General features: G+C 46.8%; 8 non-coding genes across 8 annotated transcripts; all 8 read right to left on the reverse strand.

The window, feature by feature from the left end:
* Window positions 1–2,307: 2,307 nt before the first annotated feature.
* Window positions 2,308–2,380, reverse strand: trnaf-gaa (transfer RNA phenylalanine (anticodon GAA)). The gene has a single exon. It is a non-coding gene; the product is annotated as a tRNA-Phe (tRNA).
* Window positions 2,381–17,474: 15,094 nt separating this feature from the next.
* On the reverse strand, window positions 17,475–17,547 carry trnaf-gaa (transfer RNA phenylalanine (anticodon GAA)). Its single transcript has one exon. It is a non-coding gene; the product is annotated as a tRNA-Phe (tRNA).
* Window positions 17,548–26,318: 8,771 nt separating this feature from the next.
* trnaf-gaa (transfer RNA phenylalanine (anticodon GAA)) lies at window positions 26,319–26,391 on the reverse strand. The gene has a single exon. It is a non-coding gene; the product is annotated as a tRNA-Phe (tRNA).
* A 409-nt stretch (window positions 26,392–26,800) lies between these two features.
* trnaf-gaa (transfer RNA phenylalanine (anticodon GAA)) lies at window positions 26,801–26,873 on the reverse strand. Its single transcript has one exon. It is a non-coding gene; the product is annotated as a tRNA-Phe (tRNA).
* A 1,366-nt stretch (window positions 26,874–28,239) lies between these two features.
* trnaf-gaa (transfer RNA phenylalanine (anticodon GAA)) lies at window positions 28,240–28,312 on the reverse strand. Its single transcript has one exon. It is a non-coding gene; the product is annotated as a tRNA-Phe (tRNA).
* Window positions 28,313–38,971: 10,659 nt separating this feature from the next.
* On the reverse strand, window positions 38,972–39,044 carry trnaf-gaa (transfer RNA phenylalanine (anticodon GAA)). Its single transcript has one exon. It is a non-coding gene; the product is annotated as a tRNA-Phe (tRNA).
* Window positions 39,045–61,680: 22,636 nt separating this feature from the next.
* trnaf-gaa (transfer RNA phenylalanine (anticodon GAA)) lies at window positions 61,681–61,753 on the reverse strand. Its single transcript has one exon. It is a non-coding gene; the product is annotated as a tRNA-Phe (tRNA).
* A 1,367-nt stretch (window positions 61,754–63,120) lies between these two features.
* Window positions 63,121–63,193, reverse strand: trnaf-gaa (transfer RNA phenylalanine (anticodon GAA)). The gene has a single exon. It is a non-coding gene; the product is annotated as a tRNA-Phe (tRNA).
* Between the last annotated feature and the right edge of the window lie 8,896 nt (window positions 63,194–72,089).

A 72,089-nucleotide genomic window follows, 5' to 3' on the forward strand; every position in this document is an offset into this window, starting at 1 on the left:
TGGCCGAAGTCCAACAGTAAAAAGTTCAATATCCAGTCTGCAAACACGTTCCTCGATCATAATATACCCCGGATTGCACCATCCGTTGTTAGCCAGAACAGTAAGCACCCAACTCCTTTACGCTTACCGCTCTCAGTGCACTTCCGGTCAGCCGGAACGGTATTACCCACCGAACTCCTCTTCTCCAAAAGTCTCTGTTGTCTCGACCCGGTCCTCTTTCCTCGGCTTTGTGATCCCCCTCTGTGTGTTTTCCTCCGGATTTCAGCAGGGGTGTCCACTGCTCTGTTCGCTAAGCCGACCGGTCTTTGCTGGTCCGTGGAATACACAATGCGACCTTGCTTCTGTCCCGCGTGTCGGGATGTAACCATTTCCAGCGCTAAAGAAAACCCAAATAAAACTCTCTCTACCAGCATGTTAGAGAGGGTGCAGCTTCCACGTGTTACCATGAGAGGAAAAAATACAAAAAGTAACGTAAATTAAAAAGTAAGAAGAAGAAAGTAAGAATAGATGGGAACGGCTGTACCAGGCTGCGTGCACGACCGGCGCATGCGCACTTACTTTTTATTATCCTTTTAAACCCCATTCGTCTGCCTTCTCCCCACAACCTTTGACACCATAACTAATCGAGAACTGTCAACCTCCGCTTTAACTATACCCAATGTCTTGGCCTCCACAGCCAAGATTTACCACTCTCTGGCTAAAGAAATTCCTCCTTAACTCTGTTTTAAAGTAACATCCTTCTTTCCTGATGCTGTGCCCTCTGGTCCTAGTCTCCCCCATTATCTGCTCATTTCTTGCTGCTGCCATCAGGAAGGAGGTTCAGGAACAGTTATTACCCCTTAAACATCAGGAGGGAGGTACAGGAGCCTCGAGACCCACACCACCAGGTTCAGAAACAGTTATTACCCCTTAAACATCAGGAAGGAGGTACAGGAGCCTCAGGACCCACACCACCAGATTCAGGAACAGCTCTCCAAACAAAGGTGATAACTTCACTCAACTTTGCTTGCTCCATCACTGAATTGTTTCCATGACCTATGGACTCACTTTCAAGGACTTGCAATCTTATGTTCTTTATATTTATTGCTTATTTAGTTACCATTATTATTTCATTTTTCTTTCTTTTTGTATTTGCAGTTTGTTGTCTTTTGCACACTGGTTGTCCACCCTGCTGGTGTGGTCTTTCAATTGATTCTGTTATGGTTTTTGGATTTATTGAGAAACTGAATCTCAGGGTTGTATATGGAGACATTGATAATAAATTTACTCTGAGCTTTGAGTGTCTATACATTGACAGGAAATGATAAAGTAGTGGTGGTTGGGGTTTGTGGTGGAGTGGGTGATTGGGTGGAGGTGATGATCAGCCTTACTGCCTGGGGAGGTGTAGAGTATCACCTGGATGGGTGTTTACAGGATTTCCCAGCGGATACGGTGTGATAGGGGTAGGGGAAGAGGAGGGGGAGGAGGTGAATTGTTGATCTGGGACGGAAGCAGATTGAACAGAGAAATATCCGCAGGGGCCTGGGGAGAGCACAAGGACTGGGTCTGATTAAACAACTCTTTCACAGGTTTGTTGGGCATAACAATCTCTTGGGTTGGAAAACTCTGTGAACTTCAGCCAGAAACGGTGTGTAATTTTACCAAGCAGAGGGAATCAGGAACGATGGAAGTCTGTTCTCCACGTGATGTATGATGAACATTGGTCCTGTAGACACACCCCCTATTCTCTCAAGAGTTAAATAAGAAAACAAGAAGTACGGAGAGAACTTACTTACTGACCTTGCTCCCGCCTGTTCTTACCACCTGGCCCTGTTGAGCCAAAGCCTTACCACTCTGACTCAGACCACTCCAATGATGACCGCTCCACTAGACGGGACCTGTCTTTTAAGGAGACTGGGTTTTTAAAGCTTTTTGCCACACTTGTGTGGGAACACTTCTCCTGCGACTTTGCATTAATCCAATCACGACTCGCGCTGAGAAAACCTGCTTTTTAAAGCTCTTTGCCTCGTCCCTCACCATTACAGAATATTATTTATTTTATTTTATTGAGAGATAGAGCACAGAACAGGCCCGTCTGGCCCACCCAGGAATCCACCGATTTAACCCGAACCTAACTGTGGTACGGTTTAAAAAGTACAATTAACCTACTAACCAGTCTGCCTTTGGAGAGAGGGACTGTGTACATGGGAAGGACGTACAAAGTTACTTACAGAGAATGCTACAATGGAATTCCGAACTCTGACACTATGAGCTGTAATAGTGTCAGACTAACTGCTGTGCTATCGCGGTGACAAAAATATGTCCCAGTGCCGAAACCCGGGATTGAACCAGGGACCTTTAGATCTTCAGTCTAACGCTCTCCCAACTGAGCTATTTCGGCTGATATGCCTGCATTTTTGTGGTTCACCTCTGTCTTGTACCTCAGCATTGCTGTATCTGCAGTATTGTAGTTCTCCTCTCCCTCATCCCTCACCACTACAGAATATTATTTATTTTGTTTTATTGAAACATAGAGCACAGAACAGGCCTCTCCAGCCCATCCAGCTGTTCCACCCAGGAATCCACCGATTTAACCCTAACATAATTATGAGATGGTTTAAAATAACAGATTAACCGAGTAAGCAGGACATGTTTGGTCTGTGGGAGGAAACCAGAGCACCCAGAGGAAACCCATGAGCACGTACAAACTTATTTATAGAGTGCACTGCAACTGAACTCTGAAGCCTTGAGGGTTTATCGTGTCACAATAATCGCTAAGCTACCATGGTGCCTTGTACCTCACTGATCCAGCATCAGTTGTATTGTATTCCCCATGCTTCATACCTCACCTTTTCGGACCCTGCAGTATTGTATTTTTCCTGTGCTTTGAGCCCCAACATTCCAGTAAATGTGGAATTGTGGTTCTCCTCTGCATTAACCTCACCATTCCTGTATCTGCAGAATTGTATACTCCTCTGCCTTGTACCTCACCATTGCAGTATCTGCGGAATTGTATTACTTCTGTGCTTTGTAACTCACTGTTGCTGTATCTGCGGTATTGTAGTTCTCCTCTGATGGTTCCTCACTGTTCCAGCATCTGTATTATTGCTCCTCTCCGGATTGTACCTCACCGTTGCTGTGTCCACGTTATTGTGAATCACTGCTTCCTCGTCCCTCACGATTACAAAATATTACTTACTTTATTTTATTGAGAGATACAGTCCACCAAGCTGTGACAACCAGGAACCCTCTGATTTAACCCTCATGTATTTATACTTTATACTTTATTGTCACCAAACAATTGGTACTAGAACGTACAATCATCACAGTGATATTTGATTCTGCGCTTCCTGCTCCCTGGATTACAAAATATTAAATATTAAAAATATTAAAAGCAGTAAAACTTAGTAAATATTAAAAATTTAAATTATAAATCATAAATAGAAAATAGGAAAATGGAAAGTAAAGTAGTGCAAAAAAACCGAGAGGCAGGTCTGGATATTTGGAGGGTACAGCCCAGATCTGGGTCAGGATCCGTTCAGCAGTCTTATCACAGTTGGAAAGAAGCTGTTCCCAAATCTGGCCGTATGAGTCTTCAAATTCCTAAGCCTTCTCCCGGAGGGAAGAGGGATGAAAAGTGTGTTAGCTGGGTGGGTTGTGTCCTTGATTTTCCTGGCAGCAATGCTCCGCCAGCGTGCGGTGTAAAGTGAGTCTAAGGACGGTGTTATGGTGATACGGTGTAAAATAACCAATTAACCCCTTAACCAGTACGCCTTCGGACGGTGGGATGAAACAGGAGCACCCAGAGGAAACTCATGTGCAGATGGGAAGTACTTAGAAACCTACAGAGGACGCAGGAATTGAACTCTTAATTCCAAGACCTCAAGCTGTAATAGAGATGCACCAACCACTACACTAACGTGGTGCCAATAAACGAGTCTCAGTGCTGAAACCCAGGATTGAACCAGGGACCTGTAGATCTTCAGTCTAACGCTCTCCCAACTGAGCTATTTCAGCTGAAATACTGCACCGTTCTGCATATCTCAACTTTCCAACATCTACAATATAGTATTTCCCTCTGCATGGTAACTCACCATTCCAGCATCTGCAGTACAGTATTGCATTTCCCCTGATTTTCACTTCGCCATTCCAGCATGTGCAGAATTGTATTTCCCATGATTTGCACCTCATCATTCCAGCATCTGCAGAATTGTATTTCCCCTGACTTGCACCTCACCATTCCAGCATCTGCAGAATTGTATTTCCCCTGATTTGCTCCTCACCATTCTAGCATCTGCAGAATTGTATTTCCCCTGATTTGCTCCTCACCATTCCAGCATCTACAGAATTGTATTTCCTCTGATTTGCACCTCACCGTTCCAGCACCTGCAATATTCTTTCCATGTGCTTTGTACCTCAGTTCCTGTATCTGCAGTATTGTATACTCCTCTGACTTGTACCTGACTATTTAACTATCTGCAGTAGTTTGCTCCTGCAGTGTCTTTTACCTCATCATTGCTCTGTCTGCACTATTGTACCTTTCCTGTGCCTTCCACCTCAACATTACTGCATCTGCGGAATTGTATTTCTCCCATGCTTTATAACACACTGTTGCTGTATCTGCAGAATAATAGTTCTCCTCTCCCTTGTCCCCCACCATTACAGAATATTATTAAGAAATAAAGTAGATGAGCATGAAGCACAGTTGGAAGTTGGTAAGTATGATGTTGTAGAATAACAGAGACATGGCTTCAAGTGGACAGGGCCTGGGAAATGAATATTCAAGGGTATACGTCCTATCGAAAGGACAGACTGATGGGCAGAGGGGGTAGGGTGGCTCTGTTGGTGAGGAATGATATTCAGTCCCTTGCGAGGGGGGACATAGAATCAGGAGACGTAGAGTCAGTATGGATAGAACTGAGAAATTCTAAGGGTAGAAAGACCCTAATGGGAGTTATCTACAGACACCAAACAGTAGTCTGGATGTAGGGTGTAAGTTGAATCAAGGGTTAAAATTGGCATGTTGCAAAGGTAATGCTACAGTTGTTATGGGGGATTTCAACATGCAGGTAGACTGGAGGAATCAGGTTGGTGTTGGACCCCAAGAAAGGGAGTTTGTGGAGTCCCTCCAAGATGGATTCTTAGAACAGCTTGTACTGGAGCCCACCAGGGAGAATGCAATTCTAGATTTAGTGTTGTGCAACCGGATTTGATCAGGGACCTCGAGGTAAGGAAACCATTAGGAGGTAGTGACCATAATATGGTAAGTTTTAATCTACAATTTGAGAGGGAGAAAGGAAACTCGGAAGTGTCAGTATTACAGTTAAACAAAGGGAACTATGGTGCTATGAGGGAGAAGCTGGCCAAAGTTCAATGGAACAATACCCTAGCAGGGATGACAGTGGAACAGCAATGGCAAGTGTTTCTGGGAATAATGCGGAAGGTGCAGGATCAGTTCATTCCAAAGAGGAAGAAAGATCCTAAGGGGAGTAAGGGGAGACCGTGGCTGACAAGGGAGGTAATGGACAGTATCAAAATAAAAGAGAAGAAGTATAACATAGCAAAGACGAGTGGGAAGCCGGAGGATTGGGAAACTTTTAAAGAGCAACAGAAGGTAACTAAAAAGGCAATACGCAGAGAAAAAATGAGGTACGAAGGTAAACTAGCCAAGAATATAAAGGAGGATAGTAAAAGCTTCTTTAGGTATGTGAAAAGGAAAAAAATAGTTAAGACCAAAATTGGGCCCTTGAAGACAGAAACGGGTGAATTTATTATGGGGAACAAGGAAGTGGCAGACGAGTTGAACAGGTGCTTTGGCTCTGTCTTCACTAGGGAAGACACAAACAATCTCCCAGATATAATAGTATCCAAAAGACCTAGGGTAATGGATGAATTGAAGGAAATTTATATTAGGCAGGAAATGGTGTTGGATAGACTGTTGTGTCTGAAGGCTGATAAGTCCCCAGGACCTGATGGTCTGAATCCCAGGGTACTTAAGGAGGAGGCTTTAGAAACCATGGACGCATCGGTAATCATTTTCCAATGTTCTATAGATTCAGGATCAGTTCCTGTGGATTGGAGGGTGGCTAATGTTGTCCCTCTCTTCAAGAAGGGAGGAAGAGAGAAAACAGGGAATTATAGACCGGTTAGCCTGACGTCGGTGGTGGGAAAGATGCTGGAGTCAATTATAAAAGTTGAAATTATGACACATCTGGATAGCAGTAACAGCATTGGTCCGAGTCAGCATGGATTTACGAAGGGGAAATCGTGCTTGACTAATCTTCTGGAATTTTTTGAAGATGTAACTATGAAAATAGACAAGGGAGAGCCAGTGGATGTAGTATACTTGGACTTTCAGAAAGCCTTTGATAAAGTCCCACATAGGAGATTAGTGGGCAAAATTAGGGCACATGGTATTGGGGGCAGAGTACTGACTTGGATTGAAAATTGGCTGGCTGACAGAAACCAAAGAGTAGCGATTAACGGGTCCCTTTCGGAATGGCAGGTGTTGACCAGTGGGGTACCACAGGGTTCGGTGCTGGGACCACAGCTGTTTACAATATATATGAATGATTTAGATGCGGGAATTAAAAGTAACATTAGAAAAGTTGCCGATGACACAAATCTGGGTGGCAGTGTGAAATGTGAGGAGGATATTATGAGAATGCAGGATGACTTGGACAGGCTGGCTGAGTGGGCAGATGCATGGCAGATACAGTTTAATGTGGATAAATGTGAGGTTATCCACTTTGTTGGTAAGAACAGGAAGGCAGATTATTATCTAAATGGAGTCAAGTTAGGAAAAGGGGAAGTACAACGAGATCTAGGTGTTCTTGTACATCAGTCACTGAAAGCAAGCATGCAAGTACAGCAGGCAGTAAAGAAAGCTAATGGCATGCTGGCCTTCATAACAAGGGGAATTGAGTATAAGAGCAAAGAGGTCCTTCTGCAGCTGTACAGGGCCCTGGTGAGACCACACCTGGAGTACTGTGTGCAGTTTTGGTCTCCAAATTTGAGGAAGGACATTCTTGCTATTGAGGGAGTGCAGCGTAGGTTGAAAAGGTTAATTCCCGGGATGGCGGGACTGTCATATGTTGAAAGATTGGAGCGACTGGGCTTGTATACTCTGGAATTTAGAAGGCTGAGAGGGGATCTTATTGAAGTATATAAGATTATTAAGGGATTGGACACACTGGAGGCAGGAAGCATGTTCCCGCTGATGGGTGAGTCCAGAACCAGAGGCCACAGTTTAAGAATAAGGGGTAGGCCATTTAGAATGGAGTTGAGGAAAAACTTTTTCACCCAGAGAGTGGTGGATGTATGGAATGCTCTGCCCCAGAAGGCTGTGGAGGCCAAGTCTCTGGATGCTTTCAAGAAAGAGATGGATAGAGCTCTTAAAGATAGCGGATTCAAAGGTTATGGGGATAAGGCAGGAACTGGATACTGATTGTGGTTGATTGGCCATGATCACAGTGAATGGCGGTGCTGGCTCGAAGAGCCGAATGGCCTACTCCTGCACCTATTGTCTATTGTCTATTTTTTTTTATTTAGAGATGCGGTGTGAAATAGGCCCCTCTGACCTTTCGAGCTGGGCTGCCCTACAATCCCCGGATTTAATCCTAGCCTGATCATGGGACAGTTTACAATGACCAGTTAACCTACCAACCAGTAGGTCTTTGGAAAACCCAAACACCGAATGATTACCTCTTTGCAGAACACCTCCATTCTGGTCACCAAGGACAACACTGAGCTACCAATTGCCCAGCACATTCATTCACCCCATTCCCACTCTGCTCTGACTGTCTTTGTCCTCTGATAGTCGTGCACACAGGGGATTCTGCAGATGCTAGAAATCCAGAGCAACACACACAGAATGCAGGAGCAACTCAGCAGGTCCGGCAGAATCTATGGAAGTTAATAAACAGTCAATGTTTTGGGCCAAGACACTCCATCAGGATATGAAATGTCGACTGTTTATTCATTTCTACAGATGCTACCTGACCTGCTGAGTTTATCCAGCATTTAGTATGTGTTGCTCTAGATTTCCAGCATCTGCAGAATCTCTTGTGTTTATCCTTTATATAACAGTTCTTTTTCATTGAGGGTTAATAATGTGAACTTCGAACACTCCCAAATCACATTGTGAATATCCAATCAATCTGTGTGTATAAGCTGCAGTACTGTGCAAAAGTCACAGGCACCCCAGAGTTTTTATATCATTTCAGATGGTATTGCCTTCACAGAGCCCTGATCTCAACATCATCGAGGCTGTCTGGAATTAGCTGGAGAGACAGAAGCAAGTGAGACAGTCAAAGTCTGAAAAAGAACTATGCAAGTTCTCCAAGATGCATTTAACACCCACCAACTGATTTTCTTAGAAAAATGCATGACAGTGTACCTGAGAGAATAGATGCAGTTTTACAGGCAAAGGGTGTTCACACCAAATATTGCTTTGATTTCGTTTTTTACAATTTACTGCTCTTTATGGTAAACTTTTGATATGTAGAAACTTTCCATTTCATTATTTTTGCTTTACAGAATTTTTTACATGTTCCTAAGACTTTTGTAGAGTACAACCAAATGAGACAATGCTCCTGCAAATCACACAACATGCATCACACACAGCACACAAAACAATAATATTATACTATGAATAAGTTAATACAATAATTTAAGCACATAATATTAAAATCTATGAGAAAGTACACTTAACTTGTCAGTTTGGCCACAAGTGACAGGAAGCAAATCCATTTAATAATTGTGCAGATTATTGAGGGATGTCTAGTGGATTTGCATGTGCAAATGTAAACATTTTGATTCAAGATTGTTCAATGTCATTTCCAGTACACACGTGTAAAAGAGAATGAAATAATTGTTATTCTGGATCCGATGTGTCCCAAAAATCTACAATGTAAGAAACACAATAGATATAAATTGGTAAGACACTGTACTGTGTGTATGTGTGTAAGCACGGATACCAGTGACTCCTGTAGACTCTGGACTCTGTCTGACCCGAGCCTGCAGAGATTAGCTTTACTGGCCACAGGTACATGGTAACACAGTGAAATGCATCGCCTCTGGCAGGGACATGCTGGGAGCAGCCTGTGAGTGTCACCACACTTCCAGCACCAACACAGAATGGCCGCAATGTACGAACACTCACCCGTACGTCTTTGGAATGTGGGAGGGAACCAGAGCACCCGGAGGAAGCCCACATGGTCACGGGGAGAGTGGACAAACTCCTTATGGATAACGGTGGGAATCAAACCTCGACTGGTGATCACTGGTGCTGTAAAGTGATTGAGACACTGTGTTCCCTCCAGTGTGTGTCAGTGTTCAGAGGACCAGCTCAGCCAGTGTGTCTCAGTGTTCAGAGAACCAGCTCAGCCAGTGTGTGTCCCAGTGTTCAGAGAACCAGCTCAGCCAGTGTGTGTCCCAGTGTTCAGAGAACCAGCTCAGCCAGTGTGTCTCTGTGTTCAGAGAACCAGCTCAGCCAGTGTGTGTCTCTGTGTTCAGAGAACCAGCTCAGCCAGTGTGTGTCTCAGTGTTCAGAGAACCAGCTCAGCCAGTGTGTGTCCCAGTGTTCAGAGAACCAGCTCAGCCAGTGTGTGTCCCAGTGTTCAGAGAACCAGCTCAGCCAGTGTGTGTCCCAGTGTTCAGAGAACCAGCTCAGCCAGTGTGTGTCCCAGTGTTCAGAGAACCAGCTCAGCCAGTGTGTCTCAGTGTTCAGAGAACCCGCTCAGCCAGTGTGTGTCCCAGTGTTCAGAGAACCAGCTCAGCCAGTGTGTGTCCCAGTGTTCAGGGAACCAGCTCAGCCAGTGTGTTTCCCAGTGTTCAGAGAACCAGCTCATCCAGTCTGTGTCTGTGTTAATAGAACCAGCTCAGCCAGTGTGTGTCCCAGTGTTCTGAGAACCAGCTCAGCCAGTGTGCCTTGGTGTTCAGAGCCAGCTCAGCCAGTGTGTGTCCCAGTGTTCAGAGTACCAGCTCAGCCAGTGTGTGTCCCAGTGTTCAGAAAACTAGCTCAGCCAGTGTCTGTCCCAGTGTTCAGGGAACCAGCTCAGCCAGTGTGTCTCTGTGTTCAGAAAACTAGCTCAGCCAGTGTCTGTCCCAGTGTTCAGGGAACCAGCTCAGCCAGTGTGTATCCCAGTGTTTAGAGAACCAGCTCAGCCAGTGTGTGTCACAGTGTTCAGGGAACCAGCTCGGCCAGTGTGTGTCCCAGTGTTCAGAGAACCAGCTCAGCCAGTGTGTGTCCCAGGTTTCAGAGAACCAGCTCAGCCTGTGTGTGTCTGTGTTCAGAGAACCAGCTCAGCCAGTGTGTGTCTCTGTGTTCAGAGAACCAGCTCAGTCAGTGTGTGTCTGTGTTCAGAGAACCAGCTCAGCCAGTGTGTGTCCCAGTGTTCAGAGACCCAGCTCAGCCAGTGTGTGCCCCAGTGTTCAGAGAACCAGCTCAGCCAGTGTGTGTCCCAGTGTTCAGAGAACCAGCTGAGCCAGTGCGTGTCCCAGTGTACAGAGATCCAGCTCAGCCAGTGTGTGTCCCAGTGTTCAGAGAACCAGCTCAGCCAGTGTGTGTCCCAGTGTTCAGAGAACCAGCTCAGTCAGTGCGTCTGTGTGTTTAGGAACTCATTGAGCCCGGTGACAGTCAGCAGTCTGTAGCCCTTCCGCCCACCCCCCCAAATCTCCCTGAGCACAAATCAGCAAACACTCCAGAAATGGTCTATTCCACTTTATTCTTAAATCACAGTGAAACTTTGAAACAATATTGTAGGCGATGCTTTCTGTGACCGCTCTCTCTGTGTGAGCACAGTGCCTGGTCTCGGTGGTCTCCAGCCCTGTCCCTCGACCAGCAGTGCCACTGCAGTGACTCGGACCAGTGCCGGGCTGAGCCTGGAGCTGGAGCAGGAAAAGTTCCTGTCACCGATGCGGGAACACGGAGACTGGACGTGAAGATCCCACCCGGGGGAGAACCCATTATCGAATTTCACCAAGAGACTATCAGTTTCAGGCAGAACTGGTCAGGATGACAAATACCCATCGGCACGCAGAAATGGCAACTTTTAAATGTAGAGGTGGAAGGGTGAAGTCTCAGACCCCAGGATGGAGGAGATGGAAATGGTCCTGAGGCGAGAGAGGTGTTTTCACACCGTTCCCATGACTCAGTTCATTATTGGACAGGAATGTTAGCGGTTGTCAAGTTCGCACCAAGATGAGGATGGGACTCAGATGAACCGGAAGGAGCACCGTTCGATTACAGTTGGGATCTGCTGTCTCAGGATTGCATCGTGGACTGGTCAATCCCATCTTCGTCATGGGCTCGTACGGTGAAAACCTCCATTTCCCTGTGCTCAACCAGATGCCACAGTTTCCAGCAGCCATGTCCCTCTGGGAGAAGAAAGAGCAGGTGAAGGTTCACCAGCTTACAGCTGGACAACAACAGGACCATTTACACTTAGAGTCACAGAATTACACAGCATGGGAACCTGTCCACACCTTCTTCACCCCACTGTCTACCTGTGCAGGCTCTTTCAGGGAACGCTGTATTTGTACCCCTCGGTCTCTCCGTTCTACAACTCTCCCAGGGCTCTGTCATTCACTCTGTGTGTTCTGCTCTGGTTCAACGTCCCAAATCGATCACCTCACACTTGTCCCACCTGCCATTCCTTGGCTCATTCTCCATCTGGTCTCCATCCCATTGTAACCTGAGACAACCCTCACTTTCACCACTCTGCAATTTCAGTGTCATCCACAAAACTAATTATACCACACCTACATCCTTCTCCAAGTCATTAACAGGTGACAAACAGCAGACAGTTTATACTTATAGATTCCGACGAGTGTGAATCACTGTCTGAGTATTAAATGTGACAGGTTCCCTGGTCTGTGGTTTGACAATGGGCACCGTCTGACATCACTGAAAGACCTTTGACATCACCCCTGGTTGGATGATCTGGGAGCATCTCCTTAGCAACGGTCAGGAACAACAAGGACAGTGGGTCGTTGCTAAGGAACTGCTCCCAGCTTATGGGTAATTACTTCTCCAAGCAGTAATTCCCAAGTTTAGCCCAAGCGGATCCCCAAAACTCAACAACTAATCTATGTTCCTCCCAAAGACACTCACTGTAATCATTGTCCCCTGAAGGAAAGGAAGGAATCAGTACTTTGTCTCAGTGTTACAGGAGTTCTCTCTCTATCAGGGAGTCTCTCCATCTTGTGGAGGGTTCTTCCTTCCCCTTCAGACATCTCCACCTATTCTCCAGGTCCGACTCTCCTCTTCAGAGTTTTGATGCTGAAGATTTTGTTCAGGAAGGTTGGTTGAGTTTGGGATGAAGTCCCACCAGGGACCAGGATCCTGAGTCTCAGGAAGAGGTCTTTTGTCCCATCGCGGTTTCCTGCAATCTGAATGTCACCATCGCGGGGATCAGTGAAATCTGCAGCCCAGAAGGAGACGTTTGAACACGTCATGTCTACAGCAGCCACCAGATCAGCAAACTGTCCTCCAGCAGTGCTGAATCTCTGGTCTCCACGTGACCAGAGTCTGAATCTGGTCAGGATGCTGCATCTCATTGTGATGTGTCCCACTGGTGTCAAGGTGACCTTGTGATGTCAGGATTTGACCTCTCCCTGAGGGTCACCTATCCATACTTAGCAAAAGCTTTGGTCAGTGGCTAGATTATAATGACGTGCTGAGGGTGATAGGTGTAGCAGGTTTCCATGGTGACCCTGGGTCTGTGACCTTGGGAATGGTAGAGGTGGGATTGTTCATTCTCCCTGACCCCTTGTCCAGGTTAAGGGACATTTGTTGCTAAAATGGTGCTTGGGAAAAAGGAATGTCTGAGATATTGCACAAAATATTCTAAATTATTCCCAGATTAAATTAACCTCAAAGAATTGAGAAATAAAGTTGAATATTGTATGGAAAGTATAAATTAATAATGAAAATGACGTTTTTGGGAGCTTCTTGTGAACACTGTCGCACTGTCAGTAGCCCCCAGGAAAACACAGTGAAGTTACTGATGAACTTCTGTGAACACGGACCCTCTCCCTGCTGACACCCTGAATACATTCTTACACTTGGGACCCCTTGTGAACACAGTCACACTTCCGTGAGCTTCCTGTGACCTCCATCCCACTCCTGGGATCCTGCCCTGAACTCTCCGACTGTCCCACGGGGTGAACAGGTCTGTCTAAAGTGAACAGCCCTGACTAAAGGTCACCTTTGACCTTCTGCCTTCGTCATGGATACCTCCTCCCTTGGTGACAGGGATCAGGCTGTTCCATTTTCCACAGGGATGGGAGAAGAGCAGCAGAACAAACTGATGGACTGACGGTGAATCCGTCATCAATCAAAGAGTTATACAGTGCAGACACAAGCCATGTACGTACCACCCTGTATAAAATATTGACCCTCCAGTTTATATTGAATCATTCCCCTCACCTTAAGCTTATGCCCTCTCGTTCTTTATCCCCCTCAACCCTGGGGTAAATACCATGTCTATGCCCTGTATGATTTTACGTATTTCTCTAAGACCACATCTCATTCTGGAATCAAGCCCCAGTCTGGCCCACCTTTCCCGATAACTCGATCCCTTGTGTCCAAGGAACATTCTGGAAGAGCTGGAACTCTGACTTTGCAAAGCTGTCGCCTGACACACTGACTATATCGAGCATGTTGTGCCACAGCGATCGGTGCCAGTTATCATCGATATCATCTCACCCAGGAAATTTGCAGATGTCACCAAGATTGGGGGTGTAGTGGACAGTGAGGGAGTCTATCAAAGCTTGCAGTGGGATCTGGAACAGCAAGAAGAATTGACTGAAGAATGGCAGATGGGATATAATGCTGATAGGTGTGAGGTGTTGCACTTTGACCAAGAGACATAGAAACAGAGTGAGGCCATTTGGCCCATCGTGTCTGCTCTGCCATTCCATCAAGGTTGATTTATTATCCCTCTCAACCCTGTTCTCCTGCCTTCTCTCCGTAACCTTTGACACCATGACTAACCTAGAACCTATCAACCTCCGCTTTAAATATACCCAATGTCTTGGCCTCCACAGCCAAGATTTACCACTCTCTGGCTAAAGAAATTCCTCCTTAACTCTGTTTTAAAGTAACATCCTTCTTTTCTGAGGCTGTGCCCTCTGGTCCAAGTCTCCCCTATTATCTGCTCATTTCTTGCTGCTGCCATCAGGAAGGAGATTCAGGAACAGTTACTACACGTTAAACATCAGGAAGGAGGTACAGGAGCCTTTAGACCAACACTACCAGGTTCAGGAACAGTCATTACCCCTCAGCCATCAGGAAGCAGGTACAGGAGCCTCAGGACCCACACCACCAGATTCAGGAACAGTTATTACCCCTCAACCATCAGGAAGGAGGTACAAGAGCCTCAGGACTCAGACCACCAGGTTCAGGAACAGCTCTTGAACCAAAGGTGATAACTTCACTCAACTTCATTTGCTCCATCACTGAAATGTTTCCATGACCTATGGACTCACTTTCAAAGACTTGCAATCTTATGTTCTTGATATTTATTGCTTATTTAATGACCATCATTATTTCATTTTTCTTTCTTTTTGTATTTGCAGTTTGTTGTCTTTTGCACACTAGTTGTCCATCCTGCTGGTGTGGTCTTTCAATTGATTCTGTTATGGTTTTTGGATTTTTGAGAAAATGAATCGCAGGGTTGTATATGGAGACATTGATAATAAATTTACTCTGAGCTTTGAGTGTCTGTACATTGACAGGAAATGATAAAGTAGTGGTGGTTGGGTTTGTGATGGAGTGGGTGATTGGGTGGAGGTGATGATCAGCCTTACTGCCTGGGGAGGTGTAGAGTATCACCTGGATGGGTGTTTACAGGATTTCCCAGCGGATACGGTGTGATAGGGGTAGGGGAAGAGGAGGGGGAGGGGTGAATTGTTGATCTGGGATGGAAGCAGATTGAACAGAGAAATATCCGCAGGGGCCTGGGGAGAGCACAAGGACTGGGTCTGATTAAACAACTCTTTCACAGATTTGTTGTGCATAACAATCTCTTGGGCTGGGAAATTCTGTGAAGTTCAGCCGGAAATGGTATTTGGTTTTACCAAGCAGAGGGAATCAGGAACGATGGAAGTCTGTTCTCTACGTGATGTATGATGAACATTGGCCCTGTAGACACACCCCCTATTCTCTCAAGAGTTCGATAAGAAAACAAGAAGTACGGAGAGAACTTACTTACTGACCTTGCTCCCGCCTGTTCTTACCACCTGGCCCTGTTGAGCCAAGGACTTACCACTCTGACTCAGACCGCTCTGATGATGACCGCTCCACTAGGCGGGACCCCTCTTTTATGGAGACTGGGTTTTTAAAGCTTTTTGCCACACTTGTGTGGGAACACTTCTCCTGCGTCTTTGAATTAATCCAATCACGACTTGCGCTGAGAAAATCTGCTTTTTAAAGCTCTTCACCTTGGGAAGGACGTACAAAGTTACTTACAGAGAATGCTACAATGGAATTCCGAACTCTGACACTACGAGCTGTAATAGTGTCAGACTAACTGCTATGCTATCGCGGTGACAATAAATAAGTCCCAGTGCCGAAACCCCGGATTGAACCAGGGACCTTTAGATCTTCAGTCTAACGCTCTCCCAACTGAGCTATTTCGGCTGATATGCCTGCATTTTTGTGGTTCACCTCTGTCTTGTACCTCAGCATTGCTGTATCTGCAGTATTGTAGTTCTCCTCTCCCTCGTCCCTCACCATTACAGAATATTATTTATTTTGTTTTATTGAGACATAGAGCACAGAACAGGCCTCTCCAGCCCACCCAGCTGTTCCACCCAGGAATCCACCGATTTAACCCTAACATAATTATGAGATGGTTTAAAATAACAGATTAACCCGAGTAAGCAGGACATGTTTGGTCTGTGAGAGGAAACCAGAGCACCCAGAGGAAACCCATGAGCACGTATAAACTTATTTATAGAGTGCACTGCAACTGAACTCTGAAGCCTTGAGGGCTTATAGTGTCACAATAATCGCTAAGCTACCATGATGCCCAATAAATAAGTCCCAGTGCCGAAACCCGGGATTGAACCAGGGACCTTTAGATCTTCAGTCTAACGCTCTCCCAACTGAGCTACTTCCGCTGACACAGCTGCTGTATTGTTGTTCTCCACTCTCGTGTACCTCACCATTGCAGCATCTGCAGTATTGTATGTTTCTTGTACAGTGTACCTCACAATTCCAGCATCTGCACTGTTGTATTTCCATGAGCTTTGTAACTCACCGGTCCATCGTCTGCAGTATTGTAGTTCGACTGTTCTTTAAAACTCTCTATTCTTGTGTGTGTGGTATTTTATTTCCTCTCTGCCTTGTACCTCACTGCTCCAGCATCAGTGGTATTGTATTCCTCATGCTTCATACCTCACCTTTCCAGACTCTGCAGCATTGTATTTCTCCTGTGCTCTGAGCCTCAACATTCCAGTAAATGTGGAATTGTGGTTCTTCTCTGCATTAACCTCACCATTCCTGGATCTGCAGAATTGTATACTCCTCTGCCTTGTACCTCACCATTGCAGTATCTGCAGGATTGTACTACTTCTGTGCTTTGTAACTCACTGTTGCTGTATCTGCGGTATTGTAGTTCTCCTCTGATGGTTCCTCACTGTTCCAGCGTTTGTATTATTGCTCCTCTCCGGATTGTACCTCGCCGTTGCTGTGTCCATGTTATTGTTAAACACTGCTTCCTCGTCCCTCACGATTACAAAATATTACTTACTTTATTTTATTGAGAGATACAGTCCACCAAGCTGTGACAACCAGGAACCCTCTGATTTAACCCTCATGTATTTATACTTTATACTTTATTGTCACCAAACAATTGGTACTAGGATGTACAATCACCACAGTGATATTTGATTCTGTGCTTCCCACTCCCTGAATTACAAATATTAAATATTAAAAGTAGTAAAACTTAGTAAATATTAAAAATTTAAATTATAAATCATAAACAGAAAATAGAAAAATGGAAAGTAAGGTAGTGCAAAAAATCTGAGAGGCAGTTCTGGATATTTGGAGGGTACGGCCCAGATCTGGATCAGGATCCATTCAGCAGTCTTAACACAGTTGGAAAGAAGCTGTTCCCAAATCTGGCCGTATGAGTCTTCAAGATCCTGAGCCTTCTCTCGGATGGAAGAGGGATGAAAAGTGTGTTAGCTGGGTGGGTCGTGTCCTTGATTTTCCTGGCAGCACTGCTCCAACAGCATGTGGTGTAAAGTGAGTCCAAGGACGGTGTTATGGTGATACGGTGTAAAATAACCAATTAACCTCTTAACCAGTACACCTTTGGACTGTGGGAGGAAACAGGAACACCCAGAGGAAACTCATGTGCACATGGGAAGTACTTAGAAATCTACAGAGGACGCCGGAATTGAACTCTTAATTCCAAGACCTTGAGCTGTAATAGAGATGCACCAACCACCACGCAACCACGGTGCCAATAAACGAGTCTCAGTGCTGAAACCCGGGATTGAACCAGGGACCTTTAGATCTTCAGTCTAACGCTCTCCCAACTGAGCTATTTCAGCTGACATATCTGCACCGTTCTGCATATTTCAACATTCCAACATCTGCAGTATAGTATTTCCCTCTGCATGGTAACTCACCATTCCAGCATCTGCAGTACAATATTGCATTTCCCCTGATTTTCACTTCGCCATTCCAGCATCTGCAGAATTGTATTTCCCCTGATTTTCATTTCGCCATTCCAGCATCTGCAGAATTGCATTTCCCCTGATTTGCACCTCACCATTCCAGCACCTGCAGTATTCTTTCCATATGCTTTGTACCTCACAGTTTCTGTATCAACGGGATTGTATACTCCTCTGACTTGTACCTGATTATTTAACTAACTGCAGTAGTTTGCTCCTGCAGTATCTTGTACCTCACCATTGCTCTATCTGCACTATTGTACCTTTCCTGTGCCTTGCACCTCAGCATTACTGTATCTGCAGAATTGTATTTCTCCCGTGCTTCATAACACACTGTTGCTGTATCTGCAGAACAATAGTTCTCCTCTCCCTCATCCCTCACCATTACAGAATATTATCTTATTTTATTTAGAGATGCAGTGTGAAATAGGCCCCTCTGACCTTTCGAGCTGGGCTGCCCTACAATCCCCGGATTTAATCCTAGCCTGATCATGGGACAGTTTACAATGACCAGTTAACCTACCAACCAGTAGGTCTTTGGAAAACCCAAACACCGAATGGATTACCTCTTTGCAGAACACCTCCATTCTGGTCACCAATGACAACACTGAGCTACCAATTGCCCAGCACATTAATTCACCCCACTCCGACTCTGCTCTGACTGTCTTTGTCCTCTGATAGTCATGCACACAGGGGATTCTGCAGATGCTAGAAATCCAGAGCAACACACACAGAATGCCGGAGCAACTCAGCAGGTCCGGCAGAATCTATGGAAGTTAATAAGCAGTCAATGTTTTGGGCCAAGACGCTCCATCAGGATATGAAATGTCGACTGTTTATTCATTTCTACAGATGCTACCTGACCTGCTGAGTTTATCCAGCATTTAGTATGTGTTGCTCTAGATTTCCAGCATCTACAGAATCTCTTGTGTTTATCCTTTATATAACAGTCCTTTTTCATTGAGGGTTAATAATGTGAACTTCGAACACTCCCAAATCACATTGTGAATATCCAATCAATCTGTGTGTATAAGCTGCAGTACTGTGCAAAAGTCACAGGCACCCCAGAGTTTTTATATCGTTTCCGATGGTATTGCCTTCACAGAGCCCTGATCTCAACATCATCGAGGCTGTCTGGAATTAGCTGGAGAGACAGAAGCAAGTGAGACAGTCAAAGTCTGAAAAAGAACTATGCAAGTTCTCCAAGATGCATTTAACACCCACCAACTGATTTTCTTAGAAAAATGCATGACAGTGTACCTGAGAGAATAGATGCAGTTTTACAGGCAAAGGGTGTTCACACCAAATATTGCTTTGATTTCGTTTTTTACAATTTACTGCTCTTTATGGTAAACTTTTGATATGTAGAAACTTTCCATTTCAATATTTTTGCTTTACAGAATTTTTTACATGTTCCTAAGACTTTTGTAGAGTACAACCAAATGAGACAATGCTCCTGCAAATCACACAACATGCATCACACACAGCACACAAAACAATAATATTATACTATGAATAAGTTAATACAATAATTTAAGCACATAATATTAAAATCTATGAGAAAGTACACTTAACTGGTCAGTTTGGCCACAAGTGACAGGAAGCAAATCCATTTAATAATTGTGCAGATTATTGAGGGATGTCTAGTGGATTTGCATGTGCAAATGTAAACATTTTGATTCAAGATTGTTCAATGTCATTTCCAGTACACACGTGTAAAAGAGAATGAAATAATTGTTATTCTGGATCCGATGTGTCCCAAAAATCTACAATGTAAGAAACACAATAGATATAAATTGGTAAGACACTGTACTGTGTGTATGTGTGTAAGCATGGATACCAGTGACTCCTGTAGACTCTGGATTCTGTCTGACCCGAGCCTGCAGAGATTAGCTTTACTGGCCACAGGTACATGGTAACACAGTGAAATGCATCGCCTCTGGCAGGGACATGCTGGGAGCAGCCTGTGAGTGTCACCACACCTCCAGCACCAACACAGCACGGCCGCAATGTACGAACACTCACCCGTACGTCTTTGGAATGTGGGAGGGAACCAGAGCACCCGGAGGAAGCCCACATGGTCACGGGGAGAGTGGACAAACTCCTTATGGATAACGGTGGGAATCAAACCTCGACTGGTGATCACTGGTGCTGTAAAGTGATTGAGACACTGTGTTCCCTCCAGTGTGTGTCAGTGTTCAGAGGACCAGCTCAGCCAGTGTGTCTCAGTGTTCAGAGAACCAGCTCAGCCAGTGTGTGTCCCAGTGTTCAGAGAACCAGCTCAGCCAGTGTGTGTCAGTGTTGAGAGAACCAGCTCAGCCAGTGTGTGTCCCAGTGTTCTGAGAACCAGCTCAGCCAGTGTGTGTCCCAGTGTTCACAGAACCAGCTCAGCCAGTGTGTGTCCCAGTGTTCAGAGAACCAGCTCAGCCAGTGTGTGTCCCAGTGTTCAGGGAACCAGCTCAGCCAGTGTGTTTCCCAGTGTTCAGAGAACCAGCTCATCCAGTCTGTGTCTGTGTTCAGAGAACCAGCTCAGCCAGTCTGTGTCAGTGTTCAGAGAACCAGCTCAGCCAGTGTGTCTCAGTGTTCAGAGAACCAGGTCAGCCAGTGTGTGTCCGTGTTCAGAGAAACAGCTCAGTCAGTGTGTGTCAGTGTTCATAGAACCAGCTCAGCCAGTGCGTCTCAGTGTTCAGAGAAACAGCTCAGCCAGTGTGTCTGTGTTCAGATAACCAGCTCAGCCAGTGTGTGTCCCAGTGTTCCGAGAACCAGCTCAGCCAGTGTGTGTCTGTGTTCAGAGAACCAGCTCAGCCAGTGTGTGTCAGTGTTCAGAGAACCAGCTCAGCCAGTGTGTGTCCCAGTGTTCTGAGAACCAGCTCAGCAGTGTGTGTCCCAGTGTTCAGAGAACCAGCTCAGCCAGTGTGTGTCCCAGTGTTCAGAGAACCAGCTCAGCCAGTGTGTGTCTCCGTGTTCAGAGAACCAGCTCAGCCAGTGTGTGTCCCAGTGTTCAGAGAACCAGCTCAGCCAGTGTGTGTCTCAGTGTCCAGAGAACCAGCTCAGCCAGTGTGTGTCCCAGTGTTCAGAGAACCAGCTCAGCCAGTGTGTTTCCCAGTGTTCAGAGAACCTGCTCATCCAGTCTGTGTGTGTGTTCAGAGAACCATCTCAGCCAGTGTGTGTCTCAGTGTTCAGAGAACCAGCTCAGCCAGTGTGTCTCAGTGTTCAGAGAACCAGCTCAGCCAGTGTGTGTCCGTGTTCAGAGAAACAGCTCAGCCAGTGTGTGTCAGTGTTCATAGAACCAGCTTAGCCAGTGTGTGTCCCAGTGTTCTGAGAACCAGCTCAGCAGTGTGTGTCCCAGTGTTCAGAGAACCAGCGCAGCCAGTGTGTCTCAGTGTTGAGAACCAGCTCAGCCAGTGTGTGTCCCAGTGTTCAGAGATCCAGCTCAGCCAGTGTGTGTCTCAGTGTTCAGAGAACCAGCTTAGCCAGTGTGTGTCCCAGTGTTCAGAGAACCACTCAGCCAGTGTGTGTCTCAGTGTTCAGAGAACCAGCTCAGCCTGTGTGTATCCCAGTGTTCAGAGAACCAGCTCAGCCTGTGTGTGTCTGTGTTCAGAGAACCAGCTCAGCCAGTGTGTCCCAGTGTTCAGAGAACCAGCTCAGCCAGTGTGTGTCCCAGTGTTCAGAGAACCTGCTCATCCAGTCTGTGTGTGTGTTCAGAGAACCATCTCAGCCAGTGTGTGTCTCAGTGTTCAGAGAACCAGCTCAGCCAGTGTGTCTCAGTGTTCAGAGAACCAGCTCAGCCAGTGTGTCTCAGTGTTCAGAGAACCAGCTCAGCCAGTGTGTGTCCGTGTTCAGAGAAACAGCTCAGCCAGTGTGTGTCAGTGTTCATAGAACCAGCTCAGCCAGTGTGTGTCCCAGTGTTCTGAGAACCAGCTCAGCAGTGTGTGTCCCAGTGTTCAGAGAACCAGCGCAGCCAGTGTGTCTCAGTGTTGAGAACCAGCTCAGCCAGTGTGTGTCCCAGTGTTCAGAGATCCACTCAGCCAGTGTGTGTCTCAGTGTTCAGAGAACCAGCTCAGCCTGTGTGTATCCCAGTGTTCAGAGAACCAGCTCAGCCTGTGTGTGTCTGTGTTCACAGAAACAGCTCAGCCAGTGTGTCCCAGTGTTCAGAGAACCAGCTCAGCCAGTGTGTGTCCCAGTGTTCAGAGAACCAGCTCAGCCAGTGCGTCTCAGTGTTCAGAGAAACAGCTCAGCCAGTGTGTCTGTGTTCAGATAACCAGCTCAGCCAGTTTGTGTCCCAGTGTTCAGAGAACCAGCTCAGCCAGTGTGTGTCCCAGTGTTCAGAGAACCAGCTCAGCCAGTGCGTCTCAGTGTTCAGAGAAACAGCTCAGCCAGTGTGTCTGTGTTCAGATAACCAGCTCAGCCAGTTTGTGTCCCAGTGTTCAGAGAACCAGCTCAGCCAGTGTGTGTCCCAGTGTTCAGAGAACCAGTTCAGACAGCGTGTGTCCCAGTGTTCAGAGAACAAGCTCAGCCAGAGCGTCTGTGTGTTCAGGAACTCATTGAGCCCGGTGACAGTCAGCAGCCTGTAGCCCCTCCTCCCACTCCCCACCAATCTCCCTGAGCACAAATCAGCAAACACTCCAGAAATGGTCTATTCCACTTTACTTTTAAATCACATTGAAACTTTGAAACAATATTGTAGGCGATGCTTTCTGTGACCGCTCTCTCTGTGTGAGCTCAGTGCCTGGTCTCGGTGGTCTCCAGTCCTGTCCCTCGACCAGCAGTGCCACTGCAGTGACTCCGACCAGTGCCGGGCTGAGCCTGGAGCTGGAGCAGGAAAAGTTCCTGTCGCCGATGCGGGAACACGGAGACTGGACGTGAGGATCCCACCCGGGGGAGAACCCATTGTCGAATTTCACCAAGAGACTATCAGTTTCAGGCAGAACTGGTCAGGATGACAAATACCCATCGGCACGCAGAAATGGCAACTTTTAAATGTAGAGGTGGAAGGGTGAAGTCTCAGACCCCAGGATGGAGGAGATGGAAATGGTCCTGAGGCGAGAGAGGTGTTTTCACACCGTTCCCATGACTCAGTTCATTATTGGACAGGAATGTTAGCGGTTGTCAAGTTCGCACCAAGATGAGGATGGGACTCAGATGAACCGGTAGGAGTACCGTTCGATTGCAGTTGGGATCTGCTGTCTCAGGATTGCATCGTGGACTGGTCAATCCCATCTTCGTCACGGGCTCGTACGGTGAAAACCTCCATTTCCCTGTGCTCAACCAGATGCCACAGTTTCCAGCAGCCATGTCCCTCTGGGAGAAGAAAGAGCAGGTGAAGGTTCACCGGCTTACAGCTAGACAACGACAGGACCATTTACACTTAGAGTCACAGAATTACACAGCATGGGAACCCGTCCACACCTTCTTCACCCCACTGTCTACCTGTGCATGCTCTTTCAGGGAACGCTGTACCTGTATCCCTCGGTCTCTCCGTTCTACAACTCTCCCAGGGCTCTGTCTTTCACTCTGTGTGTTCTGCTCTGGTTCAACGTCCCAAATCGATCACCTCACACTTGTCCCACCTGCCATTCCTTGGCCCATTTCCCATCTGGTCTGCATCCCATTGTAACCTGAGACAACCCTCACTTTCACCACTCTGCAATTTCAGTGTCATCCACAAAACTAATTATACCACACCTACATCCTTCTCCAAGTCATTAACAGGTGACAAACAGCAGACAGTTTATTCTTATAGATTCCGACGGAGTGTGAATCACTGTCTGAGTATTAAATGTGACAGGTTCCCTGGTCTGTGGTTTGACAATGGGCACCGTCTGACATCACTGAAAGACCTTTGACATCACCCCTGGTTGAATGATCTGGGAGCATCTCCTTAGCAACGGTCAGGAACAACAAGGACAGTGGGTCGTTGCTAAGGAACTGCTCCCAGCTCATGGGTAATTACTTCTCCAAGCAGTAATTCCCAAGTTTAGCCCAAGCGGATCCCCAAAACTCAACAACTAATCTATGTTCCTCCCAAAGACACTCACTGTAATCATTGTCCCCTGAAGGAAAGGAAGGAATCAGTACTTTGTCTCAGTGTTACAGGAGTTCTCTCTCTATCAGGGAGTCTCTCCATCTTGTGGAGGGTTCTTCCTTCCCCTTCAGACATCTCCACCTATTCTCCAAGTCCGACTCTCCTCTTCAGAGTTTCGATGCTGAAGATTTTGTTCAGGAAGGTCGGTCAAGTTTGGGATGAAGTCCCACGAGGGACCAGGATCCTGAGTCTCAGGAAGAGGTCTTTTGTCCCATCGCGGTTCCTGCAATCTGAATGTCACCATCGCGGGGATCAGTGAAATCTGCAGCCCAGAAGGAGACGTTTGAACACGTCATGTCTACAGCAGCCACCAGATCAGCAAACTGTCCTCCAGCAGTGGTGAATCTCTGGTCTCCACGTGACCAGAGTCTGAATCTGGTCAGGATGCTGCATCTCATTGTGATGTGTCCCACTGGTGTCAAGGTGACCTTGTGATGTCAGGATTTGACTTCTCCCTGAGGGTCACCTATCCACACTTAGCAAAAGCTTTGGTCATTGGCTGGATTATAATGACGTGCTGAGGGTGATAGGAGTAACTGGTTTCCAAGGTGACCCTGGGTCTTTGACCTTGGGAATGGTAGAGGTGGGATTGTTCATTCTCCCTGACCCCTTGTCCAGGTTAAGGGACATTTGTTGCTAAAATGGTGCTTGGGAACAAGGAATGTCTGAGATATTGCACAAAATATTCTAAATTATTCCCAGATTAAATTAACCTCAAAGAATTGAGAAATAAAGTTGAATATTGTATGGAAAGTATAAATTAATAATGAAAATGACGTTTTTGGGAGTTTCTTGTGAACACTGTCCCACTGTCAGTTGCCCCCAGGAAAACACAGTGAAGTTACTGATGAACTTCTGTGAACACGGACCCTCTCCCTGCTGACACCCTGAATACATTCTTACACTTGGGACCCCTTGTGAGCACAGTCACACTTCCGTGAGCTTCCTGTGACCTCCATCCCACTCCTGGGATCCTGCCCTGAACACTCCGACTGTCCCACGAAGTGAACAGGTTTGTCTGAAGTGAACAGCCCTGACTAAAGGTCACCTTCGTCATGGATACCTCCTCCCTTGGTGACAGGGATGAGGCTGTTCCATTTTCCACAGGGATGGGAGAAGAGCAGCAGAACAAACTGATGGACTGACGGTGAATCCGTCATCAATCAAAGAGTTATACAGTGCAGACACAAGCCATGTACGTACCACCCTGTATAAAATATTGACCCTCCAGTTTATATTGAATCATTCTCCTCACCTTAAGCTGATGCCCTCTCATTCTTTATCCCCCTCAACCCTGGGATAAATACCATGTCTATGCCCTGTATGATTTTACGTATTTCTCTAAGACCACATCTCATTCTGGAATCAAGCCCCAGTCTGGCCCACCTTCCTGATAACTCGATCCCTTGTGTCCAAGGAACATTGTGGAAGAGCTGGAACTCTGACTTTGCAAAGCTGTCGCCTGACACACTGACTATATCGAGCATGTTGTGCCACAGCGATCGGTGCCAGTTATCATCGATATAATCTCAACCAGGAAATTTGTAGATGTCACCAAGATTGGGGGTGTAGTGGACAGTGAGGGAGTCTATCAAAGCTTGCAGTGGGATCTGGACCAGCCTTACTGCCTGGGGAGGTGTAGAGTATCACCTGGATGTGTGTTTACAGGATTTCCCAGCAGATACGGTGTGATGAGGGTAGGGGAAGAGGAGGGGAGGGGAGGAGATTTGTTGATCTGGGTTGGATGCAGATTGAACAGAGAAATATCTGCAGGGGCCTGGGGACAGCACAAGGACTGGGTCTGATTAAACAGCTCTTTCACAGGTTTGTTGTGCATAACAATCTCTTGGGCTGGGAAACTTTGTGAACTTCAGCCAGAAACGGTGTGTAATTTTACCAAGCAGAGGGAATCAGGAACGATGGAAGTCTGTTCTCCACGTGATGTATGATGAACATTGGTCCTGTAGACACACCCCCTATTCTCTCAAGAGTTAGATAAGAAAACAAGAAGTACGGAGAGAACTTACTTACTGACCTTGCTCCCGCCTGTTCCTACCACCTGGCCCTGTTGAGCCAAGGACTTACCACTCTGACTCAGACCACTCTAATGATGACCGCTCCACTAGACGGGACCTGTCTTTTATGGAGACTGGGTTTTTAAAGCTTTTTGTCACACTTGTGTGGAACACTTCTCCTACGTCTTTGCATTAATCCAATCACGACTCACGCTGAGAAAACTTGCTTTTTAAAGCTCTTCGCCTCGTCCCTCACCATTACAGAATATTATTTATTTTATTTTATTGAGAGATAGAGCACCGAACAGGCCCGTCCGGCCCACCCAGGAATCCACCGATTTAACCCGAACCTAACTGTGGTACGGTTTAAAAAATACAATTAACCTACTAACCAGTCTGCCTTTGGAGAGAGGGACTGTGTACATGGGAAGGACGTACAAAGTTACTTACAGAGAATGCTACAATGGAATTCCGAACTCTGACACTGCGAGCTGTAATAGTGTCAGACTAACTGCTATGCTATCGCGGTGACAATAAATAAGTCCCAGTGCCAAAACCCGGGATTGAACCAGGGACCTTTAGATCTTCAGTCTAACGCTCTCCCAACTGAGCTATTTCAGCTGATATGCCTGCATTTTTGTGGTTCACCTCTGTCTTGTACCTCAGCATTGCTGTATCTGCAGTATTGTAGTTCTCCTCTCCCTCGTCCCTCACCATTGCAGAATATTATTTATTTTCTTTTATTGAGACAGAGAGCACAGAACAGGCCTCTCCAGCCCACCCAGCTGTTCCACCCAGGAATCCACCGATTTAACCCTAACATAATTATGAGATGGTTTAAAATAACAGATTAACCCGAGTAAGCAGGACATGTTTGGTCTGTGAGAGGAAACCAGAGCACCCAGAGGAAACCCATGAGCACGTATAAACTTATTTATAGAGTGCACTGCAACTGAACTCTGAAGCCTTGAGGGCTTATAGTGTCACAATAATCGCTAAGCTACCATGGTGCCCAATAAATAAGTCCCAGTGCCGAAACCCGGGATTGAACCAGGGACCTTTAGATCTTCAGTCTAACGCTCTCCCAACTGAGCTATTTCCGCTGATACAGCTGCAGTATTGTTGTTCTCCACTCTCGTGTACCTCACCATTGCAGCATCTGCAGTATTGTATGTTTCTTATACGTTGTACCTCACAATTCCAGCATCTGCACTGTTGTATTTCCATGAGCTTTGTAACTCACCGGTCCATCATTGGCAGTATTGTAGTTCGACTGTTCTTTAAAACTCTCTATTCTTGTGTGTGTGGTATTTTATTTCCTCTCTGCCTTGTACCTCACTGCTCCAGCATCAGTGGTATTGCATTCCCCATCCTTCATACCTCACCTTTCCAGACTCTGCAGCATTGTATTTCTCCTGTGCTCTGAGCCTCAACATTCCAGTAAATGTGGAATTGTGGTTCTTCTCTGCATTAACCTCACCATTCCTGGATCTGCAGAATTGTATACTCCTCTGCCTTGTACCTCACCATTGCAGTATCTGCAGGATTGTACTACTTCTGTGCTTTGTAACTCACTGTTGCTGTATCTGCGGTATTGTAGTTCTCCTCTGATGGTTCCTCACTGTTCCAGCGTTTGTATTATTGCTCCTCTCCGGATTGTACCTCGCCGTTGCTGTGTCCACGTTATTGTTAAACACTGCTCCTCGTCCCTCACGATTACAAAATATTACTTACTTTATTTTATTGAGAGATACAGTCCACCAAGCTGTGACAACCAGGAACCCTCTGATTTAACCCTCATGTATTTATACTTTATACTTTATTGTCACCAAACAATTGGTACTAGGATGTACAATCACCACAGTGATATTTGATTCTGTGCTTCCCACTCCCTGAATTACAAATATTAAATATTAAAAGTAGTAAAACTTAGTAAATATTAAAAATTTAAATTATAAATCATAAACAGAAAATAGAAAAATGGAAAGTAAGGTAGTGCAAAAAATCTGAGAGGCAGTTCTGGATATTTGGAGGGTACGGCCCAGATCTGGGTCAGGATCCGTTCAGCAGTCTTATCACAGATGGAAAGAAGCTGTTCCCAAATCTGGCCATATGAGTCTTCAAGATCCTGAGCCTTCTCTCGGAGGGAAGAGGGATGAAAAGTGTGTTAGCTGGGTGGGTCGTGTCCTTGATTTTCCTAGCAGCACTGCTCCAACAGCGTGTGGTGTAAAGTGAGTCCAAGGACGGTGTTATGGTGATACGGTGTAAAATAACCAATTAACCTCTTAACCAGTACACCTTTGGACTGTGGGAGGAAACAGGAACACCCAGAGGAAACTCATGTGCACATGGGAAGTACTTAGAAACCTACAGAGGACGCCGGAATTGAACTCTTAATTCCAAGACCTTGAGCTGTAATAGAGATGCACCAACCACCACGCAACCACGGTGCCAATAAACGAGTCTCAGTGCTGAAACCCGGGATTGAACCAGGGACCTTTAGATCTTCAGTCTAACGCTCTCCCAACTGAGCTATTTCAGCGGACATATCTGCACCGTTCTGCATATTTCAACATTCCAACATCTGCAGTCTAGTATTTCCCTCTGCATGGTAACTCACCATTCCAGCATCTGCAGTACAATATTGCATTTCCCATGATTTTCATTTTGCCATTCCAGCATCTGCAGAATTGTATTTCCCCTGATTTTCATTTCGCCATTCCAGCATCTGCAGAATTGCATTTCCCCTGATTTGCTCCTCACCATTCCAGCACCTGCAGTATTCTTTCCATGTGCTTTGTACCTCAGTTCATGTGTCTGTGGTATTGTATACTCCTCTGACTTGTACCTGACTATTTAACTCTCTGCAGTAGTTTGCTCCTGCAGTGTCTTGTACCTCATCATTGCTCTGTCTGCACTATTGTACCTTTCCTGTGCCTTCCACCTCAACATTACTGTATCTGCAGAATTGTATTTCTCCCGTGCTTTATAACACACTGTTGCTGTATCTGCAGAATAATAGTTCTCCTCTCCCTCGTCCCTCACCATTACAGAATATTATTAAGAAATAAAGTGGATGAGCATGAGGTTCAGTTGGAAATTGGTAAGTATGATGTTGTCGAATAACAGAGACATGGCTTCAAGTGGACAGGGCCTAGGAAATGAATATTCAAGGGTATACGTCCTATCGAAAGGACAGACTGATGGGCAGAGGGGGTAGGGTGGCTCTGTTGGTGAGGAATGATATTCAGTCCCTTGCGAGGGGGGACATAGAATCAGGAGATGTAGAGTCAGTATGGATAGAACTGAGTAATTCTGAGGGTTGAAAGACCCTAGTGGGAGTTATCTACAGACACCAAACAATAGTCTGGATGTAGGGTGTAAGTTGAATCAAGGGTTAAAATTGGCATGTTGCAAAGGTAATGCTACAATTGCTATGGGGGATTTCAACATGCAGGTGGACTGGAGGAATCAGGTTGGTACTGGACCCCAAGAAAGGGAGTTTGTGGAGTCCCTCCGAGACGGATTCTTAGAACAGCTTGTACTGGAGCCTACCAGAGAGAACACAATACTAGATTTAGTGTTGTGCAATGAACCGGATTTGATCAGGGACCTCGAGGTAAGGGAACCATTAGGAGGTAGTGACCATAATATGGTAAGTTTAAATCTACAATTTGAGAGGGAGAAAGGAAACTCGGAAGTGTCAGTATTACAGTTAAACAAAGGGAACTATGGTGCTATGAGGGAGAAGCTGGCCAAAGTTCAATGGAACAATACCCTAGCAGGGATGACAGTGGAACAGCAATGGCAAGTGTTTCTGGGAATAATGCGGAAGGTGCAGGATCAGTTCATTCCAAAGAGGAAGAAAGATCCTAAGGGGAGTAAGGGGAGACCGTGGCTGACAAGGGAAGTAATGGACAGTATAAAAATAAAAGAGAAGAAGTATAACATAGCAAAGACAAGTGGGAAGCCGGAGGATTGGGAAACTTTTAAAGAGCAACAGAAGGTAACTAAAAAGGCAATACGCGGAGAAAAAATGAGGTACGAAGGTAAACTAGCCAAGAATATAAAGGAGGATAGTAAAAGCTCCTTTAGGTATGTGAAAAGGACAAAAATAGTTAAGACCAAAATTGGGCCCTTGAAGACAGAAACGGGTGAATTTATTATGGGGAACAAGGAAATGGCAGACGAGTTGAACAGGTACTTTGGATCTGTCTTCACTAGGGAAGACGCAAACAATCTCCCAGATGTAATAGTGGCCAAAGGACCTAGGGTAATGGATGAATTGAACTAAATTTATATTGGGCAGGAAATGGTGTTGGATAGACTGTTGGGTCTGAAGGCTGATAAGTCCCTGGGACCTGATGGTCTGCATCCCAGGGTACTTAAGGAAGTGGCTTTAGAAATCGTGGACGCATTGGTAATCATTTTCCAATGTTCTATAGATTCAGGATCAGTTCCTGTGGATTGGAGGGTGGCTAATGTTGTCCCTCTCTTCAAGAAGGGAGGAAGAGAGAAAACAGGGAATTATAGACCGGTTAGCCTGACGTCGGTGGTGGGAAAGATGCTGGAGTTAATTATAAAAGATGAAATTACGACACATCTGGATAGCAGTAACAGGATTGGTCCGAGTCAGCATGGATTTACGAAGGGGAAATCGTGCTTGACTAATCTTCTGGAATGTTTTGAAGATGTAACTATGAAAATGGACAAAGGAGAGCCAGTGAATGTAGTGTACCTGGACTTTCAGAAAGCCTTTGATAAAGTCCCACATAGGAGATTAGTGGACAAAATTAGGGCACATAGTATTGGGGGCAGAGTACTGACATGGATTGAAAATTGGCTGGCTGACAGAAAACAAAGAGTAGTGATTAATGGGTCCCTTTCGGAATGGCAGGCGGTGACCAGTGGGGTACCGCAGGGTACCGTGTGTGTCTCAGTGTTCAGAGAACCAACTCAGCCAGTGTGTGTCTCAGTTGAGCCCGGTGACAGTCAGCAGCCTGTAGCGCCCCTCCCCCCAATTTCCCTGTGCACAAATCAGCAAACACTCCAGAAATGGTCAATTCCACTTTATTTTTAAATCACAGTGAAACTTTGAAACTATATTGTGGGTGTTGCTTTCTGTGACCGCTCTCTCTGTGTGAGCTCAGAGACTGGTCCCGATGGTCTCCAGTCCTGTCCCTCGACCAGCAGTGGACAGAACCCCAATGGCCATCGACGGCCCCAAACCCTCCCCCATCCTATCCCACCGTGCTAAGGATGACAGCTGCTGATTGGCTGACAGCTGATGCCATTCCTTTAGGGTGGGCTGGCTGATTGGACCGGAGCTCTAGAGCCAGCAGTGATTGGATGAAACGTCAGCTCCCAATGATTGGTGGGTGGGACGATGGGGGAAGGGAAGCGTCACCCCTGGTATCCTCCACAGTTTTTCCACAGTTTGGGGAAAATGTCTCCAGGCATGAGCTCCATGTGAAGGCGTATTTTGGATCCTTTTCCTTTAGAGGCCACACCATGATTCTTTTCTCCTCCCTCCCTGGCTCCTGGGCTGGGGAAACTGTGAGTACACTCCAGAACTCGGCTTGTTGACACCCAGAAGGAGGAACAAAACAGACCGATCACCCCCCTCAAAACCCAAAGGGACGACCAGGTGGGGGAAAATGTCCGGTCGCTGGATGAATGAAGAGGAGCTGATGAGGGAACAGCGAGCAAAGGACCAGCTTTCAAGGGAGCAGAACGTCACCCCTGGTATCCTCCACACACTGCTGGCGACCCACCAAGCAGCCCAGAGGATGAGGAGGGAGGAGGGGCCTGGTTGGGAGGAGAGGCTTAAAGTGTCCTGGACCGACACGATGAAAGTGGGCATTCTTCATGAACGCCCTGCGGCTGGGATTCCTGAATCCGATAAGTATCCTGTCTTAAAACAGCCAGAGTCTGTCCGAAGCTGAGTGTCCGGGTTCATGTCCTGACCGTTCAGCTCCTGTTGGGTCTGGTGATGGCGTTCCAGAATAACCCTCACTTTGATCAGTTTGCCCCAGGAGCCAGATTCTGTTCCCTCGCAGGGTCTGTCCTCCTCACCCTGAAGTCCAGTTGGGCAGTGTCCAGCAGTGTGTGGTCATGTTGGAATCAAGGTAGGCTTGTCTTTTAAGGTCAGGTGACTTGGCATTCTCCTGGGGCTCCTGAACCAGCCCAACAGTGGATGGTGGTCCAGGTTAACCCTTTCCTGGCCTCACAAACCGTACGCAAACACCTTTATGTTTCACTACTGTCGGGCCGGCTATCTCGTCACTCTTGTCCCAGTTAAGTTCCACCTGCCATTCCTTGACCATTTCCCAGCTAGTCTCCATCCCATTGTAACCTTAGACAACCCTCACTTTCACCGCTCTCCAATTTCAGTGTCATCCACAAACTAACTATATCGCCTACATTCTCCTCTGAAATATGAACACAAGTCATACAGCAGATTAAAACAAGACGACTACAAGACCGTTTACACTTATAGATTCTGACCGAATGTGAGTCACTGTCTGAGTATTAAATGTGACAGGTTCCCTGGTCTGTGCTTTGACAATGGGCACCGTCTGACATCACCGAAAGACCTTTGACATCACCCCTGGTTGGATGATCTGGGAGCATCTCCTTAGCAACGGTCAGGAACAACAAGGACAGTGGGTCGTTGCTAAGGAACTGCTCCCAGCTCATGGGTAATTACTTCTCCAAGCAGTAATTACCCACGTTTAGCCCAAGTGGATCCCCAAAACTCAACAACTAATCTATGTTCCTCCCAAAGACACTCACTCTAATCATTGTCCCTTGAAGGAAAGGAAGGAATCAGTACTTTGTCTCAGTGTTACAGGAGTTCTCTCTCTCTTGGGGAGTCTCCATCTTGTGCAGGTTTCTTCCTTCCCCTTCAGACATCTCCACCTATGCTCCAAGTCCGTCTCCCCTCTTCAGAGTTTCGATGCTGAAGATTTTGTTCAGGAAGGTTGGTTGAGTTTGGGATGAAATCCCACCAGGGACCAGGATCCTGAGTCTCAGGAAGAGATCTTTTGTCCCATCGCGGTGTTCCTGCTGTCTGAGCGTCACCATCGCGGGGATCAGTGAAATCTGCAACCCAGAAGGAGACGTTTGAACACGTCATGTCTACAGCGGCCACCAGATCAGCAAACTGTCCTCCAGCAGTGGTGAATCTCTGGTCTCCACGTGACCAGAGTCTGAATCTGGTCAGGATGCTGCATCTCATTGTGATGTATCCCACTGGTGTCAAGGTGACCTTGTGATGTCAGGGTTTGACCTCTCCCTGAGGGTCGCCTATCCATACTTAGTAAAAGCCTTGGTCATTGGCTGGGTTACAATGATGTGCTGAAGGTGATAGGAGTAACTGGTTTCCATGGTGACCCTGGGTCTTTGACCTTGGGAATGGTAGGGGTGGGATTGTTCATTCTTTCTGACCCCTTGTTCATGCTAAGGGACATTCGGTGCTAAAATGGTGCTTGGGAACAAGGAATGTCTGAGACATTGCACAAAATATTCTAAATTAAGCCCAAATTAAATCAACCTCAAAGAATTGAGAAATAAAGTTGAACATTGTATGGAAAATATAAATTAATAATAAAAATGATGTTTTTAGGGGCTTCTTGTGAAAACTGTCCCACTGTCAGGAGTGTGAACACTGTCCCACTGTCAGGAGTCCCCAGGAAAACACAGTGAAGTTACTGATGAACTTCTGTGAACACGAACCCTCTCCCTGCTGACACCCTGAATACATTCTTACACTTGGGACCCCTTGTGAGCACAGTCACACTTCCGTGAGCTTCCTGTGACCTCCATCCCACTCCTGGGATCCTGCCCTGAACACTCCGACTGTCACATGAGGTAAACACATCTGTCTTCAGTAAACGTTTACAGTGAAGGTCCAGTCAGCTGGTTTCTATGATTCCCCTGTTGATCTCTTGTAACTTGCTTCCTAAAGGACTCCATCTTTTCTCCCAAAACATTCCTGACTAAAGGTCACCTTTGACCTTCTGCCTTCGTCATGGATACCTCCTCCCTTGGTGACAGGGATCAGGCTGTTCCATTTTCCACAGGAATGGGAGAAGAGCAGCAGAACAAACTGATGGACTGACGGTGAATCTGTCAGCAATCAAAGAGTTACTGTATACAGTGCAGACACAGGCCATTCGACCCAACTGGTCTCTGCTACCCAAGATGCCCCTCCTACATTTAAATAAACACAAGGAATTCTGCAGATGCTGGAAATTCAAGCAACACACATCAAAGTTGCTGGTGAACGCAGCAGGCCAAATCTTGGTTGTGGAAGGTTGAAGGGTCTCAGCCCAAAACGTCGACTGTACGTCTTCCTAGAGATGCTGCCTGTCCTGTTGCATTCACCAGCAACTTTGATGTGTGTTGCTCTCCTCTTACATTGTCCCCTTTGCCAACATTTGGCCCATAACCCTGTAAACCTTTCCAATCCATGTACTGGTCCAACTATATCTCACCAACAGGCACCAAGACCTCGCCTGGCTGGCGGTGAGAGAGGCCCTCCCAGTCAGAGCCCTCCTGTATGCCTGGAATGTCGTCTCCGCACCCCACTGCCCACGGGAGGACTGCAGTGAGGAGGTGTCTGTGACCCACCTCTTTGCACACTGTCAATTCGCAAAGAGGGTGTGGAGGGGGATGGACAGGCTGGTGTCACGTTTTATCCCCAGCAGCTGCGTAACAGAGGACTCTCTGATCTATGGGCTGTTCCCGGGGACGCACACGGAGACCAACATCCGGTGCTGCTGGCAGATCATCAACTCGGTGACAGACGCCCTTTGGTCGGCCCGAAACTTGATGATCTACCAGCACATGGAGATGTCCGTGGAAGAATGCTGCCGACTGGCACATTCTCGGCTGCAGGAGTACGTGCTGAGGGACGCACTGAAACTCGGTGCAGCCACCGCAAGGGCCCAGTGGCAAGGACCACAGTATAGGTTTCTCCACCCACGGGAGTGGGAGGGGTCGGTGGGCGGGGAGTATACCCCTCAACAATGATATGGTAAGCTGAACTACTGGAGTGCCACGTGGGTGGCTATAAATACGGATATGTACTGAGTATAATGGAAACGTATGTAAAGGATGAAAAGTTATTGAATGGTTTATTGTATATATTTATTTTTGAATAAAGTATATTTTGAAATAAAAAAAAACTGTACTCCCGGATTGTCGTCTCCGCACCCCGTTGCCCACGGGAGGAATGTAATGGCGGGGGGGGGTGGGGAGTCAGTAACTCACCTCTTTGCACACTGTGGGTTCGCAAAGAAGGTGTGGAGGAGGATGGAGGGGACAGCGTTAAGATTCATGCCCAGCAGCTGCGTTACCGAGGCCTCCGTGATCTACGGGCTGTTCCCGGGGACGCACACGGAGACAAACATCCGCTGCTGCTGGCAGATCATCAATTCGGTGAAAGACGCGCTTTGGTCTGCCCGAAACTTGGTGGTCTGCCAGCACATGGAGATGTCCGTGGGAGAATGCTGCCGACGGGCTCACTCTCGCCTGCAGGAGTACGTGCTGAGGGATGCACTCAAGCTTGGTGCGGCCACCGCGAAGGCCCGGTGGGGAAGGACCACAGTTTAAGGTTCATCACCCGTGGGAGTGTGAGAGGTTGGGTGGGGAGGAGAATAACCCTCATCAGCGGTGTGGACAGATGACTTAACATGGTGCCCCAGGAGTGGCTGGAATTGTTAATTTGGAAAAGGAATTAGAGCCAACGCCTGCCTTTATTGTTGATAATTTTATTGTAAGTAAGTCTTAACTCGTGACCAAGGGTTGAGAGTAAATGAATGATTTATTGTAAACATCTTTCATTTGTATATGAACAGAGAGTCAACGCATAATTTTATTGAAAGTAACTTTATTTATTGAATAAGGACCCAGGGTCAACAAATGTTTTTTTTATATGTATATAACTTTGTTTTGTAATACTACTGAATAAAGTATTTTTGGAAAAAAAAACAAACTGTCTTTTAAAAGTTGATATTGTACCAGCCTCAACCATTTCCTCTGGCAGCTCATTCCACGTACATACCACCCTGTATAAAATACTGACCCTCCAATTTATATTGAATCATTCCCCTCACCTTAAGCTTATGTCCTCTAGTTCTTTATCCCCCCAACCCTGGGGTAAATACCATGTCTATCCCTGTATGTTTTTATGTATTTCTCTAGGACCACATCTCATTCTGGAATCAAGCCCCAGTCTGGCCCACCTTTCCCGGTAACTGGATCCATTGAGTCCAAGGAACATTGTGGAAGAGCTGGAACTCTGACTTTGCAAAGCTGTCACCTGACACACTGACTATATCGAGCATGTTGTGCCACAGCGATCGGTGCCAGTTATCATCGATATCATCTCACCCAGGAAATTTGCAGATGTCACCAAGATTGGGGGTATAGTGGACAGTGAGGGGATCTATCAAAGCTTGCAGTGGGATCTGGACCAGCAAGAAGAATTGACTGAAGAATGGCAGATGGGATATAATGCAGACAGGTGTGAGGTGTTGCACTTTGACCAAGAGACATAGAAACAGAGTGAGGCCATTTGGCCCATCGTGTCTGCTCTGCCATTCCATCAAGGCTGATTTATTATCCCACTCAACCCTGCTCTCCTGCCTTCTCCCTGTAACCTTTGACACCATGACTAATCTAGAACCTATCAACCTCCGCTTTAAATATACTCAATGTCTTGGCCTCCACAGCCAAGATTTACCACTCTCTGGCTAAAGAAATTCCTCCTTAACTCTGTTTTAAAGTAACATCCTTCTTTTCTGAGGCTGTGCCCTCTGGTCCAAGTCTCCCCCATTATCTGCTCACTTCTCACTGCTGCCATCAGGAAGCAGGTACAGGAGCCTCAGGACCCACACCACCAGGTTCAGAAACAGTTATTACCCTCAGCCATCGGGAAGGAGGTACAGGAGCCTCGGGACCCACACCACCAGGTTCAGAAACAGTTATTACCCCTCAACCATCAGGAAGGAGGTACAGGAGCCTTGGGACTCACACCACCAGGTTCAGAAACAGATCTTGAACCAAAGGTGATAACTTCACTCAACTTCATTTGCTCCATCGCTGAAATGTTTCCATGACCTATGGACTCACTTTCAAAGACTTGCAATCTTACGTTCTTCATATTTATTGCTTATTTAGTGACCATTATTATTTCTTTTTTTTTCCTTTTTGTATTTGCAGTTTGTTGTCTTTTGCACACTGGTTGTCCATCCTGCTGGTGTGGTCTTTCAATTGATTCTGTTACGGTTTTTGGATTTATTGAGAAAATGAATCTCAGGGTTGTATATGGAGACATTGATAATAAATTTACTCTGAGCTTTGAGTGTCTGTACATTGACAGGAAATGATAAAGTAGTGGTGGTTGGGTTTGTGGTGGAGTGGGTGATTGGGTGGAGGTGATGATCAGCCTTACTGCCTGGGGAGGTGTAGAGTATCACCTGGATGGGTGTTTACAGGATTTCTCAGCGGATACGGTGTGATGGGGGTAGGGGAAGAGGAGGGGAGGGGAGTTGAATTGTTGATCTGGGATGGAAGCAGATTGAACAGAGAAATATCTGCAGGGGCCTGGGGAGAGCACAAGGACTGGGTCTGATTAAACAACTCTTTCACAGGTTTGTTGGGCATAACAATCTCTTGGGCTGGGAAACTCTGTGAAGTTCAGCCAGAAACGGTATTTGGTTTTACCAAACAGAGGGAATCAGGAACGATGGAAGTCTGTTCTCCATGTGATGTATGATGAACATTGGCCCTGTAGACACACCCCCTATTCTCTCAAGAGTTCGATAAGAAAAAAAGAAGTACGGAGAGAACTTACTTACTGACCTTGCTCCCGCCTGTTCTTACCACCTGGCCCTGTTGAGCCAAGGACTTACCACTCTGACTCAGACCGCTCTGATGATGACCGCTCCACTAGGCGGGACCCCTCTTTTATGGAGACTGGGTTTTGAAAGCTTTTTGCCACACTTGCGCGGGAACGCTTCTACTGCATCTTTGAATTAATCCAATCACGACTCGCGCTGAGAAAACCTGCTTTTTAAAGCTCTTCGCCTCGTCCCTCACCATTACAGAATATTAGTTATTTCTTTTTGTTGAGAGATAGAGCACTGAACAGGCCCGTCCGGCCCACCCAGGAATCCACCGATTTAACCCGAACCTAATTGTGGTACGGTTTAAAAAATACAATTAACCTACTAACCAGTCTGCCTTTGGACAGAGGAACTGTGTACATGGGAAGGACGTACAAAGTTACTTACAGAGAATGCTACAATGGAATTCCAAACTCTGACACTAGGAGCTGTAACAGTGTCAGACTAACTGCTATGCTATCGCGGTGACAATAAATATGTACCAGTGCCGAAACCCAGGATTGAACCAGGGACCTTTAGATCTTCAGTCTAACACTCTCCCAACTGAGCTATTCCAGCTGACATGGCTGCAGTATTGTTCTTCCCTCTCGTGTACCTCACCATTGCAGCATCTGCAGTATTGTACGTCTCTTGTATATTGTACCTCACAATTCCAGCATCTGCACTGTTGTATTTCCATGTGTTTTGTAACTCATCGGTCCATCATCTGCAGTATTGTAATTTGACTGTGCTTTAAAACTCCTCTATTCCTGTATCTGCAGCATTGTATACTCCTCTGCCTTGTACCTCACCATTGCAGTATCTGCGGAATTGTATTACTTCTGTGCTTTGTAACTCACTGTTGCTGTATCTGCGGTATTGTAGTTCTCCTCTGATGGTTCCTCACTGTTCCAGCGTCTGTATTATTGCTCCTCTCCAGCTTGTACCTCACCGTTGCTGTGTCCGCATTATTGTGAATCACTGCTTCCTCGTCCCTGACCATTACAAAATATTACTTATTTTATTTTATTGAGAGATACAGTCCACTAAGCTGTGACAACCAGGAACCCTCTGATTTAACCCTCATGTATTTGTGGTACGGTGTAAAATAACCAATTAACCTCTTAACCAGTACACCTTTGGACTGTGGGAGGAAACAGAGCACCCAGAGGAAACTCATGTGCACATGGAAAGTACTTAGAAACCTACAGAGGATGCCAGAATTGAACTCTTAATTCCAAGACCTTGAGCTGTAATAGAGATGCACCAAACACCACGCTACCACGGTGCCAATAAACGAGTCTCAGTGCTGAAACCCGGGATTGAACCAGGGACCTTTAGATCTTCAGTCTAATGCTCTCCCAACTGAGCTATTTCAGCTGACATATCTGCATTGTTCTGCATATCTCAGCATTCCAACACCTACAGTATAGTATTTCCCTCTGCATGGTAACTCACCATTTCAGCATCTGCAGTACAGTATTGCATTTCCCCTGATTTTCACTTCGTCATTCCAGCATCTGCAGAATTGTATTTCCCCTGATTTTCATTTCGCCATTCCAGCATCTGCAGAATTGCATTTCCTCTGATTTGCACCTAACCATTTCAGCACCTGCAGTATTCTTTCCATATGCTTTGTACCTCACAGTTACTGTATCAACGGGATTGTATACTCCTCTGACTTGTACCTGATTATTTAACTAACTGCAGTAGTTTGCTCCTGCAGTGTCTTGTACCTCACCATTGCTCTATCTGCACTATTGTACCTTTCCTGTGCCTTGCACCTCAGCATTACTGTATCTGCGGAATTGTATTTCTCCCGTGCTTCATAACACACTGTTGCTGTATCTGCAGAACAATAGTTCTCCTCTCCCTCGTCCCTCACCATTACAGAATATTATTTTATTTTATTATGGATGCAGTGTGAAATAGGCCCCTCTGACCTTTTGAGCTGGGCTGCCCTACAATCCCCGGATTTAATCCTAGCCTGATCATGGGACAGTTTACAATGACCAGTTAACCTACCAACCAGTAGGTCTTTGGAAAACCCAAACACCGAATGGATGACCTCTTTGCAGAACACCTCCATTCTGGTCACCAAGGACAACACTGAGCTACCAATTGCCCAGCACATTAATTCACCCCATTCCCACTCTGCCCTGACTGTCTTTGTCCTCTGATAGTCGTGCACACAGGGGATTCTGCAGATGCTAGAAATCCAGAGCAACACACACAGAATGCCGGAGCAACTCAGCAGGTCCGGCAGAATCTATGGAAGTTAATAAACAGTCAATGTTTTGGGCCAAGACGATCCATCAGGATATGAAATGTCGACTGTTTATTCATTTCTACAGATGCTACCTGACCTGCTGAGTTTATCCAGCATTTAGTATGTGTTGCTCTAGATTTCCAGCATCTACAGAATCTCTTGTGTTTATCCTTTATATAACAGTCCTTTTTCATTGAGGGTTAATAATGTGAACTTCGAACACTCCCAAATCACATTATGAATGTCCAATCAATCTGTGTGTATAAGCTGCAGTACTGTGCAAAAGTCACAGGCACCCCAGAGTTTTTATATCGTTTCAGATGGTATTGCCTTCACAGAGCCCTGATCGCAACATCATCGAGGCTGTCTGGAATTAGCTGGAGAGACAGAAGCAAGTGAGACAGTCAAAGTCTGAAAAAGAACTATGCAAGTTCTCCAAGATGCATTTAACACCCACCAACTGATTTTCTTAGAAAAATGCATGACAGTGTACCTGAGAGAATAGATGCAGTTTTACAGGCAAAGGGTGTTCACACCAAATATTGCTTTGATTTCGTTTTTTACAATTTACTGCTCTTTATGGTAAACTTTTGATATGTAGAAACTTTCCATTTCAATATTTTTGCTTTACAGAATTTTTTACATGTTCCTAAGACTTTTGTAGAGTACAACCAAATGAGACAATGCTGCTGCAAATCACACAACATGCATCACACACAGCACACAAAACAATAATATTATACTATGAATAAGTTAATACAATAATTTAAGCACATAATATTAAAATCTATGAGAAAGTACACTTAACTTGTCAGTTTGGCCACAAGTGACAGGAAGCAAATCCATTTAATAATTGTGCAGATTATTGAGGGATGTCTAGTGGATTTGCATGTGTAAATGTAAACATTTTGATTCAAGATTGTTCAATGTCATTTCCAGTACCCACGTGTAAAAGAGAATGAAATAATTGTTATTCTGGATCCGATGTGTCCCAAAAATCTACAATGTAAGAAACACAATAGATATAAATTGGTAAGACACTGTACTGTGTGTATGTGTGTAAGCACGGATACCAGTGACTCCTGTAGACTCTGGATTCTGTCTGACCCGAGCCTGCAGAGATTAGCTTTACTGGCCACAGGTACATGGTAACACAGTGAAATGCATCGCCTCTGGCAGGGACATGCTGGGAGCAGCCTGTGAGTGTCACCACACCTCCAGCACAAACACAGCATGGCTGCAATGTATGAACACTCACCCGTACGTCTTTGGAATGTGGGAGGGAACCAGAGCACCCGGAGGAAGCCCACATGGTCACGGGGAGAGTGGACAAACTCCTTATGGATAACGGTGGGAATCAAACCTCGACTGGTGATCACTGGTGCTGTAAAGTGATTGAGACACTGTGTTCCCTCCAGTGTGTGTCAGTGTTCAGAGGACCAGCTCAGCCAGTGTGTCTCAGTGTTCAGAGAACCAGCTCAGCCAGTGTGTGTCTCAGTGTTCAGAGAACCAGCTCAGCCAGTGTGTGTCCCAGTGTTCAGAGAACCAGCTCAGCCAGTGTGTGTCCCAGTGTTCAGAGAACCAGCTCAGCCAGTGTGTGTCCCAGTGTTCAGAGAACCAGCTCAGCCAGTGTGTGTCCCAGTGTTCAGAGAACCAGCTCAGCCAGTGTGTGTCTCAGTGTTTAGAGAACCAGCTCAGCCAGTGTGTGTCTCAGTGTTCAGAGAACCAGCTCAGCCAGTGTGTGTCTCTGTGTTCAGAGAACCAGATCAGCTAGTGTGTGTCCCAGTGTTCAGAGAACCAGCTCAGCTAGTGTGTCTCAGTGTTCAGAGAACCAGCTCAGCCAGTGTGTTTCTGTGTTCAGAAAACTAGCTCAGCCAGTGTCTGTCCCAGTGTTCAGAGAACCAGCTCAGCCAGTGTGTGTCCCAGTGTTTAGAGAACCAGCTCAGCCAGTGTGTGTCACAGTGTTCAGGGAACCAGCTCAGCCAGTGTGTGTCCCAGGGTTCAGAGAACCAGCTCAGCCTGTGTGTGTCTGTGTTCAGAGAACCAGCTCAGCCAGTGTGTGTCTCTGTGTTCAGAGAACTAGCTCAGCCAGTGTGTGTCTGTGTTCAGAGAACCAGCTCAGCCAGTGTGTGTCCCAGTGTTCAGAGACCCAGCTCAGCCAGTGTGTGCCCCAGTGTTCAGAGAACCAGCTCAGCCAGTGTGTGTCCCAGTGTTCAGAGATCCAGCTCAGCCGGTGTGTGTCCCAGTGTTTAGAGAACCAGCTCAGCCAGTGTGTGTCACAGTGTTCAGGGAACCAGCTAAGCCAGTGTGTGTCCCAGGGTTCAGAGAACCAGCTCAGCCTGTGTGTGTCTGTGTTCAGAGAACCAGCTCAGCCAGTGTGTGTCTCTGTGTTCAGAGAACTAGCTCAGCCAGTGTGTGTCTGTGTTCAGAGAACCAGCTCAGCCAGTGTGTGTCCCAGTGTTCAGAGACCCAGCTCAGCCAGTGTGTGCCCCAGTGTTCAGAGAACCAGCTCAGCCAGTGTGTGTCCCAGTGTTCAGAGAACCAGCTCAGCCAGTGTGTGTCCCAGTGTTCAGAGAACCAGCTCAGTCAGTGCGTCTGTGTGTTTAGGAACTCATTGAGCCCGGTGACAGTCAGCAGTCTGCAGCCCTTCTGCCCACCACCCCCCCAAATGTCCCTGAGCACAAATCAGCAAACACTCCAGAAATGGTCTATTCCACTTTATTCTTAAATCACAGTGAAACTTTGAAACAATATTGTAGGCGATGCTTTCTGTGACCGCTCTCTCTGTGTGAGCACAGTGCCTGGTCTCGGTGGTCTCCAGTCCTGTCCCTCGACCAGCAGTGCCACTGCAGTGACTCGGACCAGTGCCGGGCTGAGCCTGGAGCTGGAGCAGGAAAAGTTCCTGTCGCCGATGCGGGAACACGGAGACTGGACGTGAGGATCCCACCCGGGGGAGAACCCATTCTTGAATTTCACCAAGAGACTATCAGTTTCAGGCAGAACTGGTCAGGATGACAAGTACCCATCGGCACACAGAAATGGCAACTTTTAAATGTAGAGGTGGAAGGGTGAAGTCTCAGACCCCAGGATGGAGGAGATGGAAATGGTCCTGAGGCGAGAGAGGTGTTTTCACACCGTTCCCATGATTCAGTTAATTTTTGGACAGGAATATTAGCGGTTGTCAAGTTCGCACCAAGATGAGGATGGGACTTAGATGAACCAGAAGGAGCATCGTTCGATTGCAGTTGGGATCTGCTGTCTCAGGATTGCATCGTGGACTGGTCAATCCCATCTTCGTCACGGGCTCGTACGGTGAAAACCTCCATTTCCCTGTGCTCAACCAGATGCCACAGTTTCCAGCAGCCATGTCCCTCTGGGAGAAGAAAGAGCAGGTGAAGGTTCACCGGCTTACAGCTAGACAACAACAGGACCATTTACACTTAGAGTCACAGAATTACACAGCATGGGAACCCGTCCACACCTTCTTCACCTCACTGTCTACCTGTGCAGGCTCTTTCAGGGAACGCTGTATTTGTACCCCTCGGTCTCTCCGTTCTACAACTCTCCCAGGGCTCTGTCATTCACTCTGTGTGTTCTGCTCTGGTTCAACGTCCCAAATCGATCACCTCACACTTGTCCCACCTGCCATTCCTTGGCTCATTCTCCATCTGGTCTCCATCCCATTGTAACCTGAGACAACCCTCACTTTCACCACCCTGCAATTTCAGTGTCATCCACAAAACTAATTATACCACACCTACATCCTTCTCCAAGTCATTAACAGGTGACAAACAGCAGACAGTTTATTCTTATAGATTCCGATGGAGTGTGAATCACTGTCTGAGTATTAAATGTGACAGGTTCCCTGGTCTGTGGTTTGACAATGGGCACCGTCTGACATCACTGAAAGACCTTTGACATCACCCCTGGTTGAATGATCTGGGAGCATCTCCTTAGCAACGGTCAGGAACAACAAGGACAGTGGGTCGTTGCTAAGGAACTGCTCCCAGCTCATGGGTAATTATTTCTCCAAGCAGTAATTCCCAAGTTTAGCCCAAGCGGACCCCCAAAACTCAACAACTAATCTATGTTCCTCCCAAAGACACTCACTGTAATCATTGTCCCCTGAAGGAAAGGAAGGAATCAGTACTTTGTCTCACTGTTACAGGAGTTCTCTCTCTATCAGGGAGTCTCTCCATCTTGTGGAGGGTTCTTCCTTCCCCTTCAGACATCTCCACCTATTCTCCAAGTCCGACTCTCCTCTTCAGAGTTTTGATGCTGAAGATTTTGTTCAGGAAGGTTGGTTGAGTTTGGGATGAAGTCCCACCAGGGACCAGGATCCTGAGTCTCAGGAAGAGGTCTTTTGTCCCATCGCGGTTTCCTGCAATCTGAATGTCACCATCGCGGGGATCAGTGAAATCTGCAGCCCAGAAGGAGACGTTTGAACACGTCATGTCTACAGCAGCCACCAGATCAGCAAACTGTCCTCCAGCAGTGCTGAATCTCTGGTCTCCACGTGACCAGAGTCTGAATCTGGTCAGGATGCTGCATCTCATTGTGATGTGTCCCACTGGTGTCAAGGTGACCTTGTGATGTCAGGATTTGACCTCTCCCTGACGGTCACCTATCCATACTTAGCAAAAGCTTTGGTCAGTGGCTAGATTATAATGACGTGCTGAGGGTGATAGGTGTAGCAGGTTTCCATGGTGACCCTGGGTCTGTGACCTTGGGAATGGTAGAGGTGGGATTGTTCATTCTCCCTGACCCCTTGTCCAGGTTAAGGGACATTTGTTGCTAAAATGGTGCTTGGGAACAAGGAATGTCTGAGATATTGCACAAAATATTCTAAATTATTCCCAGATTAAATTAACCTCAAAGAATTGAGAAATAAAGTTGAATATTGTATGGAAAGTATAAATTAATAATGAAAATGACGTTTTTGGGAGCTTCTTGTGAACACTGTCCCACTTGTCAGTAGCCCCCAGGAAAACACAGTGAAGTTACTGATGAACTTCTGTGAACACGGACCCTCTCCCTGCTGACACGCTGAATACATTCTTACACTTGGGACCCCTTGTGAACACAGTCACACTTCCGTGAGCTTCCTGTGACCTCCATCCCACTCCTGGGATCCTGCCCTGAACTCTCCGACTGTCCCACGGGGTGAACAGGTCTGTCTAAAGTGAACAGCCCTGACTAAAGGTCACCTTTGACTTTCTGCCTTCGTCATGGATACCTCCTCCCTTGGTGACAGGGATCAGTCTGTTCCATTTTCCACAGGGATGGGAGAAGAGCAGCAGAACAAACTGATGGACTGACGGTGAATCCGTCATCGATCAAAGAGTTATACAGTGCAGACACAAGCCATGTACGTACCACCCTGTATAAAATATTGACCCTCCAGTTTATATTGAATCATTCCCCTCACCTTAAGCTTATGCCCTCTCGTTCTTTATCCCCCTCAACCCTGGGGTAAATACCATGTCTATGCCCTGTATGATTTTACGTATTTCTCTAAGACCACATCTCATTCTGGAATCAAGCCCCAGTCTGGCCCACCTTTCCCGATAACTCGATCCCTTGTGTCCAAGGAACATTCTGGAAGAGCTGGAACTCTGACTTTGCAAAGCTGTCGCCTGACACACTGACTATATCGAGCATGTTGTGCCACAGCGATCGGTGCCAGTTATCATCGATATCATCTCACCCAGGAAATTTGCAGATGTCACCAAGATTGGGGGTGTAGTGGACAGTGAAGGGATCTATCAAAGCTTGCAGTGGGATCTGGAACAGCAAGAAGAATTGACTGAAGAATGGCAGATGGGATATAATGCTGATAGGTGTGAGGTGTTGCACTTTGACCAAGAGACATAGAAACAGAGTGAGGCCATTTGGCCCATCGTGTCTGCTCTGCCATTCCATCAAGGCTGATTTATTATCCCTCTCAACCCTGTTCTCCTGCCTTCTCTCCGTAACCTTTGACACCATGACGAACCTAGAACCTATCAACCTCCGCTTTAAATATACCCAATGTCTTGGCCTCCACAGCCAAGATTTACCACTCTCTGGCTAAAGAAATTCCTCCTTAACTCTGTTTTAAAGTAACATCCTTCTTTTCTGAGGCTGTGCCCTCTGGTCCAAGTCTCCCCCATTATCTGCTCATTTCTTGCTGCTGCCATCAGGAAGGAGGTACAGGAGCCTCAGGACCCACACCACCAGATTCAGGAACAGTTATTACCCCTCAACCATCAGGAAGGAGGTACAAGAGCCTTAGGACTCAGACCACCAGGTTCAGGAACAGCTCTTGAACCAAAGGTGATAACTTCACTCAACTTCATTTGCTCCATCACTGAAATGTTTCCATGACCTATGGACTCACTTTCAAAGACTTGCAATCTTCTGTTCTTGATATTTATTGCTTATTTAGTGACCATTATTATTTCATTTTTCTTTCTTTTTGTATTTGCAGTTTGTTGTCTTTTGCACAGTGGTTGTCCATCCTGCTGGTGTGGTCTTTCAATTGATTCTGTTATGGTTTTTGGATTTTTGAGAAAATGAATCTCAGGGTTGTATATGGAGACATTGATAATAAATTTACTCTGAGCTTTGAGTGTCTGTACATTGACAGGAAATGATAAAGTAGTGGTGGTTGGGGTTTGTGGTGGAGTGGGTGATTGGGTGGAGGTGATGATCAGCCTTACTGCCTGGGGAGGTGTAGAGTATCACCTGGATGGGTGTTTACAGGATTTCCCAGCGGATACGGTGTGATGGGGGTAGGGGAAGAGGAGGGGGAGGAGGTGAATTGTTGATCTGGGATGGAAGCAGATTGAACAGAGAAATATCCGCAGGGGCCTGGGGAGAGCACAAGGACTGGGTCTGATTAAACAACTCTTTCACAGGTTTGTTGGGCATAACAATCTCTTGGGCTGGGAAACTCTGTGAAGTTCAGCCAGAAACGGTATTTGGTTTTACCAAACAGAGGGAATCAGGAACGATGGAAGTCTGTTCTCCATGTGATGTATGATGAACATTGGCCCTGTAGACACACCCCCTATTCTCTCAAGAGTTCGATAAGAAAACAAGAAGTACGGAGAGAACTTACTTACTGACCTTGCTCCCGCCTGTTCCTACCACCTGGCCCTGTTGAGCCAAGGACTTACCACTCTGACTCAGACCACTCCGATGATGACCGCTCCACTAGGCGGGACCCCTCTTTTATGGAGACTGGGTTTTTAAAGCTTTTTGCCACACTTGTGTGGGAACACTTCTCCTGCGTCTTTGAATTAATCCAATCACGACTCGCGCTGAGAAAACCTGCTTTTTAAAGCTCTTCACCTTGGGAAGGACGTACAAAGTTACTTACAGAGAATGCTACAATGGAATTCCGAACTCTGACACTACGAGCTGTAATAGTGTCAGACTAACTGCTATGCTATCGCGGTGACAATAGAATAGTCCCAGTGCCGAAATCCCGGATTGAACCAGGGACCTTTAGATCTTCAGTCTAACGCTCTCCCAACTGAGCTATTTCGGCTGATATGCCTGCATTTTTGTGGTTCACCTCTGTCTTGTACCTCAGCATTGCTGTATCTGCAGTATTGTAGTTCTCCTCTCCCTCGTCCCTCACCATTACAGAATATTATTTATTTTGTTTTATTGAGACATAGAGCACAGAACAGGCCTCTCCAGCCCACCCAGCTGTTCCACCCAGGAATCCACCGATTTAACCCTAACATAATTATGAGATGGTTTAAAATAACAGATTAACCCGAGTAAGCAGGACATGTTTGGTCTGTGAGAGGAAACCAGAGCACCCAGAGGAAACCCATGAGCGCGTATAAACTTATTTATAGAGTGCACTGCAACTGAACTCTGAAGCCTTGAGGGCTTATAGTGTCACAATAATCGCTAAGCTACCATGATGCCCAATAAATAAGTCCCAGTGCCGAAACCCGGGATTGAACCAGGGACCTTTAGATCTTCAGTCTAACGCTCTCCCAGCTGAGCTACTTCCGCTGACACAGCTGCTGTATTGTTGTTCTCCACTCTCGTGTACCTCACCATTGCAGCATCTGTAGTATTGTATGTTTCTTGTACAGTGTACCTCACAATTCCAGCATCTGCACTGTTGTATTTCCATGAGCTTTGTAATTCACCGGTCCATCATCTGCAGTATTGTAGTTCGACTGTTCTTTAAAACTCTCTATTCTTGTGTGTGTGGTATTTTATTTCCTCTCTGCCTTGTACCTCACTGCTCCAGCATCAGTGGTATTGTATTCCTCATGCTTCATACCTCACCTTGCCAGACTCTGCAGCATTGTATTTCTCCTGTGCTCTGAGCCTCAACATTCCAGTAAATGTGGAATTGTGGTTCTTCTCTGCATTAACCTCACCATTCCTGGATCTGCAGAATTGAATACTCCTCCGCCTTGTACCTCACCATTGCAGTATCTGCAGAATTGTATTACTTCTGTGCTTTGTAACTCACTGTTGCTGTATCTGCGGTATTGTAGTTCTCCTCTGATGGTTCCTCACTGTTCCAGCGTCTGTATTATTGCTCCTGTCCGGATTGTACCTCGCCGTCGCTGTGTCCACGTTATTGTTAAACACTGCTTCCTCGTCCCTCACGATTACAAAATATTACTTACTTTATTTTATTGAGAGATACAGTCCACCAAGCTGTGACAACCAGGAACCCTCTGATTTAACCCTCATGTATTTATACTTTATACTTTATTGTCACCAAACAATTGGTACTAGGATGTACAATCACCACAGTGATATTTGATTCTGTGCTTCCCACTCCCTGAATTACAAATATTAAATATTAAAAGTAGTAAAACTTAGTAAATATTAAAAATTTAAATTATAAATCATAAACAGAAAATAGAAAAATGTAAAGTAAGGTAGCGCAAAAAATCTGAGAGGCAGTTCTGGATATTTGGAGGGTACGGCCCAGATCTGGATCAGGATCCGTTCAGCAGTCTTAACACAGTTGGAAAGAAGCTGTTCCCAAATCTGGCCGTATGAGTCTTCAAGATCCTGAGCCTTTTCTCGGAGGGAAGAGGGATGAAAAGTGTGTTAGCTGGGTGGGTCGTGTCCTTGATTTTCCTGGCAGCACTGCTCCAACAGCATGTGGTGTAAAGTGAGTCCAAGGACGGTGTTATGGTGATACGGTGTAAAATAACCAATTAACCTCTTAACCAGTACACCTTTGGACTGTGAGAGGAAAAAGGAGCACCCAGAGGAAACTCATGTGCACATGGGAAGTACTTAGAAATCTACAGAGGACGCCGGAATTGAACTCTTAATTCCAAGACCTTGAGCTGTAATAGAGATGCACCAACCACCACGCAACCACGGTGCCAATAAACGAGTCTCAGTGCTGAAACCCGGGATTGAACCAGGGACCTTTAGATCTTCAGTCTAACGCTCTCCCAACTGAGCTATTTCAGTTGACATATCTGCACTGTTCTGCATATTTCAACATTCCAACAACTGCAGTATAGTATTTCCCTCTGCATGGTAACTCACCATTCCAGCATCTGCAGTACAATATTGCATTTCCCCTGATTTTCACTTCGCCATTCCAGCATCTGCAGAATTGTATTTCCCCTGATTTTCATTTCGCCATTCCAGCATCTGCAGAATTGCATTTCCCCTGATTTGCACCTCAGCATTCCAGCACCTGCAGTATTCTTTCCATATGCTTTGTACCTCACAGTTTCTGTATCAACGGGATTGTATACTCCTCTGACTTGTACCTGATTATTTAACTAACTGCAGTAGTTTGCTCCTGCAGTGTCTTGTACCTCACCATTACTCTATCTGCACTATTGTACCTTTCCTGTGCCTTGCACCTCAGCATTACTGTATCTGCGGAATTGTATTTCTCCCGTGCTTCATAACACACTGTTGCTGTATCTGCAGAACAATAGTTCTCCTCTCCCTCGTCCCTCACCATTACAGAATATTATCTTATTTTATTTAGAGATGCAGTGTGAAATAGGCCCCTCTGACCTTTCGAGCTGGGCTGCCCTACAATCCCCGGATTTAATCCTAGCCTGATCATGGGACAGTTTACAATGTTACGTACCCCGTAACTGGGTTGCCAAACCAGCAGAAATGGATCACTCAGTTGGAGTCTGGAGTACTAGAACTAAGAAAGTTTTATTAAAGAAACAAGCAACACAGTAATCGAAAGGATAATAAATGCAACAGTTCAGTGATGATAAACACATGTGCACAGAATTAAGATAACAGCATCAATCAAGCTCTATCGTTGTCTTGGGGTTAAATGACCAATTTCAAAATGACTCAAAGTTCAGTCCAGTTTGTAGTTCAGTTCGCAGTAATCGTTGCCATGGCGATGGACAATGTGGGGGAAGAGAGAGATAGAACAGGAACAACTGATCATTCAGAACAGCTTCACTCACAGACCAGCGAGATGGCTCACAAACAGCTTTTGGGCGGGTCCTTGGTGATGTCACCTGAGGTCACCGACTGTGACCCCTCCTCCAGATGCGGTCGATCCTCTGCAGTGAACCCGGCACCCAGGCAAGGGCGGACACACACCGGGTTCCCGCTGATCGTACCTTTCCACCCTGTGCGTTGTCCGGTACTTCTCATCACTCGTGAGAGGCGCACCGCTTCCAGGGTCTCGTTACCTCGGGTGGCGTGTGTGTCTGTCTTAGCGAACCTGTCCCTTTTTATCCCCCTGCTGGGGTATCGCCTGTCCATCACTTCAAACAGTTCAGGGTTCAAAGGGGGGAGCCGCTCCAGACAGCTCTCTCTCCCACATCCCTTCATTACACATCTCCAGACGCTGCTCCATTGTTCCTTATCTCTCCTTCCCCTGAGGGCAGGTGGCAGACCAACTGCTGATGCCACTGATGCTAGCCCAGGCCAGCAAACATCTTAATTTTATGTGTATTCTCGTAACACTTCCCCCCTTTAAGGATTTTTACCGGGAGGTAAAAATTACAAACATGACTACATTATCTGATACATACACAATATACATCTTTAACAGTTATTTAGCTAATACAGAGAATTTGAAGCTGTCAACACTTTGACAGACAGTCATCACATTTTCTGTTCCTTTTACACGTGTTATTAATAATCCCTTAGACCAGGCTCCAACTCAGCAAACTTCATAGTGGCCAAAAACACTGATGAATTGCGACCAATGTAACCTCTCATTTGGTTTTGTCCCGGACCACAATAACAAGGGTCGTCCCATTCCGACTCAGTTTTCTCTCGCAAGGGCTTAGTAGGAGGGGGACGGGTATTGACCGCAGAGTTATTGCAAAACTTCCTGCAGTACCCCACCATCTCCAAAAGCCTTCTGAGGGCCCTCTTGTCTGTCGGGGTTGGGAGGTCAGCGATAGCCTGCACTGTAGCTTGCATCACTGCCAGCTGCCCCTGTGTCACCACAATTCCCAGGTAAGTGACATTCGTGTGGCCGAATTCATTTTTTCCAAGGTTCACTATCAAGCTGGCTTCAGACAGCCGTGTTAAATTGCCAATACACACCTCTGTGTTCATCAGCCCTTTAGTCACTGAATTACTCAAAAAATATGGGTGTTGTTTACTTGGCCGCCCTATTGTAACAGACATAACCCAACGTCCCAGTTCTTTGCATTTCCTCGGGACAATCAAACACATAGGTGCGAGTCGTTTAATTACTCCTTCTAAAGATTCGCTTTGTTCGGGGATTAAGGGAGAGACCTTATCAGTAGACCTGGCCAAAACAATAGCCTTCTCCCATCTGACCGATCCCATCCTAATCTTTTCAAAATGGTTTTTTCCTCTTATCAGGGGGCCCCTAGCTTCATTGATTTCCACGCTAACACCGACTAGGTTTGTTAGCATATCAAAAGCCGGTGACCGTCTCAGTTCGCGTCGGTCATGATCAATAACATTTTTCCCCCTGGGCAGCCGGTAACTCTCTTTCATGATTCCACCAACTGTTTCCTCCAGCACCGCAAAATGTCCACCGGGGGGTACCTCGTGGGCCATGTTAAAAACCTCATCCCCATAACTCTTTTGCACCACCCCCCACTCCTCATCTGCGGATGCTGTACTTGATTTCCCTTTCTTCCTTAGCACCTCCTCATCCGCACAATAGCTTGTCAAGGCTGTGTCAGAGAGAGCGGTCTCGGCCAAAACCATCAGCCCCTCGTCTCGCTCCTGCGTCTGCACAAATTCTTTCCTGGCTACTGCTACGTCCGTCCCAGCTCCCTCACTACCTCTTATCTCACTACACCCTGTCTCATACAAGGTTGGCAGAAATGTGTCAGCCAAATTCACCATCGCGGGCGGGGCCTCCATGCTGGCAGGCTGACCCGTCAATCCCACGACTGGGAACACGATTCCTCCGGCGATGTCATTACCGAGCAAGACTTCCACGTCTTTCATCGGTAATTCGGACCTCACCCCGATCGTGACTAGTCCAGAGACCAGGTTGCTCTGTAAATGTATCTGGTGCAAAGGGACTGACTCTGTCCCTTCCCCAACACCTTTGACCTCTACCTCCCCAGTCTGGGTCTCTGAGCTAAACTCTAATACACTCTTCAGTATTAGTGACTGACACGCTCCCGTGTCTCTCCAGATCCGCACTGGAACTGGTTTTAACCTCTTTTTCACTGACACCAGTCCGGCCGAGATAAACCTCTCGCGCCCTTCCTGGACTTTTTCAGACCTGTCCTTCCCTAGCGGTTCGCTTAACAGCTCAATACAGCCATTCAAAATTTCCGCTTTTCCTTTCCCCGTCTCCTTCCTTGGGGCAAAGCACCTGGACGCAAAGTGTCCGACTTTCCCACAATTATAACAGACGACCCCAGGAGACTTCCTACCAGGCTGCTCCCGGTCTACCTTATCCTTTTCACTAGTCCCCGGCTTACTTTCTGACTTTTCCGGCGGACTCTCCCCGCCGTCCTGACTACCCTTCTGGTAGCCTTTACTCGGGGCAACCTTCATTTTATGCGTCAACGCATACTCATCCGCTAACTTAGCAGTTGCGGCTAACGTGGCTGCCTCTTTCTCATCGAGGTAGGGTCTCATACCCTCAGGGACACAACCTTTAAACTGCTCAATCAGAACCAGTTGCAGCAGTCTGTCATAATCCCCCTCTACCCCTTTCGAGGCGCACCAACGCTCACAATATGTTTGCATCTCACGAGCAAACTCCAAATACGTGCGGTCCCACCGCTTCCTCGCATTCCGGAACCTCTGCCGGTATGCCTCCGGGACCAACTCATAAATCCTGAGGATGGCCTCCTTCACCACCTCATACTTCTGGGCATCTTCCGCGGATAAGGCGGAGTAAGCTTGTTGGGCCTTCCCTTTCAGTACACTCTGAAGTAAGACAACCCACTTATCCCTCGGCCATTCCTGACTTATAGCTACTTTTTCGAAGTGGAGGAAGTACCGATCCACATCGGTATCGTCAAATGGGGGAACCAGCCTAACCTCCTGGGTCGCCCGGAACCCTCCACCTTGGTTCGGCACGAGCCCCTGCTCGGCCCTTATCTTTAACTTCTCCAGCTCAAATTCCCTTTCCCTCTGTTTCTCTTCTCTCTCCAACTGTCTGTCCCTCTCTCTCTCTTTCTCCTGCCTTTCTAACTCTCTCTCTTTCTCCTGCCTTTCTAACTGCCGTACCCGGAACTCGTGCTCGAGTCTCAGTTTTTCAAGCTGTACCTGTACCGCGTCTCCAGCAGGTTTTTCAATAGACACCTCCCCCAGCTCACCTTGGGGAAACACACCTTTAGATACATAGTGCTCTACAATAGCTCTGTGTATCTCCTCTCTCCTCATTGTCGACTTCACCTTAGCAAGATTCACCCGTTTTGCCACAGCTATCAATTCCGATTTCCTGGCATCCTCTAATGCCTCCAAGGTCGGCGCCTTTATAAATTCCTCAACCTCCATTTCTGCTGTTTGTCTTTTCTTTCTTTCGGGAATTTTAACCCAATCAATTTACTCCGTCCCAAATTTAGCGTTCAAAATCGCGGACGAGAACCCCACTTATGTTACGTACCCCGTAACTGGGTTGCCAAACCAGCAGAAATGGATCACTCAGTTGGAGTCTGGAGTACTAGAACTAAGAAAGTTTTATTAAAGAAACAAGCAACACAGTAATCGAAAGGATAATAAATGCAACAGTTCAGTGATGATAAACACATGTGCACAGAATTAAGATAACAGCATCAATCAAGCTCTATCGTTGTCTAGGGGTTAAATGACCAATTTCAAAATGACTCAAAGTTCAGTCCAGTTTGTAGTTCAGTTCGCAGTAATCGTTGCCATGGCGATGGACAATGTGGGGGAAGAGAGAGATAGAACAGGAACAACTGATCATTCAGAACAGCTTCACTCACAGACCAGCGGGTTGGCTCACAAACAGCTTTTGGGCGGGTCCTTGGTGATGTCACCTGAGGTCACCGACTGTGACCCCTCCTCCAGATGCGGTCGATCCTCTGCAGTGAACCCGGCACCCAGGCAAGGGCGGACACACACCGGGTTCCCGCTGATCGTACCTTTCCACCCTGTGCGTTGTCCGGTACTTCTCATCACTCGTGAGAGGCGCACCGCTTCCAGGGTCTCGTTACCTCGGGTGGCGTGTGTGTCTGTCTTAGCGAACCTGTCCCTTTTTATCCCCCTGCTGGGGTATCGCCTGTCCATCACTTCAAACAGTTCAGGGTTCAAAGGGGGGAGCCGCTCCAGACAGCTCTCTCTCCCACATCCCTTCATTACACATCTCCAGACGCTGCTCCATTGTTCCTTATCTCTCCTTCCCCTGAGGGCAGGTGGCAGACCAACTGCTGATGCCACTGATGCTAGCCCAGGCCAGCAAACATCTTAATTTTATGTGTATTCTCGTAACAACAATGACCAGTTAACCTACCAACCAGTAGGTCTTTGGAAAACCCAAACACCGAATGGATGACCTCTTTGCAGAACACCTCCATTCTGGTCACCAATGACAACACTGAGCTACCAATTGCCCATCACATTCATTCACCCCACTCCGACTCTGCTCTGACTGTCTTTGTCCTCTGATAGTCGTGCACACAGGGGATTCTGCAGATGCTAGAAATCCAGAGCAACACACACAGAATGCAGGAGCAACTCAGCAGGTCCGGCAGAATCTATGGAAGTTAATAAGCAGTCAATGTTTTGGGCCAAGACGCTCCATCAGGATATGAAATGTCGACTGTTTATTCATTTCTACAGATGCTACCTGACCTGCTGAGTTTATCCAGCATTTAGTATGTGTTGCTCTAGATTTCCAGCATCTACAGAATCTCTTGTGTTTATCCTTTATATAACAGTCCTTTTTCATTGAGGGTTAATAATGTGAACTTTGAACACTCCCAAATCACATTGTGAATATCCAATCAATCTGTGTGTATAAGCTGCAGTACTGTGCAAAAGTCACAGGCACCCCAGAGTTTTTATATCGTTTCAGATGGTATTGCCTTCACAGAGCCCTGATCTCAACATCATCGAGGCTGTCTGGAATTAGCTGGAGAGACAGAAGCAAGTGAGACAGTCAAAGTCTGAAAAAGAACTATGCAAGTTCTCCAAGATGCATTTAACACCCACCAACTGATTTTCTTAGAAAAATGCATGACAGTGTACCTGAGAGAATAGATGCAGTTTTACAGGCAAAGGGTGTTCACACCAAATATTGCTTTGATTTCGTTTTTTACAATTTACTGCTCTTTATGGTAAACTTTTGATATGTGGAAACTTTCCATTTCAATATTTTTGCTTTACAGAATTTTTTACATGTTCCTAAGACTTTTGTAGAGTACAACCAAATGAGACAATGCTGCTGCAAATCACACAACATGCATCACACACAGCACACAAAACAATAATATTATACTATGAATAAGTTAATACAATAATTTAAGCACATAATATTAAAATCTATGAGAAAGTACACTTAACTGGTCAGTTTGGCCACAAGTGACAGGAAGCAAATCCATTTAATAATTGTGCAGATTATTGAGGGATGTCTAGTGGATTTGCATGTGTAAATGTAAACATTTTGATTCAAGATTGTTCAATGTCATTTCCAGTACCCACGTGTAAAAGAGAATGAAATAATTGTTATTCTGGATCCGATGTGTCCCAAAAATCTACAATGTAAGAAACACAATAGATATAAATTGGTAAGACACTGTACTGTGTGTATGTGTGTAAGCACGGATACCAGTGACTCCTGTAGACTCTGGATTCTGTCTGACCCGAGCCTGCAGAGATTAGCTTTACTGGCCACAGGTACATGGTAACACAGTGAAATGCATCGCCTCTGGCAGGGACATGCTGGGAGCAGCCTGTGAGTGTCACCACACCTCCAGCACAAACACAGCATGGCTGCAATGTACGAACACTCACCCGTACGTCTTTGGAATGTGGGAGGGAACCAGAGCACCCGGAGGAAGCCCACATGGTCACGGGGAGAGTGGACAAACTCCTTATGGATAACGGTGGGAATCAAACCTCGACTGGTGATCACTGGTGCTGTAAAGTGATTGAGACACTGTGTTCCCTCCAGTGTGTGTCAGTGTTCAGAGGACCAGCTCAGCCAGTGTGTCTCAGTGTTCAGAGAACCAGCTCAGCCAGTGTGTGTCCCAGTGTTCAGAGAACCAGCTCAGCCAGTGTGTGTCAGTGTTCAGAGAACCAGCTCAGCCAGTGTGTGTCCCAGTGTTCAGAGAACCAGCTCAGCCAGTGTGTGTCCCAGTGTTCAGAGAACCAGCTCAGCCAGTGTGTGTCCCAGTGTTCAGAGAACCAGCTCAGCCAGTGTGTCTCAGTGTTCAGAGAACCAGCTCAGCCAGTGTGTGTCTGTGTTCAGAGAACCAGCTCAGCCAGTGTGTGTCAGTGTTCAGAGAACCAGCTCAGCCAGTGTGTGTCCCAGTGTTCAGAGAACCAGCTCAGCCAGTGTGTGCCCCAGTGTTCAGAGAACCATCTCAGCCAGTGTGTGTCCCAGTGTTCAGAGAACCAGCTGAGCCAGTGCGTGTCCCAGTGTACAGAGATCCAGCTCAGCCAGTGTGTGTCCCAGTGTTCCGAGAACCAGCTCAGCCAGTGTGTGTCCCAGTGTTCAGAGAACCAGCTCAGTCAGTGCGTCTGTGTGTTTAGGAACTCATTGAGCCCGGTGACAGTCAGCAGTCTGTAGCCCTTCCGCCCACCCCCCCAAATCTCCCTGAGCACAAATCAGCAAACACTCCAGAAATGGTCTATTCCACTTTATTCTTAAATCACAGTGAAACTTTGAAACAATATTGCAGGCGATGCTTTCTGTGTGAGCTCAGAGCCTGGTCTCGGTGGTCTCCAGTCCTGTCCCTCGACCAGCAGTGCCACTGCAGTGACTCGGACCAGTGCCGGGCTGAGCCTGGAGCTGGAGCAGGAAAAGTTCCTGTCACCGATGCGGGAACACGGAGACTGGACGTGAGGATCCCACCCGGGGGAGAACCCATTCTTGAATTTCACCAAGAGACTATCAGTTTCAGGCAGAACTGGTCAGGATGACAAATACCCATCGGCACGCGGAAATGGCAACTTTTAAATGTAGAGGTGGAAGGGTGAAGTCTCAGACCCCAGGATGGAGGAGATGGAAATGGTCCTGAGGCGAGAGAGGTGTTTTCACACCGTTCCCATGACTCAGTTCATTATTGGACAGGAATGTTAGCGGTTGTCAAGTTCGCACCAAGATGAGGATGGGACTCAGATGAACCGGAAGGAGCACCGTTCGATTACAGTTGGGATCTGCTGTCTCAGGATTGCATCGTGGACTGGTCAATCCCATCTTCGTCACGGGCTCGTACGGTGAAAACCTCCATTTCCCTGTGCTCAACCAGATGCCACAGTTTCCAGCAGCCATGTCCCTCTGGGAGAAGAAAGAGCAGGTGAAGGTTCACCGGCTTACAGCTAGACAACGACAGGACCATTTACACTTAGAGTCACAGAATTACACAGCATGGGAACCCGTCCACACCTTCTTCACCCCACTGTCTACCTGTGCAGGCTCTTTCAGGGAACGCTGTATTTGTACCCCTCGGTCTCTCCATTCTACAACTCTCCCAGGGCTCTGTCATTCACTCTGTGTGTTCTGCTCTGGTTCAACGTCCCAAATTGATCACCTCACACTTGTCCCACCTGCCATTCCTTGGCTCATTCTCCATCTGGTCTCCATCCCATTGTAACCTGAGACAACCCTCACCTTCACCACTCTGCAATTACAGTGTCATCCACAAAACTAATTATACCACACCTACATCCTTCTCCAAGTCATTAACAGGTGACAAACTGCAGACTGTTTATTCTTATAGATTCCGACAGAGTGTGAATCACTGACTGAGTATTAAATGTGACAGGTTCCCTGGTCTGTGGTTTGACAATGGGCACCGTCTGACATCACTGAAAGACCTTTGACATCACCCCTGGTTGAATGATCTGGGAGCATCTCCTTAGCAACGGTCAGGAACAACAAGGACAGTGGGTCGTTGCTAAGGAACTGCTCCCAGCTCATGGGTAATTATTTCTCCAAGCAGTAATTCCCAAGTTTAGCCCAAGCGGATCCCCAAAACTCAACAACTAATCTATGTTCCTCCCAAAGACACTCACTCTAATCATTGTCCCCTGAAGGAAAGGAAGGAATCAGTACTTTGTCTCACTGTTACAGGAGTTCTCTCTCTATCAGGGAGTCTCTCCATCTTGTGGAGGGTTCTTCCTTCCCCTTCAGACATCTCCACCTATTCTCCAAGTCCGACTCTCCTCTTCAGAGTTTCGATGCTGAAGATTTTGTTCAGGAAGGTCGGTCGAGTTTGGGATGAAGTCCCACGAGGGACCAGGATCCTGAGTCTCAGGAAGAGGTCTTTTGTCCCATCGCGGTTCCTGCAATCTGAATGTCACCATCGCGGGGATCAGTGAAATCTGCAGCCCAGAAGGAGACGTTTGAACACGTCATGTCTACAGCAGCCACCAGATCAGCAAACTGTCCTCCAGCAGTGGTGAATCTCTGGTCTCCACGTGACCAGAGTCTGAATCTGGTCAGGATGCTGCATCTCATTGTGATGTGTCCCACTGGTGTCAAGGTGACCTTGTGATGTCAGGATTTGACCTCTCCCTGAGGGTCACCTATCCACACTTAGCAAAAGCTTTGGTCATTGGCTGGATTATAATGACGTGCTGAGGGTGATAGGAGTAACTGGTTTCCATGGTGACCCTGGGTCTTTGACCTTGGGAATGGTAGAGGTGGGATTGTTCATTCTCCCTGACCCCTTGTCCAGGTTAAGGGACATTTGTTGCTAAAATGGTGCTTGGGAACAAGGAATGTCTGAGATATTGCACAAAATATTCTAAATTATTCCCAGATTAAATTAACCTCAAAGAATTGAGAAATAAAGTTGAATATTGTATGGAAAGTATAAATTAATAATGAAAATGACGTTTTTGGGAGTTTCTTGTGAACACTGTCCCACTGTCAGTTGCCCCCAGGAAAACACAGTGAAGTTACTGATGAACTTCTGTGAACACGGACCCTCTCCCTGCTGACACCCTGAATACATTCTTACACTTGGGACCCCTTGTGAGCACAGTCACACTTCCGTGAGCTTCCTGTGACCTCCATCCCACTCCTGGGATCCTGCCCTGAACACTCCGACTGTCCCACGAAGTGAACAGGTTTGTCTGAAGTGAACAGCCCTGACTAAAGGTCACCTTTGACCTTCTGCCTTCGTCATGGATACCTCCTCCCTTGGTGACAGGGATGAGGCTGTTCCATTTTCCACAGGGATGGGAGAAGAGCAGCAGAACAAACTGATGGACTGACGGTGAATCCGTCATCAATCAAAGAGTTATACAGTGCAGACACAAGCCATGTACGTACCACCCTGTATAAAATATTGACCCTCCAGTTTATATTGAATCATTCTCCTCACCTTAAGCTGATGCCCTCTCGTTCTTTATCCCCCTCAACCCTGGGGTAAATACCATGTCTATGCCCTGTATGATTTTACGTATTTCTCTAAGACCACATCTCAGTCTGGAATCAAGCCCCAGTCTGGCCCACCTTCCTGATAACTCGATCCCTTGTGTCCAAGGAACATTCTGGAAGAGCTGGAACTCTGACTTCGCAAAGCTGTTGCCTGACACACTGACTATATCAAGCATGTTGCGCTGCAGCGATCGGTGCCAGTTATCATCGATATAATCTCAACCAGGAAATTTGCAGAATTCACCAAGATTGGGGGTATAGTGGACAGTGAGGGAGTCTATCAAAGCTTGCAGTGGGATCTGGACCAGCCTTACTGACTGGGGAGGTGTAGAGTATCACCTGGATGTGTGTTTACAGGATTTCCCAGCAGATACGGTGTGATGAGGGTAGGGGAAGAGGAGGGGGAGGGGAGGAGATTTGTTGATCTGGGTTGGATGCAGATTGAACAGAGAAATATCTGCAGGGGCCTGGGACAAGGACTGCACAAGGACTGGGTCTGATTAAACAGCTCTTTCACAGGTTTGTTGGGCATAACAATCTCTTGGGTTGGGAAACTCTGTGAACTTCAGCCAGAAACGGTGTGTAATTTTACCAAGCAGAGGGAATCAGGAACGATGGAAGTCTGTTCTCCACGTGATGTATGATGAACATTGGCCCTGTAGACACACCCCCTATTCTCTCAAGAGTTAGATAAGAAAACAAGAAGTACGGAGAGAACTTACTTACTGACCTTGCTCCCGCCTGTTCCTACCACCTGGCCCTGTTGAGCCAAGGACTTACCACTCTGACTCAGACCGCTCTGATGATGACCGCTCCACTAGACGGGACCTGTCTTTTATGGAGACTGGGTTTTTAAAGCTTTTTGTCACACTTGTGTGGAACACTTCTCCTGCGTCTTTGCATTAATCCAATCACGACTCACGCTGAGAAAACTTGCTTTTTAAAGCTCTTCGCCTCGTCCCTCACCATTACAGAATATTATTTATTTTATTTTATTGAGAGATAGAGCACCGAACAGGCCCGTCCGGCCCACCCAGGAATCCACCGATTTAACCCGAACCTAACTGTGGTATGGTTTAAAAAATACAATTAACCTACTAACCAGTCTGCCTTTGGAGAGAGGGACTGTGTACATGGGAAGGACGTACAAAGTTACTTACAGAGAATGCTACAATGGAATTCCGAACTCTGACACTGCGAGCTGTAATAGTGTCAGACTAACTGCTATGCTATCGCGGTGACAATAAATAAGTCCCAGTGCCGAAACCCCGGATTGAACCAGGGACCTTTAGATCTTCAGTCTAACGCTCTCCCAACTGAGCTATTTCGGCTGATATGCCTGCATTTTTGTGGTTCACCTCTGTCTTGTACCTCAGCATTGCTGTATCTGCAGTATTGTAGTTCTCCTCTCCCTCGTCCCTCACCATTGCAGAATATTATTTATTTTCTTTTATTGAGACAGAGAGCACAGAACAGGCCTCTCCAGCCCACCCAGCTGTTCCACCCAGGAATCCACCGATTTAACCCTAACATAATTATGAGATGGTTTAAAATAACAGATTAACCGAGTAAGCAGGACATGTTTGGTCTGTGGGAGGAAACCAGAGCACCCAGAGGAAACCCATGAGCACGTACTAACTTATTTATAGAGTGCACTGCAACTGAACTCTGAAGCCTTGAGGGCTTATAGTGTCACAATAATCGCTAAGCTACCATGGTGCCCAATAAATAAGTCCCAGTGCCGAAACCCGGGATTGAACCAGGGACCTTTAGATCTTCAGTCTAACGCTCTCCCAACTGAGCTATTTCCGCTGATACAGCTGCAGTATTGTTGTTCTCCACTCTCGTGTACCTCACCATTGCAGCATCTGCAGTATTGTATGTTTCTTATACGTTGTACCTCACAATTCCAGCATCTGCACAGTTGTATTTCCATGAGCTTTGTAACTCACCGGTCCATCATTGGCAGTATTGTAGTTCGACTGTTCTTTAAAACTCTCTATTCTTGTGTGTGTGGTATTTTATTTCCTCTCTGCCTTGTACCTCACTGCTCCAGCATCAGTGGTATTGCATTCCCCATCCTTCATACCTCACCTTTCCAGACTCTGCAGCATTGTATTTCTCCTGTGCTCTGAGCCTCAACATTCCAGTAAATGTGGAATTGCGGTTCTCCTCTGCATTAACCTCACCATTCCTGGATCTGCAGAATTGTATACTCCTCTGCCTTGTACCTCACCATTGCAGTATCTGCAAGATTGTACTACTTCTGTGCTTTGTAACTCACTGTTGCTGTATCTGCGGTATTGTAGTTCTCCTCTGATGGTTCCTCACTGTTCCAGCGTTTGTATTATTGCTCCTCTCCGGATTGTACCTCGCCGTTGCTGTGTCCATGTTATTGTTAAACACTGCTTCCTCGTCCCTCACGATTACAAAATATTACTTACTTTATTTTATTGAGAGATACAGTCCACCAAGCTGTGACAACCAGGAACCCTCTGATTTAACCCTCATGTATTTATACTTTATACTTTATTGTCACCAAACAATTGGTACTAGGATGTACAATCACCACAGTGATATTTGATTCTGTGCTTCCCACTCCCTGAATTACAAATATTAAATATTAAAAGTAGTAAAACTTAGTAAATATTAAAAATTTAAATTATAAATCATAAACAGAAAATAGAAAAATGGAAAGTAAGGTAGTGCAAAAAATCTGAGAGGCAGTTCTGGATATTTGGAGGGTACGGCCCAGATCTGGGTCAGGATCTGTTCAGCAGTCTTATCACAGTTGGAAAGAAGCTGTTCCCAAATCTGGCCGTATGAGTCTTCAAGATCCTGAGCCTTCTCTCGGAGGGAAGAGGGATGAAAAGTGTGTTAGCTGGGTGGGTCGTGTCCTTGATTTTCCTGGCAGCACTGCTCCAACAGCGTGTGGTGTAAAGTGAGTCCAAGGACGGTGTTATGGTGATACGGTGTAAAATAACCAATTAACCTCTTAACCAGTACACCTTTGGACTGTGGGAGGAAACAGGAACACCCAGAGGAAACTCATGTGCACATGGGAAGTACTTAGAAACCTACAGAGGACGCCGGAATTGAACTCTTAATTCCAAGACCTTGAGCTGTAATAGAGATGCACCAACCACCACGCAACCACGGTGCCAATAAACGAGTCTCAGTGCTGAAACCCGGGATTGAACCAGGGACCTTTAGATCTTCAGTCTAACGCTCTCCCAACTGAGCTATTTCAGCGGACATATCTGCACCGTTCTGCATATTTCAACATTCCAACATCTGCAGTCTAGTATTTCCCTCTGCATGGTAACTCACCATTCCAGCATCTGCAGTACAATATTGCATTTCCCATGATTTTCATTTTGCCATTCCAGCATCTGCAGAATTGTATTTCCCCTGATTTTCATTTCGCCATTCCAGCATCTGCAGAATTGCATTTCCCCTGATTTGCTCCTCACCATTCCAGCACCTGCAGTATTCTTTCCATGTGCTTTGTACCTCAGTTCATGTGTCTGCGGTATTGTATACTCCTCTGACTTGTACCTGACTATTTAACTATCTGCAGTAGTTTGCTCCTGCAGTGTCTTGTACCTCATCATTGCTCTGTCTGCACTATTGTACCTTTCCTGTGCCTTCCACCTCAACATTACTGTATCTGCGGAATTGTATTTCTCCCGTGCTTTATAACACACTGTTGCTGTATCTGCAGAATAATAGTTCTCCTCTCCCTCGTCCCTCACCATTACAGAATATTATTAAGAAATAAAGTGGATGAGCATGAGGTTCAGTTGGAAATTGGTAAGTATGATGTTGTCGAATAACAGAGACATGGCTTCAAGTGGACAGGGCCTGGGAAATGAATATTCAAGGGTATACGTCCTATCGAAAGGACAGACTGATGGGCAGAGGGGGTAGGGTGGCTCTGTTGGTCAGGAATGATATTCAGTCCCTTGCGAGGGGGGACATAGAATCAGGAGATGTAGAGTCAGTATGGATAGAACTGAGTAATTCTGAGGGTTGAAAGACCCTAATGGGAGTTATCTACAGACACCAAACAATAGTCTGGATGTAGGGTGTAAGTTGAATCAAGGGTTAAAATTGGCATGTCGCAAAGGTAATGCTACAATTGCTATGGGGGATTTCAACATGCAGGTAGACTGGAGGAATCAGGTTGGTACTGGACCCCAAGAAAGGGAGTTTGTGGAGTCCCTCCGAGACGGATTCTTAGAACAGCTTGTACTGGAGCCTACCAGAGAGAACACAATACTAGATTTAGTGTTGTGCAATGAACCGGATTTGATCAGGGACCTCGAGGTAAGGGAACCATTAGGAGGTAGTGACCATAATATGGTAAGTTTAAATCTACAATTTGAGAGGGAGAAAGGAAACTCAGAAGTGTCAGTATTACAGTTAAACAAAGGGAACTATGGTGCTATGAGGGAGAAGCTGGCCAAAGTTCAATGGAACAATACCCTAGCAGGGATGACAGTGGAACAGCAATGGCAAGTGTTTCTGGGAATAATGCGGAAGGTGCAGGATCAGTTCATTCCAAAGAGGAAGAAAGATCCTAAGGGGAGTAAGGGGAGACCGTGGCTGACAAGGGAAGTAATGGACAGTATAAAAATAAAAGAGAAGAAGTATAACATAGCAAAGACAAGTGGGAAGCCGGAGGATTGGGAAACTTTTAAAGAGCAACAGAAGGTAACTAAAAAGGCAATACGCGGAGAAAAAATGAGGTACGAAGGTAAACTAGCCAAGAATATAAAGGAGGATAGTAAAAGCTCCTTTAGGTATGTGAAAAGGACAAAAATAGTTAAGACCAAAATTGGGCCCTTGAAGACAGAAACGGGTGAATTTATTATGGGGAACAAGGAAATGGCAGACGAGTTGAACAGGTACTTTGGATCTGTCTTCACTAGGGAAGACGCAAACAATCTCCCAGATGTAATAGTGGCCAAAGGACCTAGGGTAATGGATGAATTGAACTAAATTTATATTGGGCAGGAAATGGTGTTGGATAGACTGTTGGGTCTGAAGGCTGATAAGTCCCTGGGACCTGATGGTCTGCATCCCAGGGTACTTAAGGAAGTGGCTTTAGAAATCGTGGACGCATTGGTAATCATTTTCCAATGTTCTATAGATTCAGGATCAGTTCCTGTGGATTGGAGGGTGACTAATGTTGTCCCTCGCTTCAAGAAGGGAGGAAGAGAGAAAACAGGGAATTATAGACCGGTTAGCCTGACGTCGGTGGTGGGAAAGATGCTGGAGTTAATTATAAAAGATGAAATTACGACACATCTGGATAGCAGTAACAGGATTGGTCCGAGTCAGCATGGATTTACGAAGGGGAAATCGTGCTTGACTAATCTTCTGGAATGTTTTGAAGATGTAACTATGAAAATGGACAAAGGAGAGCCAGTGAATGTAGTGTACCTGGACTTTCAGAAAGCCTTTGATAAAGTCCCACATAGGAGATTAGTGGACAAAATTAGGGCACATAGTATTGGGGGCAGAGTACTGACATGGATTGAAAATTGGCTGGCTGACAGAAAACAAAGAGTAGTGATTAATGGGTCCCTTTCGGAATGGCAGGCGGTGACCAGTGGGGTACCGCAGGGTACCGTGTGTGTCTCAGTGTTCAGAGAACCAACTCAGCCAGTGTGTGTCTCAGTTGAGCCCGGTGACAGTCAGCAGCCTGTAGCGCCCCTCCCCCCAATCTCCCTGTGCACAAATCAGCAAACACTCCAGAAATGGTCAATTCCACTTTATTTTTAAATCACAGTGAAACTTTGAAACTATATTGTGGGTGTTGCTTTCTGTGACCGCTCTCTCTGTGTGAGCTCAGAGACTGGTCCCGATGGTCTCCAGTCCTGTCCCTCGACCAGCAGTGGACAGAACCCCAATGGCCATCGACGGCCCCAAACCCTCCCCCATCCTATCCCACCGTGCTAAGGATGACAGCTGCTGATTGGCTGACAGCTGATGCCATTCCTTTAGGGTGGGCTGGCTGATTGGACCGGAGCTCTAGAGCCAGCAGTGATTGGATGAAACGTCAGCTCCCAATGATTGGTGGGTGGGACGATGGGGGAAGGGAAGCGTCAGCACAGTTTGGGGAAAATGTCTCCAGGCATGAGCTCCATGTGAAGGCGTATTTTGGATCCTTTTCCTTTAGAGGCCACACCATGATGCTTTTCTCCTCCCTCCCTGGCTCCTGGGCTGGGGAAACTGTGAGTACACTCCAGAACTCGGCTTGTTGACACCCAGAAGGAGGAACAAAACAGACCGATCACCCCCCTCAAAACCCAAAGGGACGACCAGGTGGGGCAAAATGTCCGGTTGCTGGATGAATGAAGAGGAGCTGACGAGGGAACAGCGAGCAAAGGACCAGCTTTCAAGGGAGCTGAACGTCACCCCTGGTATCCTCCACACACTGCTGGCAACCCACCAAGCAGCCCAGAGGATGAGGAGGGAGGAGGGGCCTGGTTGGGAGGAGAGGCTTAAAGTGTCCTGGACCGACACGATGAAAGTGAGCATTCTTCATGAACGCCCTGCGGCTGGGATTCCTGAATCCGATGAGTATCCTGTCTTAAAATAGCCAGAGTCCGTCCGAAGCTGAGTGTCCAGGTTCATGTCCTGACCGTTCAGCTCCTGTTGGGTCTGGTGATGGCGTTCCAGAATAACCCTCACTTTGATCAGTTTGCCCCAGGAGCCAGATTCTGTTCCCTCGCAGGGTCTGTCCTCCTCACCCTGAGGTCCAGTTGGGCAGTGTCCAGCAGTGTGTGGTCATGTTGGAATGAAGGTAGGCTTGTCTTTTAAGGTCAGGTGACTTGGCATTCTCCTGGGACTCCTGAACCAGCCCAACAGTGGATGGTGGTCCAGGTTAACCCTTTCCTGGCCTCACAAACCGTACGCAAAAACCTTTATGTTTAACTACTGTCGGGCTGGCTATCTCGTCACTCTTGTCCCAGTTAAGTTCCACCTTGCCATTCCTTGACCATTTCCCAGCTAGTCTCCATCCCATTGTAACCTTAAACAACCCTCACTTTCACCGCTCTCCAATTTCAGTGTCATCCACAAACTAACTTTATCGCCTACATTCTCCTCTGAAATATGAACACAAGACACACAGCAGATTAAAACAAGACGACTACAAGACCATTTACACTTATAGATTCTGATGGAGTGCGAGTCACTGCCTGAGTATTAAATGTGACTGGTTCCCTGGTCTGTGGTTTGAAAATGGGCACCGTCTGACATCACTGCAAGACCTTTGACATCACCTCTGGTTGGATGATCTGGGAGCATCTCCTTAGCAACGGTCAGGAACAACAAGGATAGAGGGTCATTGCTAAGGAACTGCTCCCATCTCATGGGTAATTACTTCTCCAAGCAGTAATTGCCCACATTTACCCCAGGCAGATCCCCAAAATTCAACAACTAATCTATGTTACTCCCAAAGACAATCACTCTAATCATTGTCCCCTGAATGAAAGGAAGGAATCAGTACTTCATCACACTGTTACGGGAGTTCTCTCTCTATCAGGGAGACTCTCCATCTTGTGGAGGGTTCTTCCTTCCCCTTCAGACATCTCCACCTATTCTCCAAGTCCGGCTCTCCTCTTCAGAGTTTCGATGCTGAAGATTTTGTTCAGGAAGGTCGGTCGAGTTTGGGATGAAATCCCACTGGGGACCAGGATCCTGAGTCTCAGGAAGAGGTCTTTTGTCCCATCGCGGTGTTCCTGCAATCTGAATGTCACCATCGCGGGGATCAGTGAAATCTGCAGCCCAGAAGGAGACGTTTGAACACATCATGTCTACACCAGCCACCAGATCAGCAAACTGTCCTCCAGCAGTGGTGAATCTCTGGTCTCCACGTGACCAGAGTCTGAATCTGGTCAGGATGCTGCATCTCATTGTGATGTGTCCCACTGGTGTCAAGGTGACCTTGTGATGTCAGGGTTTGACCTCTCCCTGAGGGTCACCTATCCATACTTAGCAAAAGCCTTGGTCATTGGCTGGATTATAATGACGTGCTGGAGGTGATAGGAGTAACTGGTTTCCATGGTGACCCTGGGTCTTTGACCTTGGGAATGGTAGAGGTGGGATTGTTCATTCTCCCTGACCCCTTGTCCAGGTTAAGGGACATTCGGTGCTAAAATGGTGCTTGGGAACAAGGAATGTCTGAGACATTGCACAAAATATTCTAAATTATTCCCAGATTAAGTTAACCTCAAAGAATTGAGAAATAAAGTTGAATATTGTATGGAAAATATAAATTAATAATGAAAATGACGTTTTTGGGGGCTTCTTGTGAACACTGTCCCACTGTCAGTAGCCCCCAGGAAAACACAGTGAAGTTACTGATGAACTTCTGTGAACACGGACCCTCTCCCTGCTGACACGCTGAATACATTCTTACACTTGGGACCCCTTGTGAGCACAGTCACACTTCCGTGAACTTCCTGTGACCTCCATCCCACTCCTGGGATCCTGCCCTGAACACTCCGACTGTCCCACGAGGTGAACAGGTCTGTCTAAAGTGAACAGCCCTGACTAAAGGTTACCTTTGACCTTCTGCCTTCGTCATGGATACCTCCTCCCTTGGTGACAGGGATCAGGCTGTTCCATTTTCCACAGGGATGGGAGAAGAGCAGCAGAACAAACTGATGGACTGACGGTGAATCCGTCAGCAATCAAAGAGTTATACAGTGCAGACACAGGCCATTCGGCCCAACTGGTCTATGCTACCCAAGATGCCCCTCTACATTGTCCCTTTTGCCAACATTTGGCCCATAACCTTGTAAACCTTTCCAATCCGTGTACCGGTCCAACTGTCTTTTAAAAGTTGATATTGCACCTGCCTCAACCATTTCCTCTGGCAGCTCATTCAACATACGTACCACCCTGTATAAAATATTGACCCTCCAGTTTATATTGAATCATTCCCCTCACCTTAAGCTTATGCCCTCTAGTTCTTTATACCCCCAACCCTGGGGTAAATACCATGTCTATGCCCTGTATGATTTTATGTATTTCTCTAAGACCACATCTCATTCTGGAATCAAGCACCAGTCTGGCCCACCTTTCCTGGCAACTCGATCCCTTGTGTCCGAGGAACATTCTGGAAGAGCTGGAACTCTGACTTTGCAAAACTGTCGCCTGACACACTGACTATATCCAGCATGTTGTGCCACAGCGATCGGTGCCAGTTATCATCAATATCATCTCAACCAGGAAATTTGCAGATGTCACCAAAATTGGGGGTGTAGTGGACAGTGAGGAAGGCTATTCCGTGAAGGCTAATTTATTTTCCTTCTCAACCCCATCTCCAGCGGTCTCCGCATAACCTTTGACACCCTGACCAATCATTCCCAATAATCCTGCCAGATTTACAAACTCGCTCTCCGATCCACATTGATGAATACAGTATTGTGCAAAACAATTTCTCAAGCTTCACTTTGAATAAACCCTGTGACTTGTCCTCCACAGCTGTCTGTGGCAATGAATTCCACAGATTCACTATCCTCTGGTTGAAGAAATACCTCCTCATCTTTGTTCTAGATGGATGTCCTTCTAGTCTGAGGCAGTGCTCTCTGGTTCTCCACTATAGCAGACATCTTCTCCACATCCACTCTATCCTGACTTTTCAATATTCAATAGGTTTCAATGAGATCCCCCTTCAGTCTTCTGAACTCCAGCGAGCACAGGCTAAAAGCCATCAAATGCTTTTCCGCTTTGGGCCTGTTAAGGGCTCTATTTATAATAATAAAAAAATAAAGGCGAGGGTGAGGGCAAGGGGTGAGGAAGCCTCAGGTAGGAGAGTCTCAGTCACCCTGTGGTCTGTGCTGCCCCCTGCTGACCACCTGCCGCCACTGCAGCTGGAGGGGTTTCTCTGCCTCACGCCTGCCTTTCTGTAGCGCCCGTTATCGTCTCAGGGTTTGCTCACGTCCAGTGCGGTCACAATTGAGGGAAACACGACAGTGAATCCACGGACACCTCTGTGAGCTCGGGGAGGCGTCTGATTGAAGGAAAAGGCTCAAAATCTTTAACTGAAGAACGACATGCGAGAAAAGCAGAGATTCTAATGAATTTTTGGATTGGTCTTCAGTAGAGGACAGTTAAAACTTTCCAAGCATCATTGGAGAAGGGAGGGAGGATTTTCAAGCAATCTCCCCTCTGGTGAACAACATCCAGGGTACCCATGGGTCTAAAGACCGACCAGCAACCTCACAAACCCCTCTGCCGCTCCCCCATCTAATGGCCGTTGTCCCGCTCAGGTGACTACAGAGGCGGTGGATCAGTGGCTGTAAACCCCCAAATTTCTGCGGGTCCCCCGGCACTGGAAAACTCTTCAAGAGTGGAATCGGATAGGAAACGAGCAGTCAGTTATTCGGACACCGGTGGTCAGTGGGATCCCTGATTAAAGTGATTAAAGGCAGGGCATCGCCAGACAGACACAACATGAAGATATGAGCAACACTCACAACACCTGGAGGAACTCAGCAGGTCGGGCAGCTTCTGTGGAAAAGATCGGTCGATGTTTCGGTCCGGAACCCTTCGCCAGGACTGTAGAGGGAGGGGGCAGAGGTCCTATAAAGAAGGTGGGGGGAGGGTGGGAAGGAGAAGGCTGGTAGGTTCCAGATGAAAAACCAGTAAGGGGAAAGATAAAGGGGTGGGGGAGAGGAAGCAGGGAGGGGATAGGCAGGAAAGGTGAAGAAGGAATAGGGAAAAACACAATGGGTAGTAGAAGGAGGCGGAATCATGAGGGAGGTGATAGGCAGCTGGGGGAGGGAGCAGAGTGAAATAGGGATAGAGGAAGGGAGGGGAAGGGAATTACCGGAAGTTGGAGAATTCAATGTTCATGCCAAGGGGCTGGAGACTACCTAGACAGTATATGAGGTGTTGCTCCTCCAAGCTGAGTTTAGCCTCAACATGGCAGTAGAGGAGGCCATGTATGGACATATCGGAATGGGAGTGGGAAGCAGAGTTGAAGTGGGTGGCTACCAGGAGGTCCTGTCTGTTGTGGCGGACGGAGTGGAGGTGCTTGACGAAGTGGTCCCCCAATCTGCGTCGGGTTTCACTGATGTAGAGGAGGCCGCACCGAGAGCACCGGATGCAATAGATGACCCCAACAGACTCACAGGTGAAGTGTTGCCTCACCTGGAAGTACTGTTTGGGGCCCTGAATGGTGGCAAGAGAGGAGGTGTAGGGACAGCTGTAGCACTTACGCTTACAGGGGTAAGTGCCGGATGGGAGATCTGTGGGGAGGGACGTGTGGATCAGGGAGTCGCGGAGGGACCGATGCCATCATGAATTCTCTTGCCACCATTCAGGGCCCCAAACAGTCCTTCCAGGTGAGGCAACACTTCACTTGTGAGTCTGTCGGGGTCATCTATTGCATCCGGTGCTCCCGGTGCGGCCTCCTCTGCATCGGTGAAACCCGATGCAGATTGGGGGACCGCTTCATCGAGCACCTCCACCCCGTCCGCCACAACAGACAGGATCTCCTGGTAGCCACCCACTTCAACTCTGCTTCCCACTCCCATTCAGATATGTCCATACATGGCCTCCCCTACTGTCATGATGAGGCTAACCTCAGGGTGGAGGAGCAACACCTCATATACTGTCTAGGTAGTCTCCAGCCCCTTGGTATGAACATAGAATTCTCCAACTTCTGGTAATTCCCTCCCCCTCCCTTCCCCTATCCCTATTTCACTCTGCCCCCCTCCCCCAGCTGCCTATCACCTCCCTCATGGTTCTGCCTCCTTCTACTACCCATTGTGTTTTCCCCTATTCCTTCTTCACCTTTCCTGCCTATCCCCTCCCTGCCTCCCCTCCCCCACCCCTTGATTTTTCCCCTTACTGGTTTTTCACCTGGAACCTACCAGCCTTCTCCTCCCCACCCTCCCCCACCTTCTTTATAGGGCCTCTGCCCCTTCCCTCTACAGTCCTGACGAAGGGTTCCGGCCCGAAACGTTGACTGATCGTTTCCACGGATGCTGCCCGACCTGCTGAGTTCCTCCAGCGTGTTGTGACTGTTGCTTTGACCCCAGCATCTGCAGATTATTTTGTGTTTATGAAGATATGAGACAGCTCCTGAGCCAGTAATAAACTGGGTGTCGTTAATCGTGAT

This window comes from Mobula hypostoma, chromosome 21 (assembly GCF_963921235.1).
Source record: "Mobula hypostoma chromosome 21, sMobHyp1.1, whole genome shotgun sequence".
Classification (NCBI taxonomy): Eukaryota; Metazoa; Chordata; class Chondrichthyes; order Myliobatiformes; family Myliobatidae; genus Mobula; species Mobula hypostoma.